We start from the raw sequence: 69,382 nt of genomic DNA on the forward strand, positions 1-69,382 counted from the left end.
ACCCATAGAACTAAGGCGCACTCCGTTTTAAAATACTCATCAACACCTTTCGTTTGATACCCATATTGTACAAACGCATTCTAGAGTCACCCCTGGTCCACGTTTATGGCGATATCTCGAAAAGGCGTCCACTTATAGATTTAAGGCCCACTCCCTTTTAAAATACTCACTAACACCTTTCATTTTATACCCATATCGTATAAAAATATTCTACAGTCACCCCTGGCCCACCTTTATGGCGATATCTCGAAAAGGCGTCCACCCATAGAACTAAGGCGCACTCCGTTTTAAAATACTCATCAACACCTTTCGTTTGATACCCATATTGTACAAACGCATTCTAGAGTCACCCCTGGTCCACGTTTATGTTGATATCCCGAAAAGGCGTCCACCCATAGAAATAAGGCCCATTCCCTTTTAAAATACTTATTAACACCTTTCGTTTGATACCCATATTGACAAAAGCATTCTAGAGTCACCCCTGGTCCACCTTTATGCCAATATCTCGAAAAGGCGTCCACCTATAGAACTAAGGCCCACGCCCTTTTAAAATACTCATTAACACCTTTCATTTGATACCCATATTGTACAAACGCATTCTAGAGTCACCCCTGGTCCACTTTAATGGCGATATCCCGAAAAGGCGTCCACCCATAGAACTAGGGCCCATTCCCGTTTAAAATACTTATTAACACCTTTGGTTTGATACTCTTAATGTACAAAAGCATTCTAAAGTCAACCCTGGTCCGCCTTTATAACTATATTGCGAAAAGGCGTCCACAACTAAGGCCCACTTCCTTTTAAAATACTCGCTAACACTTTTAATTTGATACCCATATCGTACAAACAAATTCTAGAGTCACCCCTGGTGCACTTTCATGGCGATATCTCGAAAAGGCGTCCACCTATAGAACTAAGGCCCACGCCCTTTTAAAATACTCATTAACACCTTTCATTTGATACCCATATTGTACAAACGCATTCTAGAGTCACCCCTGGTCCACGTTAATGGCGATATCCCGAAAAGGCGTCCACCCATAGAACTAAGGCCCATTCCTGTTTAAAATACTTATTAACACCTTGGGTTTGATACTCATAATGTACAAAAGCATTGCAGGCGTCCACTACTAAGGCCCACTCCCTTTTAAAATACTCGTTAACACTTTTAATTTGATACCCATATCGTACAAACAAATTCTAGAGTCACCCCTGGTCCACCTTCATGGTGATATCTCGAAAAGGCGTCCACCTATAGAACTAAGGCCCACTCCCTTTTAAAATACTCATTTACACTTTTCGTTTGATACCCAAATTGTACAAACGCATTCTAGAGTCACCCGTGGTCCACGTTTATGGCGATATCTCGAAAAGGCGTCCACCCATAGAACTAAGGCCTACTCCCTTTTAAAATACTCATTAACACCTTTCATTTTATATCCATATCGTACAAACATATTCTAGAATCACCCCTGGTCACCCTTTATGGCGATATCTCGAAAAGGCGTCCCCCTATAGGACTTAGGCCCACTCCATTTTAAAATACTTATTAACACCTTACATTTGATACCCATATCGTACAAACAAATTCTAGAGTCACCCCTGGTCCACCTGCATGACGATATCTCGAAAAGGCGTCCACCTAGAGAACTTAGGCCCACTCCCTTTTAAAATACTCGTTAACACTTTTCATTTGATACCCATATCGTACAAACAAATTCTAGAGTCACCCCTGGTCCACATTTATGGCGATATCTCGAAAAGGCGTCCACCCATAGTACTAAGGCCCACTCCCTTTTAAAATACTCATTAACACTTTTCGTTTGATACCCATATTGTACAAACGCATTCTAGAGTCACCCCTGGTCCACGTTTATGGCGATATCTCGAAAAGGCGTCCACCCATAGAACTAAGGCCCACTTCCTTTTAAAATACTCGTTAACACTTTTCATTTGATACCCATATCGTACAAACATATTCTAGAGTCACCCCTGGTCCACCTTTATGGCGATATCTCGAAAAGGCGTACACCTATAGAACTTAGGTCCACTCCCTTTTAAAATACTCACTAACATCTTTCATTTGATACCCATATCGTACAAACAAATTCTAGAGTCACCCCTGGTCCACCTTCATGGCAATATCTCGAAACCGCGTCCACCTATAGAACTTAGGCCCACTCCCTTTCAAAATACTCATTTACACTTTCATTTGATACCCATATCGAAGAAACAAATTCTAGAGTCAGCCCTGGTCCACCGATATGGCGATATCCCTAAATGGCGTCCATCTATAGAACTATGGCCCACTTCCTCTTAAAATACTTTTTAATACTTTCCATTTGATACACATGTCGTACAAACACATTCCAGGGTTACCCTAGGTTCATTTTACTACGAGGTGATTTTCCCTTATTTTGTCTCCATAGCTCTCAACTGAGTATGTAATGTTCGGTTACACCTGAACCTAGCCTTCCTTAATTGTTTATTTTATATTTATCTTAAAAATAGTTTAGATATGTTCAAATTTCACCAAATGCTTACGTGTATAGCATATATTGTTGTCTGAAAAAATCATAGAGACCTGTGGTATATATAGTACATATCTAATACAACCGATTGTTCAGACAAGAAACATTTCGCAATTTCTACCCCATTTTAACAGCTATAAGCTTCAAATTTCAATAATTGCTTACGTATATAGTATATATTGTTGTGTGAAAAAATCATAAAGATCCTGGCAGGCGCGGATCTACGGGGGGAAATAGGGGACATTCACAAATCCCAAAATTGTAAGCTCTTAAAAGGAAATAGATAGGCCCACCATTAAGAATACCGAAATAATCAGGATTAAGAGCTGAGTTGATTTAGCCATGTTCGTCTGTCCGTCTGCCCGTCTGTCTGTTTGTATGCAAATTAGTCCCTCAATTTTTTGAGATATATTGATAAAATTTGGTGAGCGGGTGTATTTGGGTGTCCGATTAGACATTTGTCCTAACCGGCCGGATCGGACCACTGTAGCATATATCCTCCATACAACCGACTTTTCAGAAAAAGGGGATGTTTGTCATATCTTCCTCAGTTTATCAGATTGAAGCTTCAAACTTCACCATATACTTTCGTATATTGAACATATTGTTGTTTGAAAAAGTTAATGAGATCGGTCGTATATATAGTATCCCCACAACTGATTGTTCAGATAAGAAACTGTTAGTAATTACTGCCCTAATTTAAGAGCTAGAGGCTTCAAATTTCACGAATGCTTACGTATATAGCATATATTGTTGTCTGAAAAAATCATAAAGATCGGTGGTATATATAGTATATATATGGTGGTATATATTTATTTATTTATTTATTTAGTTAGTCTATGAACAAAAGTTTCTTACAGACTAATAACAATTAACAATGAAAAATAAAAACTAAGACTAAACACGTAGAATATAGTATTTAGAATCTTAGAAAAAATACTTTTCGAAAGTGAAAAATTAAATTGGATAGAACTCGAGATGAAATTAAATTCAATCAGGGCTCGCACAAGAGGAGCATTACGCGAATAATCAGTTCTACAATTAACGCCATAAAAAGGTAGAAAGCTAGAAGATTACGCTGAGGTATGTTAAAATTAATTTTCTCCAAAAGAAAAGAGCAGTCAATAACGCCACTGATAATATTATGAACAAAAGAAAGCGAGAGAACCGCTCGTCTGGCTTCCAAAGTTTTTAAATTGATCAAAATCAGGCGAGATTCATAAGATGGAATTGTTTCATCAAAATTCAAAGAATGTAAAGCATATTTGAGAAAATCTTTTTGGACCCGTCCAATCCTATTAACGTGTTTTTTGTGACTTGGCCTCCATATAAAAGCAGCGTATTCCAAATTAGAACGAACAAACGCCGGCCACAACAACTTGAGAGAATAAGGGTCACAGAAATTTGAACTATTGCGCTTAACAGATCCTAATACCGAATAAGCTTTCGAAATAATGTGACTAATATGTCTATTGAAAGAGAAGTTACTAGAAAAAATTACACCATGATCTTTAATTTCATCCAAAAGTAACAGTGAATGGGAAATGTGATAAGATGTCGGCAAGATATTACGAGTTTTTGCATAAGTGACTTTAAAACACTTTTTGATATTTAAAGAAAGCCGAGAATTAAAGCACCATACTTCTAAGCTATCAATGTCTTTATGAAGCTTAACAGCATCATCCGGTTTTGCAATTTTCGAAAATACTTTAAATCATCGGCATAGAGTAAGACCTCAGCAAAACTTAAGCAACTGCTTGTATCATTAATAAACAAAACAAAGAGTAATGGGCCTAGTATACTTCCTTGAGGAACCCCAGAACAGGCAAAGAATGGTTGAGAAGAAGTGCCGTCAACTGTTACCACACAATTCCTGTTACATAAATAAGACTGGATCCATTTCAAAAACACCACATTAAATCCTAAACGAGAAAGCTTATAGATCAATAGGAATGTGAAACTTTATCGAAAGCTTTTGAGAAATCAGAGTAAACGCAGTCAACTTGAAGTCCCGAAGAGAAAGATGCAATACAATACTCACTGAATACTGCGAGATTCAAAACGGTAGATCGGTTTGAGACAAAGCCATGCTGGTTTAGCGAAATCAGACTCTTACATACAAAGTACATTTTATCCTTAACGATAGTTTCAAAAACCTTCGAAACCGTAGAAAGCTTTGAAATGGGTCTATAATTACAGACATCGTTCTTACAGCCTCATTTAAGAATAGGACTAATAGAAGTAAATTTCGAATCATCAACGAAAAATCCAGTTGACAATGACAAATTGAAAATTAGTTTTAAAGGCACAACTAATGCAGGACAATTGTTCAATAGTAGAACTGAAAGTCCATCAGAGTCCGTTTTCGCAGATGATTTAAGTTTAAGTTTAAGTAATAACATCTTTAGAAGAGAGGCTAAGAGAACCAAAACTGAAAGAAGATTCGCAGTTTTAGTTCAAGCTAGGCGGAAGATTGTCATCGTCAACAACAAAATTTGAACTGAACAAGTAAGTAAGGCTAAGTTCGGGTGTAACCGAACATTACATACTCAGCTGAGAGCTATGGAGACAAAATAAGGGAAAATCACCATGTAGGAAAATGAACCTAGGGTAACCCTGGAATGTGTTTGTTTGACATGTGTATCAAATGGAAGGTATTAAGGAGTATTTTAAGAGGGAGTGGGCCATAGTTGTGTAGATGGACACCATTTAGGGATATCGCCATAAACCATGGACCAGGGCTGACTCTAAAATTTGTTTGTACGATATGGGTATCAAATGAAAGGTGCTAATGAGTATTTTAAAAGGACGTGGGCTTAGTTCTATAGGTGGTCGCCTTTTCGAGAAATCTTCATAAAGGTGGACCAGGGGTGACTCTAGAATTTGTTTGTACGATATGGGTATCAAATGAAAGATGTCGATGGGTATTTTAAAAGGGAGTGGACCTTAGTTCTGTGGGTGGACGCCCTTTCGAGATATCACCATCAAGGTGGACCAGGGGTGACTCTAGAATGCGTTTGAACAATATGGGTGTGAAACGAAAGGTGTTAATGAGTATTTTAAAAGGGAGTGGGCCTTAGTTCTATGGGTGGACTCCTTTTCGAGATATCGCCATAAAGATGGACCAGGGGTGACTCTAGAATTTGTTTGTACGATATGGGTATTAAATGAAAGGTGTTAATGAGTATTTTAAAAGGGAGTGGGCCTTAGTTCTATAGGTGGACGCCTTTTGGAGATATCGCCATAAAGGTAGACCAGGGGTGACTCTATAATGCGCTTGTGGAATATGGGTGTGAAACGAAAGGTGTTAATGAGTATTTTAAAAGGAAGTGGGCCTTAGTCCTATGGGTGGACGCCTTTTCGAGATATCGCTATATAGGTGGACCAGGGGTGACTCTAGAATTTGTTTGTACGATATGGGTGTCAAATGAAAGGTGTTAATGAGTTAAAAGGGAGTGGGACTTAGTTCTATAGATGGACGTGAGATATCGTTATAAAGGTGGACCAGGGTTGACTCTAGAATGCGTTTGGACAATATGGGTATCAAACGAAAGGTGATAATGAGTGTTTTAAAAGGGAGTGGGCCCTAGTTCTATGGGTGGACGCCTTTTCGAAATATCGCTATAAAGGTGGACCAGGGGTGACTCTAGAATTTGTTTGTATTATATGGGTATCAAATGAAAGGTGTTAATGAGTATTTTAAAAGGGCGTGGGCTTAGTTCTATAGGTGGACGCCTTTTCGAGATATCGCCATAAAGGTGGACCAGGGTTGATTTTAGAATGCGTTTGTGCAATATGGGTGTGAAACGAAAGGTGTTAATGAGTATTTTAAAAGGGAGTGGGCCTTAGTTCTATGGGTGGACACCTTTTCGAGATATCGCCATAAAGGTGGACCAGGGTTGACTTTAGAATGCGTTTGTGCAATATGGGTGTGAAACGAAAGGTGTTAATGAGTATTTTAAAAGGGAGTGGGCCTTAGTTCTATAGGAGGACGCCTTTTCGAGATATCGGCATAAAGGTAAACCAGGGGTGATTCTAGAATGCGTTTGTGCAATATGGGTGTGAAACGAAAAGTGTTAATGAGTATTTTAAAAGGGAGTGGGCCTTAGTTCTATGGGTGGATGCCTTTTCGAGATATCGCCATAAAGGTGGACCAGGGGTGACTCTACTCCACCTATAGAACCCATATTGCACAAACGCATTCTAAAATCAACCCTGGTCCACCTTTATGGCGATATCTCGAAAAGGCGTCCACCTATAGAACTAAGGCCCACGCCCTGTTAAAATACTCATTAACACCTTTTATTTGATACCCATATTGTACAAACGCATTCTAGAGTCACCCCTGGTCCACCTTTATGGCGATATCTCGAAAAGGCGTCCACCTATAGAACTAAGGCCCACTCCCTTTTAAAATACTCATTAACACTTTTCATTTGATATCCATATTGTACCAAGGCATTCTAGAGTCACCACTGGCCACGTTTATGTTGATATCCCGAAAAGGCGTCCACCCATAGAACTAAGGCCCATTCCGTTTTAAAATACTTATTAACACCTTTCGTTTGATACCCATATTGTACAAAAGCATTCTAGAGTCACTCCTGGTCCACCTTTATAGCAATATATCGAAAAGGCGTCCACCTATACAACTAAGGCCCACGCCCTTTTAAAATACTCATTAACACCTTTCATTTGATACCCATATTGTACAAAAGCATTCTAGAGTCACTCCTGGTCCACCTTTATAGCAATATATCGAAAAGGCGCCCACCCATAGAACTAAGGCCCATTCCCTTTTAAAATACTTATTAGCACCTTTCGTTTGATAACCATAATATACAAAAGCATTCTAGAGTCAACCCTGGTCCACCTTTATAACTATATTGCGAAAAGGCCTCCACCTATAGAACTAAGGCTCACTCCCTTTTAAAATACTCATTAACACCTTTAATTTGACACCCATATCGTACAACCAAATTCTAGAGTCACCCCTGGTCCACCTTTATGACGATATCTCGAAAAGGCGTCCACCTATAGAACTAAGACCCACTTCACCTTGGTCCACATTTTGGTCGATATTTGGAATACGCCTTCACATATACAACTACCACCACTCCCTTTTAAAAGCCTCATTAATACCTTTAATTTGATACCCATATCGTACAAACGCATTCTATAGTCACCCTTGGTCCACCTTTATGGCGATATATCGAAAAGGCGTCCACCTATAGAACTAACCCCACGCCCTTTTAAAACACTCATTAAAACCTTTTTTGATACCCATATCGTACAAACATATTCCAGAGTCACCCCTGGTCCACCTTTATAAAATACTCATTAACACCTTTCGTTTGATACCCATATTGTACAAACGCATTCTAGAGTCACCCCTGCTCCACCTTTATGCCGATATCTCGAAAAGGCGACCACCTATACAACTACCACCACTCCCTTTTAAACCCCTTATTAATACCTTTAATTTGACACCCCTATCGTACAAACACATTCTATAGTCACCCTTGGTCAAATTTTATGGCGATATATCGAAAAGGCGTCCACCTATAGAACTAACCCCACCTATGGAACTAAGGATCACTCCCTTTTAAAATACTCATTAACACCTTTCATTTGATACCCATATCGTACAAACAAATTCTAGAGTCACCCCTGGTCCACTTTTATGGCGATATCTGGAAAAGGTGTCCACCTATAAAATAAGCCCCACGCCCTTTTAAAATACTCATTAACACATTTCGTTTGATACCCATATTTTAAAAACGCATTCTAGAGTCACTCCTGGTCCACCTTTATGCCGATATCTCGGAAAGGCGACCACCTATACAGCTACCACCACTCCCTTTTAAAACCTTGATTAATACCTTTAATTTTATACCCATATCGTACAAACATATTCCAGAGTCACCCCTGGTCCACCTTTATTGCGATATCTCGAAAAGTCGTCCACCTATAGAACTAAGGCCCAGGCCCTTTTAAAATACTCATTAACACCTTTCGTTTGATAGCCATAATATAAAAACGCATTCTAGAGTCACCTCTGGTCCACCTTTATGGCGAAATCTCGAAAAGGCGTCCACCTATAGAACTAAGGCCCACCCCTTTTAAAATGTTCATTAACCCCTTTCATTTGATACCCCTATCGTACAAACAAATTCTAGGGTCACCCCTGGTCCACCTTTCTGGCAATATCTCACTCCCTTTTAAAATACTCATTAACACCTTTCATTTGATACCCATATCGTACAAACAAATTTTAGAGTCAAAACTGATCCACCTTTATGGCGATATGCCTAAATGGCGTCCACCTATAGAACTATGGCCCACTCCCTCATAAAATACTCTTTAATACCTTTCATTTGATACACATGTCATACAAACACATTCCAGGATTACCCTCGGTTCATTTTCCTACATGGTTATTTTCCCTTATGTTGTCACCATAGCAATCAACTGAGTATGTAATGTTCGGTTACACCCGAACTTAACCTTCCTTACTTGTTTTCATTATACTCAGTTGAGCAGAGCTCACAGAGTAAGGACGGTAACTGTTTTCTGTGAAATAGGGCGAAATCGGTTGAAGCTACGCCTAGTTTTTACACACAGTCGACCGTCTGTCCTTCCGCTCGGCCGTTAACACGATAACTTGAGCAAAAATCGATATATCTCTACTAAACACAGTTCACGTACTTATCCGAACTCACTTTATATTGGTGTAAAAAATGGCCGAAATCCAACTATGACCACACCCACTTTTTCGATATCGAAAATTACTAAAAATGAAAAAAAATGCCATAATAATATACCAAATACGAAAAAAAGGGATGAAATATGGTAATTGGATTGGTCTATTGACGCAAAATATAACTTTAGAAAACAACTTTGTAAAATGGGTGTGACACCTACCATATTAAGTAGAAGAAAATGAAAAAGTTTTGCAGGGCGAAATCAAAAGCCGTTGGAATCTTGGAAAGATAACTGTTCGTGGTATTACATATATAAATAAATTAGCGGTACGCGACATATGATGTTCTGGCTCACCCTGGTCCACATTTTGTTCGATATCTCGAAACCGCCTTCACATATACAACTACCACCACTCCCTTTTAAAACCCTCATTAATACCTTTAATTTGATACCCATATCGTACAAACACATTATAGAGTCACCCCTGGTCCACCTTTATGGCGATATCTCGAAAAGGCGTCCACCTATAGAACTAAGGCCCACTCCCTTTTAAAATATTCATTATCAACTTTCGTTTGATACCCATATCGTACAAACAAATCCTAGAGTCACCCCTGGTCCACCTTTATGACGATATCTCGAAAAGGCGTCCACCTATAGAACTAAGGCCCACTCCCTTTTAAAATACTTATTAATAAATTCTAAAGTAAGCCCTGGTCCACCTTTATGGCGATATCTCGAAAAGGCGCCCACCCATAGAACTAAGGCCCACACCGTTTTAAAATACTCATCAACACCTTTCGTTTGATACCCATATTGTACAAACGCATTCTAGAGTCACCCCTGGTCCACGTTTATGGCGATATTTCGAAAAGGCGTCCACTTATATATTTAAGGCCCATTCCCTTTTAAAATACTCTTTAACACCTTTCATTTGACACCCATATCGTACAAAACAATTCTAGAGTCACCCCTGGTCCACCTTTATGGCGATATCTCGAAAAGGCGTCCACCTAGTCCACGCCTAGTTTTTACACACAGTCGACCGTCTGTCCTTCCGCTCGGCCGTTAACACGATAACTTGAGCAAATCGATATATCTCTACTAAACACAGTTCACGTACTTATCTGAACTCACTTTATATTGGTGTAAAAAATGGCCGAAATCCAACTATGACCACACCCACTTTTTCGATATCGAAAATTACTAAAAATTAAAAAAAATGCCATAATAATATACCAAATACGAAAAAAAGGATGAAATATGGTAATTGGATTGGTCTATTGACGCAAAATATAACTTTAGAAAACAACTTTGTAAAATGGGTGTGACACCTACCATATTAAGTAGAAGGGCTTATTTTATAGAGTCACCCCTGGTCACCTATGGAGATATCTCGAAAAGGCGTCCACCCATAGAACTAAGGCCCACTCCCTTTTAAAATACTCATTAACACCTTTCGTTTCATACCCATATTGTACAAACACATTCTAGAGTCAACCTTGGTCCACCTTTATGGCGATATCTCGAAAAGGCGTCCACCTATAGAACTAAGACCCACTTCCTTTTAAAATAATCATTAACACCTTTCATTTGATACCCATATCGTACAAATAAATTCTAGAGTCACCCCTGGTCCACCTTTATGGCGCTATCTCGAAAAGGCGTCCACCCATAGAACTAAGGCCCACTCCCTTTTAAGATACTCATTAACACCTTTCGTTTCATACCCATATTGTACAAACACATTCTAGAGTCAACCTTGGTCCACCTTTATGGCGATATCTCGAAAAGGCGTCCACCTATAGAACTAAGACCCACTACCTTTTAAAATAATCATTAACACCTTTCATTTGATACCCATATCGTACAAATAAATTCTAGAGTCACCCCTGGTCCACCTTTATGGCGATATCACGAAAAGGCGTCCACCCATAGAACTAAGGCCCACTCCCTTTTAAAATAATCATTAACACCTTTCATTTGATACCCATATTGTACAAATAAATTCTAGAGTCACCCCTGGTCCACCTTTATAGCGATATCTCGAAAAGGCGTCCACCCATAGAACTAAGGCCCACTCCCTTTTAAAATACTCACTAACACCTTTCATTTGATACCCTAATTGTACAAACGCATTCTAGAGTCACCCCTGGTCCACGTTTATGGCGATATTTCGAAAAGGCGTTCACCTATAGAACTATCCCTTTTAAAATAATCATTAACACCTTTCATTTGATACCCATATCGTACAAATAAATTCTAGAGTCACCCCTGGTCCACTTTTATGGCGATATCTCGAAAAGGCGTCCTCCCATAGAACTAAGGCCCACTCCCTTTTAAATTAATCATTAACAACTTTCATTTGATACCCATATTGTACAAATAAATTCTAGAGTCACCCCTGGTCCACCTTTATGGCGATATCTCAAAAAGGCGTTCACCCATAGAACTAAGGCCCACTCCCTTTTAAAATACTCATTAACACCTTTCATTTGATACCCTAATTGTATAAACGCATTCTAGAGTCACCCCTGGTCCACGTTTATGGCGATATCCCGAAAAGGCGTCCACCTATAGAACTAAGACCCACTCCCTTTTAAAATACTCATTAACACTTTACATTTGATACCCATATCGTACAAACAAATTCTAGAGTCACCCCTGGTCCACCTTTATGGCGATATCTCGAAAAGGCGTCCACCTATAGAACTAAGACCCACTTGCTTTTAAAATAATCATTAACACCTTTCATTTGATACCCATATCGTACAAATAAATTCTAGAGTCACCCCTGGTCCACCTTTAGGGCGATATCTCGAAAAGGCGTCCACCCATATAACTAAGGCGCACTCCCTTTTAAAATACTCATTAACACCTTTCGTTTGAGACTCATATTGTACAAACGCATTCTAGAGTCACCCCTGGTCCATGTTTATGGCGATATCTCGAAAAGGCCTCCACCCATACAACTAAGGCCCACTCCCTTTTAAAATACTCATTAACACCTTTCATTTGATACCCATATTGTACAAAAGCATTCTAGAGTCAACTCTGGTGCACCTTTATAACGATATTCCGAAATGGCGTCCACCTATAGAACTAAGGCCCACTCCCTTTTAAAATACTCATTAACACTTTACATTTGATACCCATATCGTACAAACAAATTCTAGAGTCACCCCTGGTCCACCTTTATGGCGATATCTCGAAAAGGCGTCCACCTATAGAACTAAGACCCACTTGCTTTTAAAATAATCATTAACACCTTTCATTTGATACCCATATCGTACAAATAAATTCTAGAGTCACCCCTGGTCCACCTTTATGGCGATATCTCGAAAAGGCGTCCACCTATATAACTAAGGCGCACTCCCTTTTAAAATACTCATTAACACCTTTCGTTTGAGACTCATATTGTACAAACGCATTCTAGAGTCACCCCTGGTCCATGTTTATGGCGATGTCTCGAAAAGGCCTCCACCCATACAACTAAGGCCCACTCCCTTTTAAAATACTCATTAACACCTTTCATTTGATACCCATATCGTACAAACATATTCTAGAGTCACCCCTGGTCCACCTTTATGGCGATATCTCATAAAGGCGTCCACCTATAGAACTTAGGCCCACTCCCTTTTAAAATACTCATCAACACCTTTCATTTGATACCCATATCGTACAAACAAATTCTAGAGTCAGCCCTGGTCCACCGTTATGGCGATATCCCTATAGAACTGTGGCCCACTCCCTCTTAAAATACTCTTTAATACCTTCCATTTGATACACATGCCATACAAACACATTCCAGGGTTACCCTATGTTCATTTTACTACGAGGTGATTTTTCCTTATTTTGTCTCCATAGCTCTCAACTGAGTATGTAATGTTCAGTTACACCCGAACTTAGCCTTCCTTAATTGTATTTCGTAATTTTCGATATCGAAAAAGTGGGCGTGGTCATAGTCGGATTTCCGACATTTTTTGTACCAATACAAAGTGAGTTCAGATAAGTACGTGAACTGAGTTTAGTAAAGATATATCGATATTTGCTCAATTTATCGTGTTAACGGCCGAGCGGAAGGACAGACGGTCTACTGTGTATAAAAACTGGGCGTGGCTTCCACCGATTTCGCCATTTTCACAGAAAACAGTTACCGTCCTAGAATCTAAGCCCCTGCCAAATTTCACAAGGATTGGTAAATGTTTGTTCGATTCTTTTATTTTTGTATTTTTTTGCACCATATCATTACTGAAGTTGAATGTTGACATAATTTACTTATATACTGTAAAGATACTAAATTTTTTGTTAAAATTTGAATTAAAAAAATTTTTTTTAAGTGGGCGTGGTCGTTCTCCGATTTTGCTAATTTTTATTAATCATACATATAGTAATAGGAGTAACGTTTCTTCTTTTAAAATTGGGCGGTGCCACGCCAATTGTCCAAAAACTTTTCTATTCTCCATCATAAGTTCAATTCACCAACCAAGTTTCATCGCTTTATCCGTCTTTGGTAATGAATTATCGCACCTTTTCGGTTTTTCGAAATTTTCGATATTGAAAAAGTGGGCGTGGTTATAGTCTGATATCGTTCATTTTAAATAACGATCTGAAATGAGTGCCTAGGAACCTACATACCAAATTTCATCAAGATACCTCAAAATTTACTCAAGTTATCGTGTTAACGGACAGACGGACGGACAGACGGACGGACATGGCTCAATCAAATTTTTTCTCAATACTGATGATTTTGATATATGGAAGTCTATAACTAAGGCCCACTCTCTTTTAAAATACTCATTATCAACTTTCGCTTGATACCCATATCGCACAAACAAATCCTAGAGTCACCCCTGGTCCATCTATATGGTGATATCTCGAAAAGGCGTCCACCTATAGAACTAAGGCCCACTCCCTTTTAAAATACTTATTAATACCTTTCATTTGATACCCATATCGTACAAACAAATTCTAAAGTCAGCCCTGGTCCACCTTTATGGCGATATCTCGAAAAGGCGTCCACCCATAGAACTAAGGCCCAATCCCTTTTAAAACACTCATTAACACCTTTCGTTTCATACCCGTATTGTACAAACGCATTCTAGAGTCACCCCTGGTTCACCTTTATGCCGATATCTCGAAAAGGCGACCACCTATACAACTACCACCACTCCCTTTTAAAACCCTCATTAATACCTTTAATTTGACACCCATATCGTACAAAAACATTCTATAGTCACCCTCGGTCCACCTTTATGGCGATATATCGAAAAGGCGTCCACCTATAGAACTAAGACCCACTCCTTTTTAAAATAATCATTAACACCTTTCATTTGATACCCATATCGTACAAATAAATTCTAGAGTCACCCCTGGTTCACCTTTATGCCGATATCTCGAAAAGGCGACCACCTATACAACTACCACCACTCCCTTTTAAAACCCTCATTAATACCTTTAATTTGACACCCATATCGTACAAAAACATTCTATAGTCACCCTCGGTCCACCTTTATGGCGATATATCGAAAAGGCGTCCACCCATAGAACTAAGGCCCACTCCCTTTTAAAATACTCATTAGCACCTTTCATTTGATACCCTAATTGTAAAAACGCATTCTAGAGTCACCCCTGGTCCACGTTTATGGCGATATCCCGAAAATGCATCCATCCATAGAACTAAGGCCCATACCCTTTTAAACTACTTATTAACACTGTTGAGCTGCAAGCCTTTTTGCAGCTTATGGATTCCGATGATATGAATGTGTGCTTGTTGAGTTGCACGCTCACACTCCAAAATGCATCCAAAAAAACAAAAAACGCAAACCTTTGATGTTTAGCAAATCCAAATGAACAAAAACCAAATGAACTTTTTAATATTTGAACACTGCATGTATTTACAGACTTTATTATAGTTTAAATAAATGTATATGAGATTTTGGTTTCACAAAAAATGATTAGCCGCGAGATATTATATAAACCAAAAAATTGTGCTTGCTGGTGTCACGAAAAAGAAAAAACGAATAGCTCTCGCTCGCCCATATGTTTTTCTTGACAACTGTCAACACACACTCATTCGAAGGTGTGTTCCCTTAGGTGTCAGCTGCTGCTCCGAACATCCTCCCCCCGTTGAAACATTAGTGCTTTCAACACACTCTCTTACTGGAAGGATGCACAGCTTATTTACTGCTCGAAGCACGATACCTGCAGATGTACGTAGAATGGCAACTCTCACCGCACCATCCTTCCCAGTGATTACGTCAGTTACACGGCCGAGAGGCCATTTTAGGGGTGGAGAGTTTTCATCCTTGATGCACACAATATCGTTTATTTGAATGTTGGTGTGTGGAGTGCGCCACTTGGCGCGCTGCTGGAGAAGACTCAGATATTCTTCACTCCACCTCTTCCAAAATATTTGTTGTAGATAGGTAACGCGCTGCCAACTATCAAGTCGATTATAATTTAGGGGCGTAAGGTCAGGTATTGGGAGAGCTGCGAAAGGACCACCAATAAGAAAATGGCCTGGTGTCAATACGTCAAGATCGTCCGGATTTTCGGAAATTGGCACTAGAGGACGAGAGTTGATTACTGCAGAAATTTCGCATACTAAGGTGCGTAATTCATCGAAGCCAAGAAGTGCAGATCCTATTGTGCGATACAAATGCTGTTTGGCCATCTTCACTGCGGCCTCCCATAACCTCCCGAAGTGCGGCGAACGGGGTGGTATGAATCGCCAATCGATTCCATTATTAAGGCAGTGCGCGTAAACATCTTTCTGATGCCTTTCACTAAGGAATAAGCGCCGTAAGTCTTTCAGCTCGTTATTAGCACCGACAAAATTAGTCGCGTTGTCGGACCAAATGCAGCTTGGTGTACCGCGAGTAGCAACAAAACGTTTTAAAGCGTCGAGAAAGGCACTTGTTGAAAGATCCTTCACTAACTCCATCCAAACAGCATTCCCTTTGTACGCTGCTGTATGGTACAAATACGATTAGCTCGAATACGTTGAATTTGGAGGGCTCTTCACGTAACCATGACAACACCACAGTTGAATCGGACCAACAATAATAAGGACAATCGAAAAGCTTAATTTTAGCTATTTCGGCCGCTAGCTGAGCCAGTAAATCAGCAGCACAGAGTTCAAGTTTTGGTACAGTGAGCGTCTTCAACGGTGCAACGCGAGCTTTTGAACATAATAACTGAACTTGAAATTTATCATCAATTATTGAGCGTACGTAAAAGCAAGCGCCGTATGCATCAAGGCTGGCCTCACAAAATGCGTGAATTTCGTGTGCAGTTCCAATGTAGCGTGGGAATGTCAAACAATGAATTTCTGAAAAGGCTGTGCAGAATGTAGACCAAGCTGTATCAAGAGATTGTGGTAGGCTCTCATCCCAACCAAGTTTGTCCCTCCACATTCGCTGCAATATAATTTTCGCTTTGGTCAAGGTCGGGCCAATGAGCCCAAGCGGGTCGTAACAGCGAGCTATGGTGGACAATACAGAACGCTTCGAATGTTTTCCAGGTGTGATTAGGGGAGTGAAAGCAAATAAAAAAGTATCCTTGAGCGGATCCCATGCAAGACCCAATGCCTTTGTAATGTTGCTGCTGTCATCGAATTTCAAAAAACTTTCGCGGACCGCATCAGGAATATCATGCAAAACGTCCGGATCATTAGAACACCACTTACACAAGCGAAAATTGCCTCGAGAGAGGAGATTTGTTGTTTGCTTCCTGATTTCGATAGCTTCTTCTACCGTGTTCCCACCAGATATTAGGTCATCAACGTAGAAGTCCCGCGTAACGATTTGAGCGCCCAGAGGGAATGATGAGGATTCGTCCTCAGCAAGCTGATGCATTGCCCGAATGGCAAGAAAGGCGGCTGGCTTGGTTCCATAAGTAACGGTGTCTAGTTTATAAACGCTAAGCTCACCCCCTGGGGAGTCCCGCCACAGAATGCATTGGAGCAGGTTGTCAGGTGGCGATACCTTGACACAGCGATACATTTTACAGATATCGCCAGTAAGCGCTGCAGAAAACGAACGAAATCTAATGAGGATGTTGAATAATTTAGGCTGAATTGTTGGTCCTGCCATAAGGATATCATTCAATGATAAGTCCGAGGTTGTAGCAGCTGAGCCGTCAAATACAACTCTAAGCTTCGTTGTAGACCTATCTTCTTTGAAGACGCAGTGATGTGGGAGAAAGTATTTACACTCATCCACAGCTGCCGTGGGGACTAATGACATGTGCCTCAAAGCGAGGTATTCTTTCATGAAGGCGCGATAGTTTTCCATAACATCAGGGTTCCGAAGTAGTTTGCGTTCAAGAGTTTCAAATCGCCGTTTAGCCTGCATATATGAGTCACCTAAGAACTGCGGATCAAGCTTCGTTGGCAAGCGAACCGAATATTCGCCCGAAGGTAAGCGCGAAAAGTGTTGTGAAAAATCGGACTCGCAATCGAGCTCCTTCTTTGTAGTTTTAGATATGGGCTCAGCAATGTATTCTACTTCCCAAAAACAACGTACCAAATCATCCAATCGATTGTTTGGTTCGATGTCGCTAATTGTTTTTTGATTTACGACGAAAGACGAAAGTTTTGAATTATGCTGCGCACCTCCTGACAAAACCCATCCGAAGAGAGTCTTTTGAAGCACTGGCAATCCCGAAGCTAGATGGATTTGCCCAACGCAAAGCAGTTCGAAAAAGAGATTGGCTCCGATGAGCAACTCAATACGCTGCGGTATGTTGAAATTAGGATCAGCCAGTGGAATATTGGTTGGGACGTTCCAGTCCGCAGTATTCAAAGAAAAACTAGGTTGGTTATCTGTAATTGTTTTCACGACAACAGCAGTGATTTGCGTTGCGAATTCTGTAGTCCGCGACTTCAGGTCAATATCAACAGAACATCCTTCTGTCAAAAAGTTGGCATCTCCAATGCCCGAAACTGCTGCCGAGCATTTCATTCTACGAAGCTGAAGCTGATTGGCAAGGCGATTGGTAACAAAATTAAGCTGAGAGCCCGAGTCCAAAAGAGCACGACAGGGCACGAAGGTTCCGGCATGATTTTTTACGAGTATGATGGCAGTAGCTAGAAGCACAGCATCAGAACGAGACCTTGCTGGAAGGGCGGGACAAGGACAGAGGAAGTTGCCACCATCGCGTTTGACTGCGAACTGATAGATTGAGAAGCTGGCAATTGATTCGTAGATGTGGGTATGCGATCAAAGTGCAGAAGGGTGTGGTGCCTCGATTGGCAGGTCTTACAAGAACCAGATTTGCAATCTTTCAGTTGGTGGCCTTTCCTAAGACAATTGAGGCAAAGCGCAAGCTTTTTAGCCTCCCTTTGCCGAAGATTTGGCGATAAATTTGTAAAACGTTGACAATGTTGAATTTGATGCTCTGAGCTATCGCAAAACATGCACCTTACTGTCGAAGCATTCGAAACTATAAATGATTTTCTTTGATTTGTACTTACAGGTTTTTCGGTTCGGTTGACTTGACCCTTGTGCATTTGCATCGCATGCTCCACATTCTCTAAGGTTCGACATCGTTTTTCTAAAAATGAAGCCAGCTGGTCCCACGAAGGCAGTTCGTTGCTTGACGAATGTTCTTCCCATTTGGCTTGAGTTACCTTGTCTAGTCTTTACAATATTAGATGTACGATGACGCAATCTGCTATTTGCTCCCGTGATCCAAGTGTTTGTAACGCTCGTATATGCGATGTGACCTTGTCCGTTAGCTCACGCAACTTATTTACCTCTACCTTGTCCAGCCCGAATATCTCTCTGATGTGTGCCTGAAATATAAGTCTTTTATTATCAAAACGTTTACGTAGTAAATCTAATGCAATTTTGTAATTGGCTTCATTTATTTCCAGTGATCTGATGGTGTCTAACGCTGCACCACTCAGACAGGAACGCAAGTGCTGCAACTTGTCAACTTGTGTGAGGTCAGCATCCTTGTCAATAACAGAAGTGAACATAGAAAAGAAATTGGTCCACTCGGTGTAGACCCCACTGAATTTTGGCAATGTGAGCAAAGGTAACCGAGAGCGATTTGCATTTACGATAGTTGACTGCGAATCGTTGGTATTCATCTTGAGTGTTGAACAATGTTGAGATACGCTACGCTTACTAATTTCTCGTTGTAAAGTTGCTTTGAGGTTTACTAGCTTATCATCAAACTTGTATGGTAAATCACTGTTCAAGCTTTCGACATCTAGTTCCTCAAGACTATTATGCGCTGCTGAGAATGTTGACTTTTATTCATCCATGTTTTGCAGCTTATCACTGTTAATATCTGCCTCTATACGCAAGAGACGATTAAAAATAGCCATAGTTTTTAATTTTAAGAAGGTAACTCGATCAGGAGATACCGCTGCAGGATCTCCCCCATTGGAAGAATCACCAGCCATTTTTATGCTTCTGAGTAGAGAAAATGACTTGCGCAAAAAATTTACGAATTGAAAAACAAAATGCAAGCCGATGTTGTTTTTGGTAGCAGTACTATTCAAGTATGTATATGATTTGCGAGAAAGAAAAACGTATGTATATAAATTCGATTTGTAGTTATGTACGACACAGGCTGGTTATTTACTGGAAGTTACAGTTCTAACAGTTAAATGCCATGCTACAAAAAACTCCAAATATGCATGTGCACGAGAAATATTCGCCAGAACCAAAAAATGAAATAACTTTATCACGTCGGGGTCACCAAATAATGTTGAGCTGCAAGCCTTTTTTCAGCTTATGGATTCCGATGATATGAATGTGTGCTTGTTGGGTTGCACGCTCACACTCCAAAATGCATCCAAAAAAACAAAAAACGCAAACCTTTGATGTTTAGCAAATCCAAATGAACAAAAACCAAATGAACTTTTTAATATTTGAACACTGCATGTATTTACAGACTTTATTATAGTTTAAATAAATGTATATGAGATTTTGGTTTCACAAAAAATGATTAGCCGCGAGATATTATATAAACCAAAAAATTGTGCTTGCTAGTGTCACGAAAAAGGAAAAACGAATAGCTCTCGCTCGCCCATATGTTTTTCTTGACAACTGTCAACACACACTCATTCGAAGGTGTGTTCCCTTAGGTGTCAGCTGCTGCTCCGAACAAACACCTTTCGTTTAATACCCATATTGTACAAAAGCATTCTAGAGTCAACCCTGGTCCACCTTTATAACGATATTCCGAAATGGCGTCCATCTATAGAACTAAGGCCCACTCCTTTTTAAAATACTCATTAACACTTTACATTTGATACCCATATCGTACAAACAAATTCTAGAGTCACCCCTGGTCCACCTTTATGGCTATATCTCGAAAAGGCGTCCACCTATAGAACTAAGGCCCACGCCCTTTTAAAATACCCATTAACACCTTTCATTTTATACCCATAACGTACAAACAAATTCTAGAGACACCCCTGGTCCACCTTTATGGCGATATCTCGAAAAAGCGTCCACTTATAGAACTAAGACCCACACCCTTTTAAAATAATCATTAACACCTTTCATTTGATACCCATATCGTACAAATAAACTCTAGAGTTACCCCTGGTCCACCTTTATGGCGATATCTCGAAAAGGCGTCCACCCATAGAACTTAGGCCCACTCCCTTTTAAAATACTCATTAACACCTTTCATTTGATACCCATATCGTACAAACAAATTCTAGAGTCAGCCCTGGTCCACCGTTATGGCGGTATCCGTAAATGGCGTCCATCTATAGAACTGTGGCCCACTCCCTCTTAAAATACTCTTTAATACCTTCCATTTGATACACATGTCATACAAACACATTCCAGGGTTACCCTATGTTCATTTTACTACGAGTTGATTTTTCCTTATTTTGTCTCCATAGCTCTCAACTGTGTATGTAATGTTTAGTTACACCCGAACTTAGCCTTCCTTACTTGTTTTTCGTAATTTTCGATATCGAAAAAGTGGGCGTGGTCATAGTCGAATTTCCGAAATTTTTTGTACCAATACAAAGTGAGTTCAGATAAGTACGTGAACTGAGTTTAGTAAAGATATATCGATTTTTGCTCAAGTTATCGTGTTAACGGCCGAGCGGAAGGACAGACGGCCGACTGTGTATAAAAACTGGGCGTGGCTTCAACCGATTTCGCCCTTTTCACAGAAAACAGTTACCGTCCTAGAATCTAAGCCCCTGCCAAATTTCACAAGGATTGGTAAATGTTTGTTCGACTCTTTTATTTTTGTATTTTTTTGCACCATATCATTACTGGAGTTGAATGTTGACATAATTTACTTATGTACTGTAAAGATACTAAATTTTTTTTTAAGTGGGCGTGGTCGTTTTACGATTTTGCTAATTTTTATTAATCATACATATAGTAATAGGAGTAACGTTTCTGCCAAATTTCATCATGATATCTTCAACGACTGCGAAATTACAGCTTGCAAAACTTTTAAATTACCTTCTTTTAAAAGTGGGCGGTGCCACGCCCATTGTCCAAAATTTTACTACTTTTCTATTCTCCATCATAAGTTCAACTCACCTACCAAGTTTCATTGCTTTATCCGTCTTTGGTAATGAATTATCGCACTTTTTCGGTTTTTCGAAATTTTCGATATTGAAAAAGTGGTCGTGGTTATAGTCCGATATCGTCAATTTTAAGTAACGATCTGAAATGAGTGCCTAGGAACCTACATACCAAATTTCATCAAGATACTTCAAAATTTACTCAAGTTATCGGTTTAACGGGCAGACGGACGGACAGACGGACGGACATGTCTCAATCAAATTTTATCTCAATACTGATGATTTTGATGTATGGAAGTCTATATCTATATCGATTCCTTTATACCTGTACAACCAACCGTTATCCAATCAAAGTTAATATACTCTGTGAGCTCTGCTCAACTGAGTATAAAAAATCTGCAAACCAATTGGCCACCTTAAATGAGGTGCTAGCAAACTGCTTATTGTAAAATACAGCCGAAGAGTTCGACTTTTTAGACTTAATAAACTGCCAGAAGGCTTTTGGATTTGATTTAATATTCTTCTCCATTCCAAGAATATAGTTCTGTACAAAAATGTATCTAAACAATAGAAATCTTTGGAGTATTGTTGATATTTGAAAAAATAGGTTTGATTACCAGATAATTTAAATTTCTTAAAGAATTTTTTCTTAGGTTCTTTAACTTTTTCAAGTTAATATAATACCACGGAAGTTTGTAAGGCCTTTTCTTTACAGCCGGAATATTTTTTAAAACAAAGTCGGACATTATAGTTTTAAAAGTATGATAGCAACTAGAAGCATCAGGGCAAGATGATAGAATATCCCAGTCGTAATCCATTAAAGAAGCGTCGATTTTGTCATAATCGCAAGCTGCGAAATTAAAAGATACTTTTTCTTCAGGAACCCATGACGAGAATTCATAAAATTTAAAAGTAACGATCAAAGGCACATGGTGCTTATCGCAAGATGATATTGGAGAAAGGCATTCAGCTATATTGAATATCAATTTATCACTAATAAAAATTAGATCTAGAGTTTTATCCAACTTGTTTACAAAACTATTGACTTGTACCAAATTCAGACTTAAAAGACTATCAATGAAATAAGATTCATGACCAGAGTTAACGTTCAATGGTGCAAGACCTGATCTTGAAAAGCCACCAGACCAACTAACATTACGTAGGTTAAAGTCACCCAAGATTAGGGCCGTAGCTAGACTTAAATTTAAGGTAGGGCAGCGTTGGTTTAAGGTAGGGCGGAAGTAAATGATATCGAGGCACGGCTTCCAAAATCAATCAGCATGTGTATCACTTATCTCTAGGTCAGTGACATACATTTAATACCTATTTGTTTACACATAATTATTGTGACAGTACATAAGCAATACTCATTGAGAATAAGCCAACAAGATGGTTGAGTTTCCAGACTTAAATGTGGAGATCCACGTCTAAGCTCGAGTGAGTGCTGTCGGGCGATACGAGTAAATAGATACGACCAAAAGTACCATTCTTCTAATAAACATAGTAAAAGCATTCAAAACAGCTGAATCCTGCGGTTCGCCATGTTATTAAAAATGCGAAGAACTTCGTTCATATCAACCGATTGTGTTCTCTTTTTCTCAAAGGCGAGAAATATCATACCAGCCATTCTCTCGTGACCCATTCACAGCCTTTGAGGCCTATTGATTGCAGTTAGTGTTGAAAAGGTTGATTCGCACACTGCAATACTACATCCTATGGTGGCTACAGATGCAAAAAGTTCATATGTGTCTTTAAACGCCCCTCGTTGCCTGTACAAAACTTGCAGTGTATCTTCCATTTTATCTTCGTTACGACTCAAGTAAGCCTTAACCACACTAGCCTCTTCCCTTGATGGAATTTTTAGACCTGAAAACTTATTCAAAATTGAAAAAAGACGAATTATCTTGATAATGAAATATTTTGAAACTTACCCAAATTTTTCAGTGGCTCCATTTTATCTATATCCAACTAATCGAGACTTGCAATCGAACTGATTAGATCATCATTGTACGAAAACCTTCGTAATTTAAAAATTAGTATGTCCCAAGTTTCGAAATACTCAGACTTAAATGGCTCGTCGTTCTCTTCTACATTTTCTCTGGTGGTGAAAGAGGAGGGGTCGTAATGAAATAGTCATCCATCCGATTCGGTTATCTTAAATGCCTCTGTGCCCTAATTTCTGATTGCCGGAGTCGTTGCTTGTTAAAGACTTAGCTTCTTCCAAAATGTATAATAAATACATTTGATTTGATCTCAGTTTTCTTATTTCACTTTCAATCCAGCGCTCCGTGCTTGCAAAGCTGCGTCTGCAGGTTGTAGCGTGGATAAGATTTTTCTGAATTCTCCATCGAGTAAAATGCTTTAGATTAGCACATAGCCTTAGAAATAAATTCCGCGATTTTGGTGTTGTTCGCTCACAGTGAGATTAGTTTTTGTCAGAAAAGTGCCGAATGAATCATGCCTTTAACCAAACAACAAAAATTCGATGGTCTGATTACCATACACTGCAACCACAATAATATTTTATCTCAAACTATGAAAAAAAATTTTATTATAATAATTCATCTCACTTGTTGGCCTTTTTAAGGTAGGGAATTCTAATTTTAAGGTAGATCATTGCCCCACAATGGCCTCCCCTAGCTACGGGCCTACCCAAGATACATATTTGATTATCACTTAACTTATTTACGACTATAGATGCAATATTGTCAGCATGTAGACGATAGACAAAATCTCCACTATTTGGCGGAATATATGAAACCGCAAAAAATAATGATCCATGTGTTGATGTACTCTTTACAGAAACGCACGATTGATAAATTAGAGAATCATCATTCTCAAATGATACTAAATAAGCTTGCTATTTACGTTGAACCGCGATGAGGACACCACCACCTCTTGCTAAACCCGCTTTTGTCATATCTGTATCCTTACGATAAACATTATATAGGTTGGCATCAAAAAATTCCTCATCAAAACAATTTGAATTAAGCCAGGTCTCAACAAAGATAAATACATCATAATCAAGACGCGAGCTAACAGCGCGAACATTTACTGATTTCGTTTGCATACCGGATACATTTTGAAAGTAAACATTCAATCCATTAAAATTCCCGGTAGTTACTTGGGATTTTGTTGTTGGGTGTAGGGTGTACCTTTACATTTGCGGGCCAAAGATCAGCCGAAAACAATTTATAAAAAAATTAAATAGCAACACCTAGCTTAAAATTAGATTTTCTACCGATATTAGGTGGTGTATTTTGCTTAACTAATGCATAGCACATAATATGTTTCTTCTCAATAGCTGCATTTTTGACGATATAGTCAATAATATTGTCGGCAGAAACAGAAGGCAAAAACGAGGATGGATGTAACCATTTCATACGGCCAGCCACCTCCAAATCAGTATTTGAATTCAAACCAACAATACTTAATTGCTTACGATTGGGTGGTAATCATTTGCTTTTTGGTAATTTTTTATTCTTTGTATTCAATACCTTCGTCCACTCACCGTTTACATACGAAGATTCATCAACAGTTGAGCGCGACGGCGTTCGACCAGCAACAGTAGCAGATGATGTATGAGGATTTTCAGCATTAGCACGAATTGAAGGCGAAGAAATATCCAAAAGACCATTCGTATTAGCAACAACTTTTATCGACTTATTGGAACCAACAATAGCAGCTGGCTTAGCAGAGAGAGAGGGCGGCAGCACAGCAGCAGTAGCAGTGGGAAAACGCAAAGAAATACCAGCATCAGTATCAATACTCACAGTGAGATCGTCCGAATTGTGATAATCACCCAAGTTGGTAACTGCCGAGAGCACATTGGTAGGCGCAGCCGAACCATTATTTGCAAGAACAGTAGACGTTTTTGTTGTATAGTATATATTGTGACGAATATTAGTGACACTAAGTGATACTCACATCACTAGTCTGATGCTAAGTAAATGAAGTCACAACAACAATAAAGCAGACAGTCACTTGTATCTACATAAACGAATGAATCAATATGTCTACACATATGTAAATACCCGAAGCGGAGAAGCAACGCAAAACCACATGTCAACGAGGAAGCCGCACAGTATAAAAGCAGCGACAGTGGAGGCGCGGCAATCAGTTTGATTTAAGCAAGCTATTAGTTGTGACGTATCAGTGTTATTGTGTGTTATTTACTTTAATAAAGGCCATTTTGCATTATTGAATATTAGATATATTTTTTATTTATTTATTTATTCAACAGTTTAGCGATACGAACGTTAGCAGAAGGTTGTAAATAAGAAGAATTTCAGAAAATTCGTTCCAATTAGTGTCAGAGGAGGAATTGTTGAATAAATTCCGAAGACTTCGAATACAACTTGGAAATGGCAAAGTTAAGTGAATTAAAGATACAGCAACTTAAAAAAAAGTTGGAAGCCCGTGGATTGAATACAACCGGCAATAAGATCAAACTTCAAGCACGGCGACGAGACGCTATGGAGTCGGAAGGAATTAATGTGGACGATGATGTCTTCCATCTTGATGGGGACGAGACAACAACAAAAATTGAAGAGAAGAACGGAAGTACGAGTCCAGTCGTAAGCGGCGAGAATAATGCGATATTGGCTATGTTATCACAGATATCGGTAAAAATGGAAACCCAGGAAACACGCATAACAGAAATTTCATCACAAATATCCACAAATATGTCAGCACAGCTCGAAGTACAAAAGACAAATATAACATCTCGAATCGCAGGAGACACGCATAACATCAAAGAAGATGGAAACTCAACTGGAAGAACAGAAGACAAATATGACATCTCAGTTGGCTGAACAGTTGAAAGCACAAGCATATCCTCGCAGCTGGAGGCGCAGTAGATAAGGGTATCATCGAAGCTGGAGGCACAAGATACAAAACTATTGCAGTTTGAGAAAAAATTCGAAGCAAAAGTGGATGCTTTGACAGGTCGTATACAGGAATTGCAATTTAATCGCCCGGCTGTTTCAGCGAGTAATCCAAAGTTAAAAACACCATCCTTTGACGGTTCTGTTCCTTTCCAGGTCGTTAAGCTACAATTTGATAAGACCGCAACAGTGGACAACTGGAATGCTGAAGATAACGTTGCTGCACTGTTCATGGCATTGAAAGGGCCTGTAGCTGAGATTTTACAAACCATTCCAGAGGGCGAACGAAACTGTTATGAAGCATTGATGGCCGCTGTAGAACGACGGTGGAAACGAGACGTCGCTAAATTACTTTGCATCTGCATTGGTGTTACTTTTGTAATATCCAAATAATTACTACTATCGTAAGCAGAAAAGCTAACGGTGGACTATGGTTATCATGCATTTGCTCCAATGTTATTTCCGGCAGACGCGCATCAAACATAATAAATAATGTACGCACAGCCAAATGGATTATATCTGGTATCTTGCCAATTTCTTGCAATTTCAATTCTGCTGGTGAAACATCTTCAAAAACACTAGCAAATATTTTCCGTATATGTGTTTACGCAATTGTACAACATCATTTCGTATATTATCGATTTCTTGTATAAACGTGGTGTGCATACTGTTTTAATTACTTGGTCTATTTCATATTTTACAAGTGGACCAAATAATGGTGTATAACTTTCTTCTTGATAAACACCATCCCATTCACCTTTACCGTACCTGAATTATACTGCATGCTTTCGCGGTGAACCGATGGCAAGTTGGCAAATATACGCCTGTTCTGCCTGACATAACATATTAGGAAGCTTAGGCTGATTGAAGACCTTCACCAAGCGATGCAACATTATCACGTTTCTGAATGACGTAAAATCTAAAAGTTCAAAACGTGGCAATATGTACACAAATACTTGCGAATATATAACTAAATTCTCAGCTATGAATGTACTAAATCGCTGACTTACTGCCACTTCACTGCCGCTGTCGCTAGGATTTATATTCTTAGATCCTTTAGGAGTTGCGCTATTATTTTTTTTATTTTTATTCATCGAACACATAACGCCAAGGCTGTATATATTTTAGCCGAAGTTCTAACACAACTGAAAGTGAGCTATCCAGTGGCCATCGTCCAATAATACTTTTAGAAATGGATAAATACGGGCTTTTATCATTGGATGGGCTAACTTTCGTAGGATGGCCATGGGTGTACGATCCATGTGCATTGAGTTGGCAAAGCCTTGTACATGATTAACGAGTATGCTCACGACACGTATAAATTCTCTGTTAGGTAGATCCCTTGCCTCATCAGTGTCATAGCGTAGCCAAGTATCTACAAGAAAAAATGTAATACTGATTTCGTGCGCCAGCAATGTCGCGGCGGCTCACAACTACGAGCGCCTCAACCGATTTACAAATATTTGTCGGGTATATGATCGCAAAAAAAAATACGATCGCATCTGGATTGTCGGGTACGAATGTGCAAAGGTTTTCAGCCGTCAGGAAAAAGTAGACAGTTGTGGTACATTCATTGTATACGTGCGTGCGTACGCGCGTTCAATATGAGCGGGGTGACTTGTCGCCGAAAGAGATCAATGTTGACGAGATCAGCATAGAAGAGTGAGTATTGGCCTCATTGTAGCATTACACTGACTTTGTTAGGCAAGAGCTTTAAACTAAAATCAAATTTAATTGCTTCATTAAGTAGTCGATAGCATAGGCGCAGCATTGGCCCCACAAAAAAAAAAAAAATTATAAATAAATTCGTGTAATATATCGAAGCACATTGGTGAATTTTCTGTTATAGTGGCACGCAGACCCCAACCAAGTCCACCACTTCCAATGCCAAACACGGACTGGATAATTACCGGTAATATATATTGTAGTTCACGCAAGCTACAGCGTTCAAACAATTGTGTCAATTGCACACATCGGTCCGTTATGGGATTATTTAATAGCTTCACTATACGATTACTAAGATTTTCATTATAAAACGCCATGATTTTTGTCCCTTTGCTATATATTTTCCACTGGTTCATTAATTTTTACCAAAATAGTCGGTTTGTTTGCTACAAAACGGTGGTAAGCTTCGACAGTGATGTTAATGCCTCAACCAGATTTGTAAATGAGTATATCTGAAAGTAAAAGAAGCAAAATTAATTAATAAAAGACAACCTAATCTGCAACAAGTATACTCACCACCGCGTTCTTTAAATGAATAACTTTTTGCCATTCAGGAAATTGAAAAGCGTAGCAAATGTCAAATTTCTGCACTCCATTTCTGACTGTCAGTGCACTGCGTTACCGACATTGGTGGGTCTTATGCGCTGCTGCACGCCACATATGTCGCGCATTACATATCTCGATCAATCATTCATTTGGTCGAGATTTAAAATAATTAATTCCACGAGTCTCAACATTATCGACAAAACACGTCAAAAATAATGTTGAATGGTGGGAATGCAACTCTGTTATACCTTTTCAGTCAGTTTTCGAACCGTTCCGTGTGGTGGCAGGACACTTGTTGTGAAAATAAATTTCACATCAAAAATAAAATTTAGAAATATGTCAGCGACATCTACCGACAAAAGTCCAATTATGACCGTACTAAAATACTAAAGCACCATCCAGAGTGAATGCATAAGTGCTAAAATCATTTTTTTCGTTCTTTGCGCACATAAGCATTTACTTATGGCCTTTAGTCTTTTATTTCAATTAAAATTTCCTGCTTTCTTTTGCGAAAAATACAGGGGATATCTTTGTTTTTACCCCATCCGAACACCATTGGCTACCAAACAAGCCCAATACGATCATAACAATAAACGCTCCCACTTCCAGAAATTACTGGATTCACGCTGAAACGCTCTAAAACGGAGGCACGCGCCAATGCGTTCACTGTTGCTTGCCGTTTGTGCAACAACACGTAGTGAGACTGTGCCTGATATGCCGGAGTATGTCGACCGAAGCGCGTATACGCTAAACCGCCTTGAAATATGCCCCAGCCAGGATCGATGCCGACGGTGTAATGAGCAACACCATACTACGCTCCATATCGGCGACGACCAGCCGCTGCCAACGCAAGGTAATAACGACGGCGATGACGCGAGCTCGGACGGAGTACTCTCCATCCACGTTACTGAGCAACACAATTCATGGGCAAGGAAGGTAGAAGAAGCAGAGGAAGAAGAGAGGTTCGCCAACCAAGCAAAGGTAAAACCCGCGCCACAACAGGGCGGCTCGGAGACGCAGCGATTCCGACCACCACTACGCCAGGAGAGACCTGAGTTCCGCTCGATTATGCACGGCACCTTGGTGCGCCCACAAGTCGGGGATGGCGCGGAGACACGTCCTTTCCGCCCATCGCACCGCCCTACTGCGAATCCAAAACTAACATTTGCTGAAACGGTATTGCATACACTGACTCAGGAAACAGCGTCACTTTTGAGTAAGCCCGCATACAAAGCTCATCGCGTGGAAGTGGAAAGGCCAGATTAGGTAGTCACAGTTTTGGAAGCACTGAAGGGATTACAACAAAAAAATGTCGTAGTTATGAAGTGTTTCAAGTGCAGTACCCGAAGTCCATTGCACGTAATTACAGCACCGGTCAGGGTATGGCTGGTCGTAAACGCAAAGCTCAGAACTTGCCCCAGTTATTGAATGTCGTGTGACACCTATATCGCAAACTGGCAGGAAATCGTAGAGTCCTACCGTCAAAGGAAATGCGGATGGCAAGGAGCGTATACTGACTGTAGATACGGGCGCATCTCATTCTTTAATCCGATCTGATTTGGTCAACAGAAGAGTAAAGCCATTACCTGGATCAAGGCTGCGTACGGTCACTGGCGAGTATAACCAAGTCCTGGGAGAAGTGATCTGTGAAGTCTTAATTGGGAAGGTCATAGTTCTACACAAATTCGTTGTAGCGGAGATTATTGATGAAGTTATATTGGGAGTGGACTTCTTAGTTGACCATGACATCAGGATCGACATGCAGAGAAGGATTATGCATTATAAGAACCAGGATATACCACTTAACTTCAGTTTGGAGAAAGGGTTCAGTAGTAATCGAGTACTGGTGGAGAAGACTTAACAAATACCACGAAAGTCAAAGGCAATGGTTGATGGATCAAATGGGCGACATAAAGCGAAATCAAAAGTACCTGCGAGAGAAACACTCGCATTGACAAAACCAAATGGAAGCACAAAAACGAAGGGACGAATTTCCCAGAAAGAATGCGAGGGTAGTTTCAAGCAGGGGCGCACTACTGTTGTGAAACGTGGGAATGATACCGATTATGCGAAGCCAATCAGTCAAAGCGCAAGCCCTATGAAGTAGTTCATTGCCCAAACAACAGAGTGAGGGAACGGCCCAGGGTAATGAGTAGTATGATGAAACACAGGTACGACAAGAAAAATAATTCGGAAGGTTTCCGAGAGGGAGATTTGGTACTGCTATACAACCCTCGCCGGCGGAAAGGTGTTCTATCTGAATTTTGGTGCAGTTAGGAAGGCCCGTACAGAGTTGTGAAGGCGATCAGTGATGTCATCTACCGCATACAAACAATTGGGAAACCACGAAACAGAAGAGTGGTTCATTTGGAGAGGCTAGCAGCGGTTAAATCGAGAGATTTTCCTGATCGGTACTATCAGACTTAGGTGGAGGGCAGTGTGACGACTATTAGTGACACTAAGTGATACTCACATCGCTACTCTGATGTTAAGTAAATGAGGTCACAACGAAAATAAAGCAGACAGTCACTTGTATCTACATAAACGAATCAATCATTATGTCTACACATATGTACGTACACGCAGCTGAGAAGCAACGCACAACCACATGCATATATCTGAGATACTCCCGAAAGTATGCAATGAGAGATGAAGCTATAAAATCGTGCATCTGTAGTTACAGCTGAGTACTTTTATAGCTGATAACTAACTAGTAAGTTCTAGAAAGGGAAGCGCCTAGAAATATGTCAAAAAGGAAACCGCACAGTATAAAGCAACGACAGTGGGGCACGACAACCAGTTTGATTTCAGCAAGCTATTAGTTGTGACGTATCAGTGTTATTGCGAAGTACTTTAATAAAGGCCATTTTGCATTATTGAATATTAGAGTTATATATTCAACGATATTAGCGATACGAACGTTAGCAGAAGGTTTCAAATAAGAGGAACTTCAATAAATTCGTTACAATATATATAGTATACATATATATATTTTCGCAATTTCAGCCCCATTTTAACAGCTAGAAGCTTCACATTTCACCAAATGCTTACGTATATAGCATATATTGTTGTCTGAAAAAATCATAGAGATCGGTGGTATATATATTATATACCCCATATAAACTGTCATTTTTGCCCCTTTTTTAGGGCTAGAAGCTTCAAATTCATCAAATTTCATCAAATAGTTACGTCAACGTCATATATTGTTGAAATACCTGATTCGTAGTCATAGTTTTTACATGCAGACCACAAAAAACGTTTGCATCCTCACACAAAGTACTTACCTATTTTTTATTTTATATTTATCTTAAAAATAGTTTAGATATGTCCAACTTTCACCAAATTCTTACGTGTATAGCATATACTGTTGTCTGAAAAAATCATACAGATCGGTGGTATACATATTATATATCTCATACAACCGATTGTTCAGATAAGAAATTTTGCGCAATTTTTGCCCCATTTTAACAACTAGAAGCTTCAAATTTCACCAAATGCTTACGTGTATAGCATATATTGTTGTCTGAAAAAATCATTGAGATCGGTGGTATATATAGTATATATCTCATAGAACCGATTGTTCAGATACGAAACTTTTCGCAATTTCTAGCCCATTTTAACAGCTATAAGCTTCAAATTTCACCGATTGCTTACGTATATAGTATATATTGTTGTGTGAAAAAATCATAGAGATCGGTGATATATATAATATACATGATGGTATAGATAGTATATATATATAGTATATATATATTTTTTTTGCAATTTCAGCCCCATTTTAAAAGCTAGAAGCTTCAAGTTTCACCAAATGCTTACGTGTATTGCATATATTGTTGTCTGAAAAAATCATACAGATCGGTTGTAAACATAGTATATATCTCATACAACCGATTGTTTAGATAAGAAACTTTGCGCAATTTCGGTCCCATTTTAACAGCTAGAAGCTTCAAATTTCACCAAATGCTTACGTATATAGCATATATTGTTGTCTGAAAAAATCATAGAGATCGGTGTTATATATATTATATACCCCATATAAACTGTCATTTTTGGCCCTTTTTTACGGCTAGAAGCTTCAAAATTCATCAAATAGTCACGTGTACGTCATATATTATTATTTTTATAGCTTTCATGAAAATGAAATGGTATATTAACTTCGTCACGAAACCAAAATTGTAAGTCCTTAAAGGAAAATAGATAGACTCACCATTAAGAATACCGAAATAATCAGGATGAAGAGCTGAGTTGATTTAGCCTTTTCCGTCTGTCCGTCTGCCTGTTTGTATGCAAACTAGTCCATCAATATTTGAGATATCTTGATAAAATTTGGTGAGCGGGTGTATTTGGGTGGCCGATTAGAAATTTGTCGGAACCGGCCGGATCGGACCACTATAGCATATATCCTCCATACAACCGATTTTTCAGAAAAAGAGGATTTTTGTCATATCTTACTTAATTTAACAGATTAAAGCTTCAAACTTCACCATATAATTTCGTATATTGCACATATTGTTGCCTGAAAAAATTGATGAGATCGGTCGTATATATAGTATATATCCCCCACAACCGGTTGTTCAGATAAGAAACGTTTTGTAATTACTGCCCTATTTTAAGAGCTAGAGGCTTCAAATTTCAGCGAATGCTTACGCATATAGCGTATATTGTTGTCTGAAAAAATCATAAAGAACGGTGGTATATATAGTATATATACGGTGGTTTATATAGCATATATAAATATTTTCGAAATTTTAGCCCCATTTTAACAGCTAGAAGCTTCAACTTTCACCGAATGCTTACGTATATAGCATATATTGTTGTCTGAAAAAATCATAGCGATCGGTTGTATATATAGTATGTATCTCATACAACCTATTGTTCAGATAAGAAACTTTTCGCAATTTCTACCCCATTTTAACAGCTATAAGCTTCAAATTTCACCGATTGCTTACGTATATAGTATATATTGTTGTGTCAAAAAATCATAGAGTTCGGTGATATATATAATATATATATGATGGTATATATAGTATATATATATAGTATATATATATTTTTTTTTGCGATTTCGGCCCCATTTTAACAGCTAGAAGCTTCAAATTGCACCAATCGCTTACGTGTATAGCATATATTGATGTCTGAAAAAATCATTGAGATCGGTGGTATACATACAACCGATTGTTCAGATAAGAAACTTTGCGCAATTTCTGCCCCATTTTAATAGCTAGAAGCTTCAAATTTCACCAAATGCTTACGTATATAGCATTTATTGTTGTCTGAAAAAATCATAGAGATCGGTGGTATATATATTATATACTTCATATAAACTGTCATTTTTTCCCCTTTTTTACAGCTAGAAGCTTCAAAATTCATCAAATTTCATCAAATAGTTACGTTTACGTCATATATTTTTGAAATACGTGATCCGTAGTCATAGTTTTTACATGCAGACCACAAAAAACGTGAAGCTTTGCATCCTCACACAAAATACCTACCTAATTTTATACTCAGTTGAGCAGAGCTCACAGAGTATATTAACTTTGATTACATAACGGTTGGTTGTACAGGTATAAAGGAATCGAGATAGATATAGACTTCCATATATCAAAATCATCAGTATTGAAAAAAAATTCGATTGAGCCATGTCCGTCCGTCCGTCCGTCTGTCCGTTAACACGATAGCTTGAGTAAATTTTGAGGTATATTGATAATTTTTGGTATATAGGTTCCTGGGCACTCATCTCAGATCGCTATTTAAAATGAGCGATATCGGACAATAACCACGACCACTTTTTCGATATCGAAAATTTCGAAAAATTTAAAAAGTGCGATAATTCATTACCAAATACGCATTAAGCGATGAAACTTGGTAGATGAGTTGAGCTTCTGACGCAGAATAGAAAACTAGTAAAATTTTGGACAATGGGCGTGGCACCGCCTACTTTTAAATGAAGGTAATTTAGAAGTTTTGCAAGCTGTAATTTGGCAGTCGTTGAAGATATCATGATTAAATTTGGCAGGAACGTTACTCTTATTACTTTATGTCTGCTTAATAAAAATTAGCAAAATCGGAGAACGCCCACTTAAAAAAAAATTTAGTATCTTTACGGTATATAAATAAATTATGTCAACATTCAACTCCAGTAATGATATGGTGCAAAAAAATACAAAAATAAAAGAGTCGAACAAACATTTACCAATCCTTATGAAATTTGGCAGGGGTTTAGATTCTAGGACGGTAACTGTTTTCTGTGAAAAGGGCGAAATCGGTGGAAGCCACGCCCAGTTTTTATACACAGTCGGCCGTCTGTCCTTCCGCTTGGCCGTTAATACGATAAATTGAGCAAAAATCGATATATCTTTACTAAACTCAGTTCACGTACTTACCTGAACTCACTTTGTATTAGTACAAAAAATGGCCGAAATCCGACTTGACCACGCCCAATTTTTCGATATCGAAAATTACTAAAAATGAAAAAAAAAATGCCATAATAATATACCAAATACGAAAAAAGGGATGAAACATGGTAATTGGATTGGTCTATTGACGCAAAATATAACTTTAGAAAAAAACTTGGTAAAATGGGTGTGGCACATACCATATTAAGTAGAAGAAAATGAAAAAGTTTTGCAGGGCGAAATCAAAAGCCCTTGGAATCTTGGAAGGAATACTGTACGTGGTATTACATATATAAATAAATTAGCGGTATCCGACAGATGATGTTCTGGATCACAATGGTCCACATTTTGGTAGATATCTCGAAAACGCCTTCCCATATACAACTAAGGGCCACTCCCTTTTAAAACCCTCATTAATACCTTTAATTTGATACCCATATCGTACAAACACATTCTAGAGTCACCCCTGGTCCACGTTTATGGCGATATCTCGAAAAGGTGTCCACATATAGAACTAAGGCCCACTCCTTTTTAAAATACTCATTAACACCTTTCATTTGATACCCATATCGTACAAACACATTCTAGAGTCACCCCTGGTCCACGTTTATGGCGATATCTCGAAAAGGCGTCCACATATAGAACTAAGGCCCACTCCTTTTTTAAAATACTCATTAACCTTTCATTTGATACCCATATCGTACGAACAAATTCTAGAGTCACCCCTGGTCCACCTTCATGTCGATATCTCGAAAGGCGTCCACCTATAGAACTAAGGCCCACACCCTTTTAAAATACTCATTAACACCTTTCATTTGATACCCATATCGCACACAAAAATTCTATAGTCACCCCTGACCCACCTTTATGGCGATATCTCGAAAGGACATCCACCTATAGAACTAAGGCCCACTCCCTTTTAAAATACTCATTAACACCTTTCATTTGATACCCATATCGTACAAACAAATTCTAGAGTAACCCCTGGTCCACCTTTATGGCGATATCTCGAAAAGGCGTCCACCTATAGAACTAAGGCCCACACCCTTTTAAAATACTCATTAGCACCTTTCATTTGATACCCATATTGTACAAACGCATTCTATAGTCACCCCTGGTCCACGTTTATGGCGATATCCCGAAAAGGCGTCCACCCATAGAAAAAAGGCCCACTCCCTTTTAAAACACTTATTACACTTTTCGTTTGACACCCATATTGTACAAACGCATTCTAGAGTCAACCCAGGTCCACTTTTATAACGATATTCCGAAATGCGTCCACCTATAGAACTTAGGCCCACTCCCTTCTAAAATACTCATTAACACCTTTCATTTGATACCCATATTGTACAAACAAATTCTAGAGTCACCCCTGATCCACGTTTGTGGCGATATCTCGAAAAGGCGTCCACATATAGAACTAAGGCCCACGCCCTCTTAAAATACTCATTAACATCACCGGCCCCTTGTCTTTAACATCAATTCTGGTTGAGATCTTGGATTTAATATCTGTTACCTCATTGACGTCAGAACCTGCAATGAGTAAGTCGTCGACGTACATAGTTATTAAATCTATTTTACCATCGTGATTATTTTTGTATAAGCACGGTTCACTTTTACATTGTCGAAAACCAATACATTTTTATATTCCACTGACGTCCGCTCTGCTTAAGTCCATAAAGCGATTTTTTCAACTTAAGAACATGATTGGGAAAATGTTTATTGATGAACTTTTCTGGCTGCACCATATAAACGTTGTCATTTAATTCGCTATTCAAATAGGCTGTGGAAACATCCATTTGATGTAAATGAAGTTCGTGCTCTGCGGCTAATGCGAACATCATTCGAATTGTTTCGTAGCGTACTACCGGAGAAAAAGTTTCCTTGTAGTTTATGCCATATTTTTGCGCAAAACCTTTCGCCACAAGACTCGCTTTAAATCTCTCAACTTCGCCAGCCTTATTGCGCTTAAGTGTAAACACCCCCTTACAGCCAATAGTTTCTTGGTGTTTTGGCAATTCCGCCAACTGCCACGTTTCGTTATCTATAAGTGCGCTATATTCACGTTGCATAGCTTCCCACCACTCATGAGAGTACTCACTTGACAAAGCCTCATTCACTGTTGCAGGGATCTGAATATCATCCGCACGTATAAAATTAAGAACATTATATTGTTTATTGTGTCTTCCCTTAACCCCACTACGTACGATTTTTGGACGACCGGGCCCTATCTTAGGTTGACAATCTGTGTCACTCACATCACTACCACTATCGGCGCATTCTTCTATCAACTCAATTTCATTGCCGCTTTCATGTATTTGCTCATTTTCTACGCAATCGAAATTTTCAATGCTTTTAAATGCATCCATATTCAAATTATTTTCATTACTTTGAGGTGTGTTGACAATCAAACTATTTTCATTAACATTCGGTGTATCGATATTCATGCTATTTGCACCAGATGGAAGAGTTACAATTTCCAAAACAACATTTTCTCTTACATCAGCGTTTTCTATAAAATACACTTACTTACTTACTTACTTAATTGGCGCTTAACCGTCTAAACGGTTATGGCCGTCCAACAAGGTGCGCCAGTCGCTCCTTCGCTCCGCCAACCGGCGCCAATTGGTCACACCAAGGGAGTTTAAATCGTTTTCCACCTGGTCCTTCCAACGGAGTGGGGGCCGCCCTCTACCTCTGCTTCCATAGGCGGGTTCCCATAGAAACACTTTCTTGGCCGGAGCATCATCTTTCATTCGCATAACATGGCCTAGCCAGCGCAGCCGCTGCGTTTTAATTCGCTGGACTATGTTGATGTCTGCGTATAGCTCGTACAGCTCATCATTAAATCTTCTTCGGTACTCGCCATCGCCAACGCGTAGAGGTCCATAAATCTTTCGAAGAACTTTTCTCTCGAACACTCCCAAAGCCGCTTCATCTGCTGTTGTCATGGTCCATGCTTCTGCACCAGATAGCAGGACGGGTACGATAAGTGACTTGTAGAGTATGATTTTCGTTCGCCGAGAGAGGACTTTACTTTTCAATTGCCTACCTAGTCCAAAGTAGCATTTATTGGCAAGATTGATTCTTCGCTGGATTTCAGTGCTGATGTTTTTGGTAGTGTTGATGCTGGTTCCCAAATAAACGAAGTCTTTTACTATTTCGAAATTATGGCTGCCAACAGTAGCGTGGTTGCCAAGGCGCATATGCGCTGAATCTTTGCTCGATGACAGCAGGTACTTCTTTTTGTCCTTATTCACCATCAAACCCATCTTTACCGCTTCTTTTTCCAGTTTGGAGTAAGCAGAACTAACAGTGCTGGTGTTTAGGCCGATGATATCAATGTCATCAGAATATGCCAGTAATTGCACGCTTTTATAGTATAGTGTTCCAGTGCGGTTAAGTTCTGCAGCTAGTATAATTTTCTCCAGCATCAAATTAAAGAAATCGCACGATAGGGGGTCACCCTGTCTGAAACCTCGTTTAGTTTCGAACCGCTCGGAGAGGTCCTTCCCAATTCTGACTGAGCTGATGGTGTTGCTCAACGTCATTTTGCACATCCGTATAAGTTTTGCGGGGAAACCAAATTCAGACATAGCGGCATATAGGCAGCTCCTTTTCGTGCTGTCGAAGGCGGCTTTAAAGTCGACGAAGAGGTGATGGTTGTCGATTCTCTTTTCACGGGTTATTTCCAAGATTTGGCGCATTGTGAAAATCTGGTCGATGGTAGATTTACCAGGTCTGAAGCCGCACTGATAAGGTCCAATCAGCCGGTTCACGGTTGGTTTCAATCTTTCGCACAATACATTTGAAAGGACCTTATATGCGATATTAAGAAGGCTGATTCCACGATAGTTGATGCATTTTGCAGTATCCCCCTTCTTGTGGACTGGGCAAAGAACACTTAGATTCCAACCGTCGGGCATGCTTTCGTCCGCCCATATTTTGCTAAGAAGCTGCTGCATGCACCTTACCAACTCCTCGCCGCCGAACTTGAATAGCTCCGCAGGCAATCCATCAGCGCCCACGGCCTTGTTGTTTTTCAATCTGGTTATTGCTATTCTAACTTCGTCATAATCAGGCGGGGGGGACAAATATTTCATCATCATCGATTTCGGGATCGGGTTCTTTATCTCTGCGCGGTGAATTGCTGCCTCCATTTAGGAGAGCAGAGAAGTATTCCCTCCATAATCTAAGCACTCTCTGGACATCAGTTACAAGGTCGCAGTTTTCATTCCTACAGGAGTTTGCCCCGGTCTTAAAACCTTCCGTCTGTCGCCGTATTTTTTGGTAGAATTTTTGGGCGTTATTCCTGGTGGCTAGCAGCTCAAGCTCCTCGCACTCCCGCCTTTCTGCTTCTTGCTTCCTGAAAAGTCGTCTCGCTTCCCTTTTCAACTCACGTTAGCGTTCACACACTCCTCTTGTCGCGCTCGCTTTTAACGTAGCCCTGTAGGCAGCGTCTTTTCTTTCGGTTGCAATGCGGCATTCTTCATCGTACCAGTTTTTTTTTCGTGGCCGCCGGTAACCAATTTTTCCTCGGCGGCAGTACGAAGTGCTTTGGAGGTATGCTCTCACTGCTCCTGTATTCCTTCAGGATGAATTGTGCTCTCAGAGAGCAGGTGTGGCAGTCGAGTTGCGAAAGCATTGGCAGTCTGTTGTGATTGAAGCTTTTCGACGTCTAGCTTTCCTTGTGTTTTTTGTTCCTTGGTTTTAGCCGCATTGAGGCGGGTGCGTATTTTGGCTGCAACGAGATAATGGTCCGAGTCGATATTAGGTCCTCGGATCGTGCGCACATCTAAAACACTGGAGGCATGCCGTCCGTCTATAACAACGTGATAGATCTGATTGCGAGTATTTCGATCAGGAGACAGACATGTAGCTTGATGTATCCCTTTATGCATGAATCTCGTGCTGGATATGACCATGTTTCAAGCACCGGCAAAGTTAATCAGCCTCAGTCCGTTAGGAGAAGTTTCATTGTGTAGGCTGAACTTTCCGACTGTAGGGCCAAAAACACCTTCTTTGCCCACCCTGGCGTTAAAGTCGCCAAACTCGACTTTTATATCATGACGGGGGCAGCGCTCGTATGTGCGTTCTAATTGTTCATAAAAAGTGTCTTTCACCTCTTCGTCTTTCTCCTCTGTCGGCGCATTGGTGCAGATGAATGATATATTAAAAAATTTTGCTTTTATTCGGATAGCGGCGAGACGCTCGTCCACAGGCGTGAACGCCAGCACTTGGCGAAAAAGTCTCTCTCCCACCACGAATCCGACGCCGAAACTGCGCTTATTCGTATGGCCACTCCAATATTTGTCACAATTTTTGATCTTCTTTCTTCCTTGCTTCGTCCAACGCATTTCGTGGATGGCGGTGATGTCAGATTTTGCTTTGACGAGGACATCAACCAGCCGGGCATCTGCAACAATCCCATTCAGGGAGCGGACGTTCCAGTTGCATGCCCTCAATTCATTGTCCTTCAAACGTCATGGTCGTCATCAATAGAGAGTGTATTTATCCGAGCCTTGTTGTTATATTTCATTGCAGTATGATTTTACGTGGCGGTTCCCAAGCCCAGCGCACAACCCGCTCAGCGGGGGTGAAAATAATACTTGGCACGTTTATATAGCGAGCCGCTTGCTCCAAGACAGACGCCCGCTTGCAGCCGCACCTAGAGGTTTACAGACGCTGCCGATGAGATCTCCCCCGGCTAGCCCTTAAACCGATTATGTCAGAGTGGCCTAGCGAGGTTGTCGCCTTCTCACATTAGCTCACCGCTAAACATCCGGATGTTTAGCGGCTACCCAGAGGATACTTAGCCGCAAGCGACCGGTAGTAGCGAGCTGCTTGAACCGTATGCAAAAGAATCGCTCTGGCCATTCCCAGGTGAATGGCGTTCAGAAGCTTTCCCCACTTTCGTGGACTTCTTCACACGGCCCACCCTCTATAAAATACACATCTCGACTAATAAATACTTTTCCTGTAGATTTTTCAAACAAACGATAGACTTTGGAATTATCTGAATACCCTACCAATATATATCCTTTACCTCTAGCTTTGAACTTGCTATGTTGTGTTTTGTCTAGTGCTATAGCCATAGAGCCAAATACTTTAAGGTGTGATACATTTGGTTTTCTTTTAAACCATAATTCGTACGGAGTTTTTTCATGTAATGCCTTTGTTGGCTACCTATTACGCAAGTAAGCGGCACTATTTATTGCTTCTGCCCATAATGTTTCTTTACATTAGCACCGATCATCATGCATCTTGCCATTTCCAAGAGTGTGCGGTTGAATCGTTCAGCCACACCATTTTGTTGTGGCGTGTGCGGAACAGTAAGCTGTCTTTTGATTCCGAGTTTCTGTAAATATTTATCAAAAGCTTTATTTACAAACTCAGTACCATTATCACTGCGAATAATCTTTATTTTCTTCCCCGTTTGTCGCTCAACAAAACATTGAAACATTTTAAATTTTTCAAAGACTTCATCTTTACTTTTGACAAAGTATACAAAAACAAATCTTGACCAGTCGTCAATAAATGTCAAAAAGTAATGATTGCCACCATTTGATGTTTTACTCCCCGGACCACACAGGTCAGTATGGATAATTTCCCTAGTTTTCGCACTCGAAAACGACTTTACATTATCATTTGCTCTTTAAACAAATATCACAATCTAAACGTTCAACCATTTTGGCTTTCATTCCAAGTGTCATTTCTTTTTCCACCAAATGTTTAAGGCTGCCAAAATTTAAATGGCCATACCGCTTATGCCATTTCATGGCTTGGACATTAGAACTGTTCGCAATAAATAAATTATTACCTTCTGCTTCATATAAGAATATATCATTTACTTTCTTCGCTTCTAGTATAATTTGTCCGTTCGTGTTTATTATATTGACAAATTCGTTCGTAAATGTGACTGTCAAATTATTTTGCACTGCTTTTCCAACAGAAATAAAATTGCATTGAATTCCAGGCAATAGAGAACATGTTTGAGAGTTACTTCAAATGATTGAGTTTTTAACTTGACTTCGCCTATGCCTTCTGCTCTAATTGTGTTGTCTCCAGCAAGTGTAATAACTTCACTCCATTTTCGGAAAAATGTAAATACGTTTCTATTGCAGCATAAATGAGATGATGCCCCGCTGTCAACGCACCAAATGTTGGATCGCAGCATGTTTGAGGTCGATGGTTTGAGCACGGAGAATGACGTTTGCTTTTGATCTCTTTTTGATTCTCTGTCTTTGCATTGAGCCGCGTAATGACCTCTACGTCAGCAATTATAACATTTGTACGATTTTTTTGTGCTAGGATCTTGTTTGTTGTTATTGTTCTTTTGTAAAGTTCTTTTTCCGTTGTCCGCTCGCGCCATATATACTTCAACCTTGCTGTCAGTTGATTCTTCTCTTCGCATGATTTTTCTACGTTCACCTTCTTCAGTCAATTTTATTTTTAATGCAGCGAGTTTAGGTAAATCGTCTCTACTTTCCAACGCAACAACAAGATTTTCATATGACTTGGGCAAACTAGCGAGTAACATTATTGCATATAATTCCTCCTGGAGATTGACTCCTATTTCTGCTAATTTGTCCACAATTTATGAAAAATTACACAGATATTGTTGCATGTACTCGGTGTCGTTCATTCAAGTAGTTGTTTAAAAAGGGTAACTTTGCGAACTGGCCCTCTTGGACGATGTAGCTCACGTAACGTAGTCCACGCATTACTTGCCGATACCGCATCTTTCACATAAGTAATTTGCGACGGTGTTGCACTTAGAATTATAGAATCTAATGCTTTTTCATCTTTGAGTTTCCAACTTTTTACTTCGATTTCATTCTTGTCAATGGAATTGGTTTGGCTTCTTCGCCCGATACGACGTTTCACAGGTCTTGATGAACGAGAACACTTTTTATTTGCAGACTCCATGAATCGTAGTTAGAGTCATTTAATTTCTCGATAGAATATAATGAAGAACTCATCTTCTTGCTTTGCTTGCGTAGTGGTTTTAGCAGCTGTGGTCCATAACCTTTGTATAATTACTTACTTGACGTCCGTAGAATCAGAGTAAAACGACACACGTTTCTTCAGTAATACAGTTTAGACCAAAGAGAAAGAGTAATAGATGAAGGATAAATTATAATGACATAAATTTATAATAAATCAGAGTTGCTCATTTAGTAAATATGTGGGCTGCAGAGTTGTAATATGAATTCAGTATGTTTAACAGTATATATATTATATACCCCATATAAACTGTCAATTTTGCCATTTTTTTACGGTTAGAAGCTGCAAAATTTCATCAAATAGTTACGTTTACGTCATATATTGTTGAAATACGTGATTCGTAGCCATAGCTTTTACATGCAGACCACTTTTTCGATATCGAAAGTTCGAAAAATCGAAAAAGTGCGATAAATCACCACCAAATACGGATAAAGCGATGAAACTTGGTAGGTGAGTTGAACTTATGACGCAGAATAGAAAACTAGTAAAATTTTGGACAATGGGCGTGGCACCGCCCACTTTTAAAAGAAGATAATTTAGAAGTTTTGCAAGCTGTAACTTGGCAGTCGTTGAAGATATCATGATGAAATTTGGCAGGAACGATCGGAGAACCACTACGCCCACTTTTAAAAAAAAATTTTTTTTAAAGTAAAATTTTAAAAGAAAAGTTAATATCTTTACAGTATATAAGTCAATTATGTCAACATTCAACTCCAGTAATGATATGGTGCAACAAAATACAAAAATAAAAGAAATTTTCAAAATGGGCGTGGCTCCGCCCTTTTTCATTTAATTTTCTAGGATACTTTTAATGCCATATGTCGAACAAAACATTACCAATCCTTGTGAATTTGGTAGAGGTTAGACTCTAGGACGATAACTGTTTTCTGCGAAAAAGGGCGAAATCGGTTGAAGCCACGCCCAGTTTTTATACACAGTCGACCGTCTGTCCTTCCGCTCGGCCGTTAACACGATAACTTGAGCAAAAATCGATATATCTTTACTAAACTCAGTTCAAGTACTTATCTGAACTCACTTTATATTGGTGTAAAAAATGGCCGAAATCCGACTATGACCACGCCCACTTTTTCGATATCGAAAATTACTAAAAATGAAACATAATAATATACCAAATACAAAAAAGGGATGAAACATGGTAATTGGATTGGTCTATTGACGCAAAATATAACTTTAGAAAAAAACTTTGTAAAATGGGTGTGACACCTACCATATTAAATAGAAGAAATTGAAAAAGTTTTGCAGGGCGTAATCAAAAGCACTTGGAATCTTGGAAGGATAACTGTTCGTGGTATTACATATATATATAAATTAGCGGTACCCGACAGACGATGCTCTGGGTCACCCTGGTCCACATTTTGGTCGATATCTCGAAAACGCCTTCACATATACAACTACCACCACTCCCTTTTAAAACCCTCATTAATACCTTTAATTTGATACCCATATCGGACAAACACATTATAGAGTCACCCCTGGTCCACCTTTATGACGATATCTCTAAAAGGCGTCCACTTATAGAACTAAGGCCCACTCCCTTTTAAAATACTCATTATCACCTTTCGTTTGATACCCATATCGTACAAACAAATTCTAGAGTCACCCCTGGTCCACCTTTATGGCGATATCTCGAAAAGGCGCCCACCTATAGAACTAAGGCCCACTCCCTTTTAAAATACTTATTAACATCTTCCATTTGATGCCCATATTATACATACAAATTCTAGAGTCAGCCCTGGTCGACCTTTATGGCGATATCCCGAAAAGGCGTCCACCCATAGAACTAAGGCGCACTCCGTTTTAAAATACTCATCAACACCTTGCGTTTGATACGCATATTGTACAAAAGCATTCTAGAGTCACCCCTGGTCCATCGTTATGGCGATATCTCGAAAAGGCGTCCACCTATAGAACTAAGGCCCACTCCCTTTTAAAATACTCATTAACACTTGTTGAGGAATGCTATAAAATTAGCATATCTGTTTTAAGGTAAAAGCGACTGCTCTGTTTTTCGCTACACTTCGGTAACCATCATATTCGATATGTACATATGGTAGCACGAATATCACCAGTTTTTGCAGTTTCTTTCATCTCCTGTCATTCTTACATTTTTCTATATAAGACCTTTTGCTTGTATAATAATTGCCATTTCATTGTTTTTCATTATACATACAAGTGTTGAATAAGTTAACACCACACACATTCAAACTTCACAAACATTCACATAGTGGGTTGCCTGCATTCTCTAAGTCACATCGCAGCACACGAGAATGCGATAAACGCTGACTAAGCATATTCACATCATGGGAACATTACTGGTGACATGATATCAACAAAATAAGCCACCTGCATTCTTCACTCCAGTTACAAAACGCGCATGCATATGAAATAAATGCTGATGCCTCACTACCGCTCCGTGGGAACATAGTTCACACTGCAAGTACTGCGCATACCTTAGCTTCATATTTCTATACGAGCATTCAACAAACGTCAACCGCGCGTCACCAGCGGATGGGAACATTGGCAGTGATACGATACCACTGCAACATATGAAAATACCAACAACGATGCGACGCCGCTGCAATTGGGCCGTCGCTAAGAATTAATAAAAAGCCATACTAATATAGTTTTAAGTTCAGTTGTATTTCAGTTGTATTTTGCTCATGTAAAAGTAATAAAGTGAAAAACACCGGCATAAGCCGGCAAAAAAAATAATTTTTTTTAAGTTTTAAACCCACAACGGGTTAACTAATAAAGTGCACTACTGAAAAAAGATCAATACTTTTCTTTATCTGGCGATTAAATTGAAGTTATCAATTCCTCGCCAGAAGCTGGTCCTTCGAGCCGGATCGCGCTCACCGTTATACAGATCACAATGCAGAGAGATTGGGCCGAATTAGTGCAGCTGCGTGGACGGCTAAAAGGGTCCATTTCGCGGCTGGGTGCATACGCAGAAAAACCACCAACAGATTGTCAACCAGAGGATGTAGGAGCGCTATTAGATCGACTGAATGAGCTATGGGAAGAGTTTTCAGTCGTTACTACGGCAATGTACAAGTATTGCAATGATGAAGATTATTCAGATCCCGACGTAGACTTTGCCGTTTATGAAGAGAAGGTTATGTCTACACGTGGCAAACTTCGCACACTACGCTTATCGGTTATGCCGCCAACTCAAAAGGAAGATTGTGACACTACGCTTACTAGACTCGCTGAGCAACAAAGTTTCTAGAACATGTGTCTACGGCATCTACGTCGCAAAATGAGGTTAGGGCGAACAACCTACCGAAAATCGTAATACCTCCATTCACCGGACAACACAAATCATGGCCGTCATTCAAGGATTTGTTTATTAGCGCAATTCATATGCAACCTAATCTTACGAATACTCAAAAGTTTCATTATTTAAAATCACTACTTAAAGATGACGCTGCTCTAGTTTTAACACATATTCCTATTACAGAGACATCATATGACACTGCATGGAATCGGCTAAAGGAGCGTTATGATCGGCCTCGCCACATTGTCGCCTCATTCATTGAATCGTTTATGTCGTTAACTGGAGTCACACAAGGGAATGCACAAGATCTTCGAAAGATTTCTGATGGCGCAAATGAAGTCATTCGTGGTTTAGATGCCATCTCGCGAAGTGACAAGGATTGTTGGTTGATTCATCTTCTTGAATCTAAGTTGGATATCGGATCAAGGCAAAAATGGATTGAACGTAGCAAGGATGACAACGCGCCAACCATAGAAACATTCTTCAAATTCCTAGACATGCGCTGTGAAGAATTGGAGCTAGCACAAACAAAACCAATCGAATCAAACTCATCCCCTAATGGTAAGACACGCAATTCACGTACATTTCTTTCAACTGACAGCAGCAGGTCGACGCTGCCATGCATTAAATGTGGATCAAATAACCATATATTAGGCAAGTGTTCGTCTTATTTAGGAATTCGCTGAGTGACCGACAATCACTTATAAAAGATAAATCGCTTTGTTTCAATTGCCTTTCTACAGGCCATACCCTATCTACATGCAAATCCAAGTTTCGCTGCAAAAATTGCAATCGACGACACCACACCTCGTTGCATGTAAATTCGTTAGATTCGTATCGCCAGTCACAAGCACAAGCAAGCGGTATTACCGATGGGCTTTCACCTGCAGGCGGGTTATCCTCTAAGGGCCCATGGTCTACCGTGGTCCATGTGTCACACCCAACAATGTCCTTTGCAAATTTTGAGCAAGATAAGAAAACTACACCGTATAAAAATTTTCTGCCCACAGCAATTGTTGACGTACAGACCAACTGCGGACATTTCATTCCGTGTCGTTTACTGCTAGATTCAGGATCGGAGCTATCCTATATATCAGAAAATTTTGCTCAACGGTTAGACATACGACGGACTCACTCGCGTATTTTTGTATCCGGAATAACATCCACGAAAAGCGGTACGACCCGTGGGTGCCTTTCAGTATTTCTTAAGTCTCGCGTCTCAAACAATAGCCTATTAGCGCAGGTACATGTACTCAGCCACATAACTGCACCGCTTCCAGCAGTAACAACTAACAAAGATTTAGGAAACGAGTTCAATAATATTGCTCTAGCTGACCCGTCCTTTAATGAGTCGTTGCCGATTGATATCCTGATAGGTTCGCAATACGTTTGGAAGGTGTTTGACTGCAAGAGAAAGTTCGACGCCTTTGGAAATCCCATAGCTGTTTCCACAATTTTCGGATGGGTAGTTACATCAACCGGCGGCCACCGTGGTGTGATGGTAGCGTGCTCCGCCTATCACTCCGTATGCCCTGGGTTCAACTCCCGGGCAAAGCAACATCAAAATTTTAGAAATAAGGTTTTTCAATTAAAAGAAAATTTTTCTAAGCGGGGTCGCCCCTCGGCAGTGTTTGGCAAGCGCTCCGGGTGTATTTCTGCCATGAAAAGCTCTCAGTGAAAACTCATCTGCCTTGCAGATGCCGTTCGGAGTCGGCATAAAAACATGTAGGTCCCGTCCGGCCAATTTGTAGGGAAAATCAAGAGGAGCACGACGCAAATTGGAAGAGAAGCTCGGCCTTAGATCTCTTCGGAGGTTATCGCGCCTTACATTTATTTTTTTTTTTAGTTACATCAACCACTATCGGAAATGATACCCCTTCAACCAAGTCATTCTTAACTACAGTTAACATTGACCAGTCACTTCAAAAATTCTGGGAAATTGAGGAAGTTCATTTCCCCAAATGCATTGATCCAGACGATGCATTAGTTGAAGAACACTTCTTACGCACAGCGACTCGCGAACCTGATGGAAAATATACAGTAGATCTTCCATTCAGGGAAAATACCCCAACGTTTTCAGATACCATGCAAGGGGCACTTTCTCGATTTTATTCAGTGGAGAAACGTTTAATTAGAAACCCCTCGTTGAGGCTACAGTATATTGAATTTATGCTACAATATGAAGCGATGGGTCATATGTGTGAAATACAGCCACGCCAAACTACTTCAATGGATGCTTCGGTGTTTTATATTCCACATCACCCGGTACTGGGTAAAAAACTGAGAGTCGTTTTTGATGGATTACTGACTCCAAAGGCCGCTCCTTGAATAGCTCTTTACAAGTGGGCCCGAATATTTATCGAAATTTGTTCGCCGTTTGTTTAAAGTTCCGTCTTCATCGATTTGTTTTTACAGCAGACATTATAAAAATGTTTCGCCAAATTTGGGTTGCTAAGCATCATCGTGACTTCCAAAGGATAATTTGGAGGGAGGATCCCAGCCTTCCATTGAAGCAGTACCAACTATGTACGGTCACCTATGGAACGGCGTGTGCTCCCTTTCTGGCAGTTAGGGTACTTCAACAAATAGCTCAGGATTACAAGATAACACATTCTCGCGGAAGCCGCATACTTCTAGAAGACTTCTACGTTGACGATGTTTTGACGGGTGCCGATTCAGAGACTGAGCTGCTGCAACTGCGTGATGAACTAGTACATTTATTGAAGCTGGCCGGCATGGAACTCAGCAAATGAGTGTCAAATTCTTCGAAATTGGATCAGGAACTACCTGCTCAGCATGAGATATTCCCGGAGGAAGTTGCGAAGGTACTTGGGCTTTATTGGAAACCTAAAGAAGATATTCTAACTTATTCTGTTAAAACCAAAACTCAGCCGACCGTTAACAAAAGGCAAATACTCTCAGATGTATCTCGTTTATTTGACCCTTTGGGCTTATTGGCCCCTATCGTTGTTCGATTCAAAATTATGTTTCAGTTACTATGGTTACAAAATTTGTCATGGGATGAAGCCTTGCCTCCCAATCTGGCAAAAACTTGGACACAATACCATCAAGATCTTAGTGAGGCAAGTGAAATAAAAATTGATCGATTTGTACCGAACAATGTTGAGAAAATAGAAATTCATGGGTTTTCAGACGCTTCAACAAAGGCATATGCAGCAGCAGTTTATTTGCGTTTTGAAAAGGATAATGAGGTCATTGTTTCACTACTTGCAGCGAAAACCCGAGTTGCTCCCCTAAAAAATATCTCTACCCAGACTAGAGCTTAGTGGGGCTCTCTTACTGGCTCGTCTAGTGAAGGTTATACTCGAAATCATTCCACGTCGGGAATCCAGGGTATATGCTTGGTGCGACTCAACAATTGTGCTGTCCTGGCTTTCGATACCACCGGTTAAACTTAAGACATTCGTAGGTAATAGAACAAGCGAAATATTGACTACTCTTCCACGATACCTTTGGCATCATATAATTTCTAAAGAGAATCCAGCGGATTGTGCATCACGTGGAATGTCGGCAGCCTTACTTCGTGATTTCGATTTGTGGTGGAAAGGTCCATCATGGCTTCGTAACAAAGGTGAGTTCAAAGAGGTGTTAGAGAAGAGTGGCCATTTTACATTTCGTACAAACGACGAAGTTTCAGGCGAGACCAAAGGCAACACAATTAGTATGCTAACTACAGATGGTACAGAGAGCAATGTATTTGATTGTCTCATCGACCGCGTATCCTCATGGCAACGGCTACTTCGGACAACCGCATATGTTCTACGTTTCATTACCCATACTCGTAAACGTCCAGTCAAAAATTCTCTTGCTTTAGTCTTCGAGGAAATATCAAACGCGCGTGATGTTCTTTTGCGACATTCTCAAAGATGCTTCAAAGATGAGGTGCAAGCACTTAAAGTTAAAACAGAAATAAGCCGACGTTCACCGATTCTTAAGTTAGCACCGATTTTGGACGACAAGGGCATTCTTCGCGTCGGTGGAAGAATATCTCAATCAGAATTATGTGAGGAAACCAAACATCCCATTATACTACCAAAACTGTGCAAGGTTACTCATCTTTTACTGTTGGACGAACATAACCGACACCTCCACCCAGGCGTATCAGCACTTTTTGTCATTGTACGTCAGAGATATTGGGTGTTGGGAGCCAGGAATCTTATACGTAAAATAACGTACAACTGTACAAGGTGCTTTCGGTTACGCCATGCTTCGACGTCACAATTCATGGCTGATTTACCTCCAGTTCGTGTCCGTCAAGCATTTCCCTTCCAGCACTCCGGAGTCGATTACGATGGACCAATTACTTTAAAATTATATCGAGGCAGAAATGCACGTCAGTCCAAGGGATATATTTGCATTTTTGTGTGCCTGGCCACATCGGCAATCCACATAGAACTGTCTAGCGATTTATCTACTGATTGTTTTCTATCAGCACTTCGTCGGTTCATGGCACGCAGGGGTAAATGTACACAATTATTTAGCGACAATGGGCGAACTTTTGTCGGGGCATCTAGAGTTTTGAGTGAGATGCATCAGCTTGTAAAGTCACAGGAACATAACAACATAATAAGCGAAGTCTTTGCTCACGACGGAATACGCTGGAATTTCATTCACGCACCTCACTGGGGTGGAACTTGGGAGTCAGCCGTGCGCTCCGTTAAACTACATTTGCACCGAGTTATTGGAAATTCTATCCTCACAGCTGAGCAGTTGAATACTCTTCTAAAACAGATTGAGGCTGTGGTGAATTCAAGGCCAATTGGCGTGGCTTCCGATTCTGATGTTAATTACCTATCTCCCTCTCATTTCTTAATAGGTCGACCACTAACAATGGTAACCGAAGGAAGCCTACAGGATATCAATGAAAATAAGCTCGACTATTGGCAACACGTACAAAATATGTATCAAGGATTTTGGCGCTGCTGGCACAAGGAATATTTAACATCTTTACAAAACCGGGCCAAATGGAACAGACGTACAAGGAATATAGTAGTTGGAGACATTGCAATAATAAAAGAGCCAAACGCACCACCTGCCGTCTGGCCAATGGGAAGGGTATTGGAAACATTCCCTGGAGCAGACGGGCTAGTCCGCGTCGTGAAACTTCGTACCATCCGAGGAGAAATAATTCGACCAATAACTAAGATAGTGATTCTGCCAAATTCTGAAACAGTGTTTCAGCAGGGCCCGGAATGTTGAGGAATGCTATAAAATTAGCATACCTGTTTTAATGTAAAGCGACTGCTCTGTTTTTCGCTACACTTCGGTAACCATCATATTCGATATGTACATATGGTAGCACGAATATCACCAGTTTTTGCAGTTTCTTTCATCTCCTGTCATTCTTACATTTTTCTATATAAGACCTTTTGCATGTATAATAATTGCCATTTCATTGTTTTTCATTATACATACAAGTGTTGAATAAAGTGCACTACTGAAAAAAGATCGATACTTTTCTTTATCTGGCGATTAAATTGAAGTTATCAATTCCTCGCCAACACTTTTCATTTGATATCCATATTGAACAAACGCATTCTAGAGTCACCCCTGGTTCACGTTTATGTTGATATCCCGAAAAGGCGCCAACCCATAGAACTAAGGCCCATTCCCTTTTAAAATACTTATTAAAACCTTTCGTTTGATACCCATATTGTACAAAAGCATTCTAGAGTCACCCCTGCTCCACCTTTATGGCAATATCTCGAAAAGGCGTCCACCTATAGAACTGAGGCCAACGCCCTTTTAAAATACTCATTAACAACTTTCATTTGATACCCATATTGTACAAACGCATTCTAGAGGCACCCCTGGACCACGTTTATGGCGATATCCCGAAAAGGCGTCCACCCATTGAACTAAGGCCCATTCCCTTTTAAAATACTTATTAACACCTTTCGTTTGATACGCATATTGTACAAAAGCATTCTAAAGTCAACCCTGGTCCACCTTTATAACGATATTGCGAAAAGGAGTTCACCTATAGAACTACGGCCCAATCCCTTTTCAAATACTCGTTAACACTTTTCATTTGATACCCATATCGTACAAACAAATTCTAGAGTCACCCCTGGTCCACCTTTATGGCGATATCTCCAAAAGGCGTCCACCTATAGAACTAAGGCCCACGCCCTTTTACAATACTCATTAACACCTTTCATTTGATACCCATATCGTACAAACAAATTCTAGAGTCACCCCTGGTCCACGTTTATGGCGATATCTCGAATAGGCGTCCACCCATAGAACTAAGGCCCACTCCCCTTTAAAATACTCATTAATACCTTTCATTTGATATCCATATCGTACAAACTTATTCTAGAGTCACCTCTGGTCCACCTTTATGGCGATATCTCTAAAAGGCGTCCACCTATAGAACTTAGGCTAACTCCCTTTTAAAATACTCATTATCGCCTTTCATTTGATACCCATATCGTACAAACAAATTCTAGAGTCACCCCTGGTCCACCTTCATGGCGATATCTCGAAAAGGCGTCCACCTATAGAACTAAGGCCCACTCCCTTTTAAAATACTCATTTACATTTTCATTTGATACCCATTTCGTACAACAAATTCTAGAGTCATCCCTGGTCCACCCTCATGGCGATATCTCGAAAAGGCGTCCACCTATAGAACTTAGGCCCACTCCCTTTTAAAATACTCATTTACACTTTTCGTTTGATACCCATATTGTACAAACGCATTCTAGAGTCACCCGTGGTCCACGTTTATGGCGATATCTCGAAAAGGCGTCCACCCATAGTACTAAGGCCCACTCCCTTTTAAAATACCCATTAACACTTTTCGTTTGATACCCATATTGTACAAACGTATTCTAGAGTCACCCCTGGTCCACGTTTATGGCGATATCTCGAAAAGGTGTCCACCTATAGAACTTAGGCCCACTCCCTTTTAAAATACTGATTAACACATTTCATTTGATACCCACATCGTACAAACAAATTCTAGAGTTACCCCTGGTCCACCTTCATGGCGATATCACGAAATGGCGTCCACCTATAGAACTTAGGCCCACTCCCTTTTAAAATACTCGTTAACACTTTTCATTTGATAACCATATCGTACAAACAAATTCTAGAGTCACACCTGGTCCACCTTTATGGCGATATCTCGAAAAGGCGTCCACCCATAGTACTAAGGCCCACTCCCTTTTAAAACACCCATTAACACTTTTCGTTTGATACCCATATTGTACAAACGCATTCTAGAGTCACCCCTGGTCCACGTTTATGGCGATATCTCGAAAAGGCGTCCACCCATAGTACTAAGGCCCACTCCCTTTTAAAATACTCATTAACACCTTTCATTTGATATCCATATCGTACAAACATATTCTAGAGTCAGCCCTGGTCCACCTTTATAGCGATATCTCCAAAAGGCGTCCACCTATAGAACTTAGGCCCACTCCCTTTTAAAATACTCTTTAACACCTTTCATTTGATACCCATATCGTACAAACAAATTCTAGAGTCACCCCTGGTCCATCTTCATGGCGATATCTCGAAAAGGCGTCCACCTATAGAACTTAGGCCCACTCCCTTTTAAAATACTTATTTACACTTTCATTTGATACCCATATCGTACAAACAAATTCTAGAGTCACCCCTGGTCCACCTTTATGGCGATATCTCAAAAAGGCGTCCACCCATAGTACTAAGGCCCACTCCCTTTTAAAATACCCATTAACACTTTTCGTTTGATACCCATATTGTACAAACGCATTCTAGAGTCACCCCTGGTCGACGTTTATGGCGATATCTCGAAAAGGCGTCTACCCATAGTACTAAGGCCCACTCCCTTTTAAAATACTCATTAACACCTTTCATTTGATATCTATATCGTACAAACATATTCTAGAGTCACCTCTGGTCCACCTTTATAGCGATATCTCGAAAAGGCGTCCACCTATAGAACTTAGGCCCACCCCTTTTTAAAATATTCATTAACACCTTTCATTTGATACCCATATCGTACAAACAAATTCTAGAGTCACCCCTGGTCCACCTTCATGGCGATATCACGAAATGGCGTCCACCTATAGAACTTAGGCCCACTCCCTTTTAAAATACTCGTTAACACTTTTCATTTGATAACCATATCGTAAAAACAAATTCTAGAGTCAGCCCTGGTCCACCGATATGGCGATATCCCTAAATGGCGTCCATCTATAGAACTATGGCCAACTCCCTCTTAAAATACTCTTTAATGCCTTCCATTTGATACACCTGTCATACAAACACATTCCAGGGTTACCCTAGGTTCATTTTACTACGAGGTGATTTTCCCTAATTTTGTCTCCATAGCTCTAAACTGAGTATGTAATGTTCCGTTACACCCGACCTTAGCCTTCCTTACTTGTTTATTTTATATTTATCTTAAAAATCGGTTAGATATGTTCAAATTTCACCAAATGCTTACGTGTATAGCATATATTGTTGTCTGAAAAAATAATAGAGATCGGTGGTATATGTAGTATATATCTCATACAACCGATTATTCAGATAAGAAACTTTTCGCAATTTCTGCCCCATTTTAACAGCTAGAAGCTTCACATTACACCAAATGCTTACGTGTAGTATATAGCGTACATTGTTGTCTGAAACAATAATAGAGATCGGTGGTATATATATTATATACCCCATATAAACTGTCATTTTTGCCCTTTTTTACGGCTAGAAGCTTCAAATTTCAACAAATTTCATCAAATAGTTACGTTTACGTCATAGATTGTTGAAATACGTGATTCGTAGACATAGTTTTTACATGCAGACCACAAAAAACCTGAAACTTTGCATCCTCACACAAAGTACCTACATATTTTTATACCTTTCATGAAAATGAAATGGTATATTAATTTCGCCACTAATCCCAAAATTGTAAGTCCTTAAAGAAAATATATAGACCCACCATTAAGTATACCGAAATAATCAGGACGAAGAGCTGAGTTGATTTAGCCTTTTCCGTCTGTCCGTCTGCCTGTTTGTATGCAAACTAGTCCATCAATATTTGAGATATCTTGATAAAATTTGGTGAGCGGGTGTATTTGGGTGGCCGATTAGAAATTTGTCGGAACCGGCTGGATCGGACCACTATAGCATATATCCTCCATACAACCAATTTTTCAGAAATAGAGGATTTTTGTCATATCCTCCTCAATTTATCAGATTGAAGCTTCAAACTTCACCATATAGATATACTTATACTTTCGTATATTGCACATATTGTCGTCTGAAAAAATTGATGAGATCGGTAGTATATATAGTACATATCCCCCACAATCGATTGTTCAGATAAGAAACTTTTCGTAATTACTGCCTTATTTTAAGAGCTATAGGCTTCAAATTTCAACTAATGCTTACGCATATAGCATATATTGTTGTCTGAAAAAATCATAAAAATCGGTGGTATATATAGTATATATATGGTGGTATATATAGTATATATATATATAGTATATATATATATATAGTATATATATTTAGTATATATATATATTTTCGCAATTTTAGCCTCATTTCAACAGCTAGAAGCTTCAAATTTCACCGAATGGTTACGTGTATATCATATATTGTTGTCTGAAAAAATCATAGAGATCGGTGGTATATATAGTATATATCTCATACAACCGATTGTTCAGATAAGAAACTTTTCGCAATTTCTACCCCATTTTAACAGTTATATGCTTCAAATTTCACCGATTGCTTACGTATTCTGTATTTATTGTTGTGTTAAAAAATCATAGAGATCGGTGATATATATAGTATATATATATAGTATATATATAAATATTTTTTTGCAATTTCAGCCCCATTTTAACAGCTAGAAACTTCAAATTTCACCAAATATTTACGTGTATATCATATATTGTTGTCTGAAAAAATCATAGAGATCGGTGCTATATATAGTATATATCTCACACAACCGATTGTTCAGATAAGAAACTTTTCGCAATTTCTACCCCATTTTAACAGTAATGTGCTTCAAATTTCACCGATTGCTTACGTATTTAGTATATATTATTGTGTTAAAAAACCATAGAGATCGGTGATATATATAGTATATATATGATGGTATATATAGTATATATATATTTTTTTTGCAATTTCAGCCCCATTTTAATAGCTAGAAGCTTCAAATTTAACAAAATGTTTACGTGTATAGCATATATTGTTGTCTGAAAAAATCATAGAGATCGGTGGTATATATATTATATACCCCATATAAACTGTCATTTTTGCCCCTTTTTTACGGCTAGAAGCTTCAAAGTTCATCAGATTTCCTCAAATATGTATGTTTACGTCATATATTGTTGAAATACGTGATTCGTAGTCATATTCTTTACACGCAGACCACAAAAAACGTGAAGCTTTGAATCCTCACACAAAGTACCTACCTATTTTTATACTCAGCTGAGCAGAGCTCCCAGAGTATATTAACTTTGTTCGCATAACGGTAATCCGTAACGGCATAAACTAATCGAGATAGATATAGAATTCTATATATCAAAATGATCTGGGTGAAAAAAGAAATTCATTTAGCCATGTCCGTCCGTCCGTCCTTCTGTCCGTCCGCCTGTAAACACGATAACTTGAGTAAATTTTGAGGTATCTTGGTGAAATTTGGTATGTAGATTAAAAGTTTTGCAAGCTGTAATTTGGCAGTCGTTGAAGATATCATGATTACATTTGGTAGGCACGTTACTCCTATTACTATATGTGCGCCAAATAAAAATTAGCGAAATCAGCTGGCGAACACGCTCACTTAAAAAAAAAAATTTTTTTTTAAGTCAAATTTTAACAAAAAATTTAATATCTTTACAGTACAAAAGTAAATTATGTCAACATTCGACCCCAGTAATGGAAAAAGAAATTTTCAAAATGGGCGTGGCTCCGCCCTTTTTCATTTAATTCGTGGAGAATCTTTTAATGCCATAAGTCGAACAAAAATTTACCAATCCTTGTGAAATTTTTAGGGACATAGATTCTATGACGATAACTGTTTTCTATGAAAATGGGCGAAATCGGTTGAAGCCACGCCCAGTTTTTATACACAGTCGACCGTCCGTCCTTCCGCTTGGCCGTTAACATGATAACTTGCGCAAAAAACGATATATCTTAACTAAACTCAGTTCACGTATTTATCTGAAATCACTTTATATTGGTATAAAATATGGCCGAAATTCGACTATGACCACGCCTACTTTTCCGGTATCGAAAATTACGAAAAATTAAAAAAATGACATAATTCTGTACCAAATATGAAAAAAGAGATGAAACATGGTAACTGGATTGGTCTTTTGATGCAAAATATAACTTTAGAAAACAACTTTGTAAAATGGGTGTGACACCTACCATATTAAGTAGAAGAAAATGAAAAAGTTCTGCAGGGCGAAATCAAAAGCCCTTGGAATCTTGGCAGGAATACTGTTCGTAGAATGATATACATATATATATATAAATAAATTAGCGGTACCCGACAGAAGATGTTCTGGGTCACCCTGGTCCACATTTTGGTCGATATCTCGAAAACGCCATCACATATACAACTAAGGGCTACTGCCTTTTAAAACCATAATTAATACTTTTAATTTGATACCCATATCGTACAAACACATTCTAAAGTCAACCCTTATTACGATATCTGGAAAAGGCGTCCGCCTATAGAACTAAGGCCCACTACGTTTTAAATAATCATTAACACCTTTCATTTGATACACATGTCATACAGGGTTACCCTAGGCCCATTTTGCTAAATGGTGATTTTCCCTTATTATACCTTTCATGAAAATGAAATTGTGACGGACTTTTCCTTGCGCCGGGGTATGCTCAGTCCGTCCAGGATCCCTGTGGAATTAGAGAAGAATCCCTATCGTCTCCTTTTAAAGAGAAAGATCCCGTTTTGTTGTTAAAAAGAAACGTTATAAACTCTTTATTCCGAAATATTCAAACTACCCTTAAAGCTATGGCGACGGAGGTGGGAAACCACCGTCGGTTCTACGCCGATGGGGTTGGGAAAACCCCCACCGGGACTACGCTTAAACTAAAAATCTCAGACTACTTCGTAAAGAAAGTGGAGGTGGAGAACCACCACTTCCTCCCAGTCGGTGGAGTTGGTAAAACCCCCACCGAGTATATATCTAGCTTAAGAATACCCTGCTCTTTCTGAAGGTTGCGGAGGTGGAAAAACCACCACAATCCCTCTAACGATGGGGTTGGAAAAACCCCCAAAGTTGCTAAAATAAAGAACTCGTGAGATGGAAAAATCCCAGGAGTCCCATTCACCGCTAAACAAGGCGTTAGCAGGCTACTATACCTAGCTGGCTACTGTCTCAATTCGCGAAATTTGTCGCCCTTTTATACTTGTCCACGCGCAGGTGGACAGTTATCCTGAAACAATAAATTTTACTTATTATATGTATTTACTTAAGGTATCTTACATTTAACTGTATTATTCTACCCATATATCGCATTATAAGTATTTATCTCCAAATTGCGCATGTAAAAATGCCTCTCGTACTGCCCCCCCTAACATGTGAGTTCGTTGGTACGCATCTCCAGTTAGCTAGCATAGTTATTTTTGTTTTCCCTCTGCTGCTTGCTTATTAGGTATTGTTGTTGTCGATGAGTTGGTTGCCCTTCGTAGGTAACTTATGTCTAGTACCCACGCTGTGTTGTTGGTATGCTAACGTGACCGCTTCCTAGTACATTGCATTTTTTCGATTCTCTTTGTGCGATGTCCGCCCCGACGGTTCGCTTTAATGCCTGCTGTGCTTGGCCGCAATGGCTTGGTATACGTATGTTTGTATGTTTTTGGTGTTCTTCCAATGGGAGCTTATGTGTGTTGCTTATTGCATTGCTGTATTCCCAGCATTATTTAAAATTCCAGCCGGTTATGGGTTATCTGTGGAAATTATAATGTTCAACCAAAATATTTACCGTATGCGGGCAGAGACAATTATTTAAACGAAGAAATTAGATGTTGTCATGAATGTTTATATGTATATTAGGGTAATTCAAAAATGATTATTTTGTATGTGTAAATTTAATTCATATAATTCAGTTTTGTACATTTTACATGCTATATGTATAAATTTATTGTAATTCAATTAGGATTTATACACGATTTAATGAGTTTTGATAAATATTTGTAGGTTCGAATGTGTGGGCTCCAAAGCCGGTGGATTTGGGTCCTCACACTCTCCCCTCACCTGCCGTAAGCAGGGTTACCGTTACCAGGCCGGTCCTACTGCTGCGGAATGATCATGTACCAATATACGAATGTAAATTCAAAGTTATACGTATATGTACATTAGGGTATTTCAAAAAAAAAATATGTCGGTAAATTTGAATATTGCAAAATTTGAAAAATGTGGTTTTGCGTGTGTGGCCCCAAGGCCGATGAATTTGGGTCCTCACGCTCTCTCCTCACCTGCCGTCATGTGACTTCTGTCACCATTGTAAAATTCAATTTCTCGTAGCGTTCAATACTTGCGTTATTTATAGGGTAATCTCTCGCGATCTGGGTCTTGTTCTAAAATGAAATGTTATGCAGAATTCCGTCACCAGGTTATAGCATTGGCTGGCTATGTGGTTGACGTAGTTCATCGTCGTCAGGATCCCGTTGTCTAGGGTTGGGGCTTGCGCTCGTGCTGTGTGCCACCCGCTCCGGTCTTCGTCTACCACCTGTTGGTTGTTGATTATGTCTACGCGTTCGATTCCGAAACCATTTGCACCTGAATTGGCGAGTGCTAGTGAACCACACCTCGCTACCGTGCTGCAATCCGTCTGATCTTCTTCCGTGACCTGGACTGTTTGCGATGTTGGCGCGCGTGGCGTTGCTCTTACTATGGCCAATTGCTCTGTGTGTTCCTCGGTGGATATCTCGGTGGAATGTTGGTTCGAGGTCCTACTACACGATGCTGATGATGGCACGCGTCGTGTTGTTGCTATCGTCGTCGGTCGTCTCGTTTGTTCCCCGATGGGAACTTCGGTGAAGCCCCCATTCGGGGCTTGGCGGGGCGCTTTTGACTTACCACGTTCGCGGGGTGAACGTATTCTTCTTTCTGTTTCTGGACTTGCTTCTTCTTCGACTGTCGCTTGATGGTATGCTTTTAGCTCGCTTATGTGTGCCGTCCTCCTTTTGCCGTTATGCACCTTGTCTAGCTCGACGATTACGGGCGATACGAAGTTCGTTACACGATGAGGCCCACTGTATCTTGGTGCTAACTTTGCTGCGAAATTTTCCACTGCTTTGGACAGCTGATGCTCTTTTACTAGTACCAAGTCGCCCACCGCCGGTTGCCATTGCCTCCTACGTAAATTATAATGCCTTGCCTGCTCCGCTGACGCTTGCTGTTGTCTACAACGTGCCATCTGATATACCTCTCGCATTTTCGCCATCTTTTCGCTGAGAGCCACCTTCTCCTCGCCTGTGCCAAGTGTTTGCTCATCGTAGAGGGCGTTGGGGATCCTCGGTTCCCTACCCTGTACCACGAATGCTGGACTGTAGCCTGTTGACTCGCATACGCTCGTATTCAGTGCTAGTGTCATCTCTGGCAACAACTCATCCCATGTCTTATGCTCCTTCCCAGTGAATTGTGCTATCATCCTCTTGATGTTACGATTCGCTCTCTCCGTCGGGTTCTCTTGCGGTGTGTACGGTGCCGTTAGCTGGTGCTTTATACCAGCTTCTTGTAAAAACTTCTTGAAATTCCTGTTTGTGAACTGTGCTTCATTGTCTGTGATTAGAATTTTTGGCGCGCCAAATCGGGCCAAAATCCTCTCCCTCATACCTCTGATCACATTCTCCGTCGTCGCCTTCCGTATTGCTATGATCTCTACCCATTTCGAGAATTTATCCACGAAAACTAATGCCATCGTATTACCATGCTTCGAACGAGGGAGTGGTCCAACGAAATCTGCACAAACGGTAGCAAAAGGTTCATCTGAAATCTGCGTTAGCATCTTACCTGCAGCTTGTTGCTGGCTGGGTTTGTAGACTTGGCATGCGTGGCATTGTTGTACGTACTTCCGTACGTCCCTGAACATCCCAGGCCAGTAATACCGCATCATTGCACGCGCGATGGATTTCCGTATCCCCATGAGCCCCGCGCTTGGTGTGTCGTGAATCTCGTTAAGCACTCTTCGCCTCTCCGATTTCGGTACGCATAACTTCCACGGTACCGCATCCTCACCATCCATTTGACTTCCAATTCGTCTGTATAGTCTTCCTTCCTCTATGACGTATTCGGGAAACTTCTGTGGTGTCCTCGTTACTTCAGCCATCTTTGACGTGTACTACTTGCAACTCAAACTTTCTTCATGTATCGTAAGGCTACCCAGCTGTTCCTCCAGTGGCTGCCTTGACAGTGCATCTGCGACCACGTTCATCTTGCCCTTCCTATACTGCACGTCGAACGAATACTGCTGTAACTCGAGCGCCCATCGAGCAATCCGGCCTGACGGACTTTCGATCGCGTTCAACCATTTCAAAGCCAGGTGATCGGTGATAACCGTGAAATTGTACCCTTCTAAATACGGTCTCATTTTCCTTATTGCCCACACGATTGCTAAACATTCCTTCTCAGTTGGTGAGTAGTTCATCTCGGCTTTATTCAGCCGGCGGCTAGCATACGCTATTACTCGCTCTTCGTCATCCAACCCCTGTGTGAGAACTGCTCCGAGACCATAATCGCTCGCGTCTGTCTGTAATCGAAATCTTTTCGTAAAATCTGGGCAAGCTAGTGCTGGTGCTTGTATTAGTGCATTCTTCAACGCTTCGAATGCCGCCTGTTGTTCTTCGGACCATTTCCACCTACTTCCCTTCTTCAACATTGACGTCAGTGTGTGCGCAACTTGTGAAAAGTCGGGTACGAACCTCCGGTACCAAGAAACTATCCCCAGAAATCGCCTTAGCTCTCGTATGTTGTGTGGTGGCGTCAGCTCCTTGATAGTCGCAACTTTGTCGGGATCCGTGTGTATTCCTTCCTCGCTGACGACGTGTCCTAGATATTTCAAACTTTTCTTAAAAAACTCACATTTCTCTAGGTTGATCTTCAGATTCGCCCTCCGTAGCCGCCGAAATACTTCCCCTAGGTACTTTATATGCTCTTCCAAAGTTGTGCTGGTGATGATGATGTCATCCAAGTAGGCAAACGCATTTGGTTCCAACTCTGGGCCAATGACACGGTCGAGTGCTCGCTGAAACGTAGCCGGAGCGGAATGTAGACCGAACGGCATCACATCACCCTCGGCCGGGTACGGTAAATGCTGTATACTTCTTGCTATCTTCTTCCATCGGGATTTGCCAATAACCATTTTTGAGGTCCAGACTGCTGATAAAACGCGCGCTACGTAGCCTATCTAAGATATGCTGTATTCTTGGGAGTGGGTACGCATCTGGCACTGAGCGAGCGTTGAGCTGCCGATAGTCAACGCAGAGTCTCCATTTGCCGTTCTTCTTCCGGGCTAGAACTATTGGTGCACTGTGTGGGCTGTGAGATGGTTCGATGCAACCCTTCTCTATTAGCTCGTCTACCTCCTTGTTTATGATCTCCTGCATCTTTGGGTTCTTAGGGAAATACCGCTGTTTGATTGGACGGTCATCTCGCATCACTATCTTATGCGTGGCAATGTTGGATACTCCTGTCATCTCTTCGAAAATCTGTAATTCGCGCTTTAGAAACGTACTCACCGCAACGTCACTCCTCACGTCTTTCTCGATACTTGCGCTACCTTCGTCCTCCATCATGGTTGTACACGTCACCATCTCCTGCGCACTCTCTTCTGCTCGTAACGTCATTGTTTCGTTGCCACACCTAAGCTCAAATTTAGCCTTTGCCAGATAATCTGTCCCGATCACCACGCTGTCGACTAACCCAGGCATAACTAACAACTCACTCTGATGCACTTGATCCCCCAGTTTTACCTCTGCGTCCACTGCCTCCGCTATCCATGCTGCGCTGCCATCGCCCATCACCACTCGTGTATGTATCTTCTTGAGCTTCCGTGCGTCTATTTTCGCCGCTGTCTTCTCGCTGATGAAACTTCGTGTCGCCCCGTATCTACTGACGCCATGACTTCCTCTCCATCCAGGGTTACTGCAGCCAAGATTCGCCCTTGGGTCTGCCTAAATGTACTTACTGAGTACGAGGTTGGGTTTGTTGAGACGCCACCCCTCGATACCAATGGGGTCTCTGCCCGTTTCCCTGCTGTCCACGACAGCAGTCACGCGTTAGTATACCTACTCGGCCACACTGCCAGCAGAAATCCCTTCGTTCGTTTCGACACCCATGTGCGTAGTGTCCGCTTTCCCCGCATCGCCTGCATGCGTTCCGTGTATCGATGGGCCCTTGGCGTGGTGTCGTCGCATGCTCTGGCGTGCTCGCTTGTCATTGCGCCTCCGTTCTCCGATCTCCTTGCTTCTCATCTTCGTGTATATATTGATAATGCTCGGTTGGCCGTCGCGGCACAAAAGTTTCGCCGCCGGCCTTAGCGATTCTTTCTCCGGTAAGATGTTCTCGTAATCCTCGGCCATGCTTACCAGTTCCTCTAAGCTGGTGAACTCGCTCCGTTTGATGTAAAGTTGGTACTCTCGTCGACAATTTCTGTAAATCCGATTCAGCTTCTGCTCGCCGTTGTAGTCAGCGTGACGCATGAGTGCCTGTAACGATAAAACGTAATCCTTAAACTGCTCACCTGCGCGCTGCGTACGCTGACGGATCTCGTCATCTAGCTTCTCGAAATACCTCGAGCTCAGGAAAAATTTTAGAAAGTCCTTCTTGAAGGCTTCCCACTCTTGCCACTGCCTGTTGTTGTTCCGGTACCACACCAAGGCCTTGTCCTTCAGCAACTCAGGTAGCGCTCGTGGGATGGAATCGCGACCAACTTCGTAACTGTCGGCCAACTCCTCCACCCGTTCAATAAAACATAGCGGGTCCTTACCACCGTCATATTTCAGACCCCACTTACGTACTCGGTCCATTATATTTGTGTGTGATGCTGGTTGGTACATCGCGTATGGCGGTGTTCGTGACCCCTCTTCGTGCCTGGTTGTTTCGCTGACATTTTCCTGTGTGTTGCCGCCTGGCGATGTTTGCTCGGCGTTTTCTATCGGAGTTGGTGGTCTTACCGTGATTACTGGTCGGACGTGCTGTAGGGCTAATTCTGTGAATCGTTCCTGGAATCTTGTGTCGGTACCTTTCGTCTGGATGAAGCCTGCTAGGCGCTTGCGTAGCTCTTCCACCGTTCCGCTGTCTTCCAGCCCAAACTCGGATGCGTATTTGAGAAGTTCCTCACGATTGAGATAATACACCCAAGTTACCTTCACCATGCCTGCTAGGTATTTTGCTTTTTCTCAGTGCCTTTCCTGTGGATGTTTTATATCTCGCAATCCTCTGTGGTTTGTGTCTCGAAATCCTCTGTGTGGTTATCTGTTTGCCATGTGACTCTATGTATTCAGAGTCCCTGCTCGGGCGCCATTTGTGACGGACTTTTCCTTGCGCCGGGGTATGCTCAGTCCGTCCAGGATCCCTGTGGAATTAGAGAAGATCCCTATCGTCTCCTTTTAAAGAGAAAGATCCCGTTTTGTTGTTAAAAAGAAACGTTATAAACTCTTTATTCCGAAATATTCAAACTACCCTTAAAGCTATGGCGACGGAGGTGGGAAACCACCGTCGGTTCTACGCCGATGGGGTTGGGAAAACCCCCACCGGGACTACGCTTAAACTAAAAATCTCAGACTACTTCGTAAAGAAAGTGGAGGTGGAGAACCACCACTTCCTCCCAGTCGGTGGAGTTGGTAAAACCCCCACCGAGTATATATCTAGCTTAAGAATACCCTGCTCTTTCTGAAGGTTGCGGAGGTGGAAAAACCACCACAATCCCTCTAACGATGGGGTTGGAAAAACCCCCAAAGTTGCTAAAATAAAGAACTCGTGAGATGGAAAAATCCCAGGAGTCCCATTCACCGCTAAACAAGGCGTTAGCAGGCTACTATACCTAGCTGGCTACTGTCTCAATTCGCGAAATTTGTCGCCCTTTTATACTTGTCCACGCGCAGGTGGACAGTTATCCTGCAACAATAAATTTTACTTATTATATGTATTTACTTAAGGTATCTTACATTTAACTGTATTATTCTACCCATATATCGCATTATAAGTATTTATCTCCAAATTGCGTATGTAAAAATGCCTCTTGTACTGCCCCCCCTAACATGTGAGTTCGTTGGTACGCATCTCCAGTTAGCTAGCATAGTTATTTTTGTTTTCCCTCTGCTGCTTGCTTATTGGGTATTGTTGTTGTCGACGAGTTGGTTGCCCTTCGTAGGTAACTTATGTCTAGTACCCACGCTGTGTTGTTGGTATGCTAACGTGACCGCTTCCTAGTACATTGCATTTTTTCGTTTCTCTTTGTGCGATGTCCGCCCCGACGGTTCGCTTTAATGCCTGCTGTGCTTGGTCGCAATGGCTTGGTATACGTATGTTTGTATGTTTTTGGTGTTCTTCCAATGGGAGCTTATGTGTGTTGCTTATTGCATTGCTGTATTCCCAGCATTATTTAAAATTCCAGCCGGTTATGGGTTATCTGTGGAAATTATAATGTTCAACCAAAATATTTACCGTATGCGGGCAGAGACAATTATTTAAACGAAGAAATTAGATGTTGTCATGAATGTTTATATGTATATTAGGGTAATTCAAAAATGATTATTTTGTATGTGTAAATTTAATTCATATAATTCAGTTTTGTACATTTTACATGCTATATGTATAAATTTATTGTAATTCAAGTAGGATTTATACACGATTTAATGAGTTTTGATAAATATTTGTAGGTTCGAATGTGTGGGCTCCAAAGCCGGTGGATTTGGGTCCTCACAAAATGGTATATTAATTCGTCACGAAACCCAAAATTGTAAGTCTTTAAAGGAAAATAGATAGACCCACCATTAAGTATATGGAAATAATCAGGTTGAAGAGCTGAGTTGATTTAGCCATGTCCGTCTGTCCGTCTGTCTGTTTGTATGCAAACTAGTCCCTCAATTTTTGAGATATCTTGATAAAATTTGGTGAGCGGGTGTATTTGGGTGTCCGATTAGACATTTGTCGGAACCGGCCGTATCGGACCACTATAGCATATATCCTCCATACAACCGATTTTTCAGAAAAAGAGGATTTTTGTAATATCTTACTCAATTTAACAGAATGAAGCTTCAAACTTCACCATATACTTTCGTATATTGCACATATTGTTGCCTGAAAAAACTGATGAGATCGGTCGTATATAATATATATCCCCCACAACCGATTGTTCAGATAAGAAACTTTTCGTAATTACTGCCCTATTTTAACAGCTAGAGGCTTCAAATTTCAACTAATGCTTACGTATATAGCATATATTGTTGTCTTAAAAAATCATACAAATCGGTGGTATATATAGTATATAAATGGTGGTATATATAGTATATATATATAGTATATATATATATATATTTTCGCAATTTTAGCCCCATTTTAAGAGATAGAAGCTTCTAATTTCACCGAATGCTTACGTATATGGCATATATTGTTGTCTGAAAAAATCATAGAGGTCGGTTGTATATATAGTATATATCTCATACAACCGATTGTTCAGATAAGAAACGTTTCACAATTTCTACCCCATTTTAACAGCTATAAGCTTCAAATTTCACCGATTGATTACGTATATAGTATATATTGTTGTGTCAGAAAATCATAGAGATCGGTGATATATATAATATATATATGATGGTATATATAGTATATATATATAGTATATATATTTTTTTGCGATTTCGGCCCCATTTTAACAGCTAGAAGTTTCAAATGTCACAAAATGCTTACGTGTATAGCATATATTGATGTCTGAAAAATCATTGAGATCGGTGATATACATAGTATATATCTCGTACAACCGATTGTTCAGATAAGAAACTTTGCGCAATTTCTGCCCCGTTTTAACAGCTAGAAGCTTCAAATTTCACCAATTGTTTACGTATATAGGATATATTGTTGTCTGAAAAAATCATAGAGATCGGTGGTATATATATTATATACTTCATATAAACTGTCATTTTTGCCCCTTTTATACGGCTAGAAGCTTCAAAATTAATCAAATTTCATTAATTATTTACGTTTACGTCATATATTTTTGAAATAAGTGATTCGTAGTCATAGTTTTTACACGCAGACCACAAAAAACCTGAAACTTTGCATCCTCACACAAAGTACCTACCTATTTTTATACCTTTCATGAAAATGAAATGGTATATTATTTTCGTCACGAAACCCAAAATTGTAAGTCCTTAAAGGAAAATAGATAGACCCACCATTAAGTATATTGAAATAATCAGGTTGAAGAGCTGAGTTGATTTAGCCATGTCCGTCTGTCCGTTTGTATGCAAACTAGTCCCTCGATTTTGAGATATCTTGATAAAATTTGGTGAGCGGGTGTATTTGGGTGTCCGATTAGACATTTGTCGGAACCGGCCGGATCGGACCACTATAGCATATATCCTCCATACAACCGATTTTTCAGAAAAAGAGGATTTTTGTAATATCTTACTCAATTTAACAGATTGAAGCTTCAAACTTCACCATATACTTTCGTATGTTGCACATATTGTTGCCTGAAAAAATTGATGAGATCGGTCGTATATATAGTATATATCCCCCACAACCGATTTTTCAGATAAGAAACTTTTCGTAATTACTGCCCTATTTTAAGAGCTAGAGGCTTCAAATTTCAGCGAATGCTTACGCATATAGCATATATTGTTTTCTGAATAAATCATACAGATCGATGGTATATATAGTATATATATGGTGGTACATATAGTATATATATATAGTATATATATTTTCGCAATTTTAGCCCCATTTTAACAGCTACAAGCTTCAAATTTCACCGAATGCTTACGTATATGGCATATATTGTTGTCTGAAAAAATCATAGAGATCGGTTGTATATATAGGATATATCTCATACAACCGATTGTTCAGATAAGAAACTTTTCGCAATTTCTACACCATTTTAACAACTATAAGCTTCAAATTTCACCGATTGCTTACGTAAGTATATAGTATATATTGTTGTGTCAAAAATCATAGAGATCGGTGAAATATATAATATATATATGATGGTATATATAGTATATATATATATAGTATATATATATTTTTTTGCGATTTCGGACCCATTTTAACAGCTAGAAGCTTCAAATTTCACCAAATGCTTACGTGTATAGCATATATTGATGCCTGAAAAAATCATTGAGATCGGTGGTATACATAGTATATATCTCATACAACCGATTGTTCAGATAAGAAAAATTTCGCAATTTCTGCCCCGTTTTAACAGCTAGAAGCTTCAAATTTCACCAAATGCTTACGTATATAGCATATATTGTTGTCTGAAAAAATCTTAGAGATCGGTGGTATATATATTCTATACTTCATATAAACTGTCATTTATGCCCTTTTTTACGGATAGAAGCTTCAAAATTCATCAAATTTCATCAAATATTTACGTTTACGTCATATATTTTTGAAATACGTGATTCGTAGTCATAGTTTTTACACGCAGACCACAAAAAACCTGAAACTTTGCATCCTCACACAAAGTACCTACCATTTTTTATTTTTTATTTATCTTAAAAATCATTTAGGTATGTAGATCTGTTCACTATTTATTTCTTATCTTATATA

General features: G+C 39.9%; 1 pseudogene; it reads right to left on the reverse strand.

Annotated features, from left to right (window-relative positions):
- Window positions 1-24,613: 24,613 nt before the first annotated feature.
- Window positions 24,614-28,681, reverse strand: LOC137236312 (sphingomyelin phosphodiesterase 4-like; annotated as a pseudogene).
- Between the last annotated feature and the right edge of the window lie 40,701 nt (window positions 28,682-69,382).

This window comes from Eurosta solidaginis, unplaced genomic scaffold (genome assembly GCF_040869045.1).
Source record: "Eurosta solidaginis isolate ZX-2024a unplaced genomic scaffold, ASM4086904v1 ctg00001762.1, whole genome shotgun sequence".
Taxonomy (NCBI): domain Eukaryota; kingdom Metazoa; phylum Arthropoda; class Insecta; order Diptera; family Tephritidae; genus Eurosta; species Eurosta solidaginis.